Here is a 70,202-nt window from a genome sequence, read left to right as displayed (position 1 = left end):
GCTACTAGCTAGCAGTTAGCTACAGAAACAAACTACATAACAAAAAAAATGACAGTTTGGTTTGATTATACATGTGGTTGAAAAGGTGACTTTTTTTTCTCCAGATGTTTTACTTTCACAGACAGGCGTAGCACTATGTAGGGGCAGGGCACACAATGACTGACAGTTTGCTCCATTCGGGAGATCGATTTTAACTGCAAGGGACCAAGGACAAAGGAAAGGCATCTCCGGTTTTATGGATGGCCACATGGCTGTTGCTGTCTCTCCTACCCTACCTTTTGATCCCCCTGCATGGCTGGGCTGCACCTACACTGTCCTCTGGTAAAGCCCCTGTTCTTCTTAAAGTTGACAGCTTGCCAAACAGCTCTTTGCTACCGAGAGAGAGAGAGAGGAAAAAAAACCTCAGCTGCTAAATGCAGATGCTCTCCGAATAATGGGTAAGAAGAGGAGCGGTGTGATAGGTTGTGCCAGCTCCACGAGATTCTATTCCTTCCCCCTCCCCTCCCTCTTTTCACCTTTTGCACAGGGCCAACCGAGAGTGAGTGATCCCATCCGTGACGAGGGGCAGACAGACACATCACACAGACCGGTTGCGGTGCGGTGCACATGACATGACATGCATGCTATGCTTACCAGCAGAAAGGCGAGGGTTTGCGTTGGCTGAGCACCAGCACGGACGCCTCCAGCTTCTTCACCTGGCTGAGGATGGTCGACAGCTTGGGCCCCTGGATCACGAGCGCCTCCACCTCCACCTGTGTAACATCCATCACAAGACAGTTTAGTTCTGTATCATACTACCGCACCAGAGCTAATGACGATAGTAATTCGGAGCATCTTTCTTCTGTTTAGGAAGCTGAGGCCCTTTTCAGCTTTAGGCCTGCCATGATCCATCAATAAAAGGGTGGATGCCATCTCCTTTCATGAATGTTCTGATCTGATCTACCCACCTACTTGCATAACTCTTGCCTCCAGGCAGCAGCCGGTGGCCCAAGAAAGAACCCGAACAACTTGATGCAAGGAAAAAAAAAGGCCACATGGCCAACCGTATGTGAGTACATGTTTCAGTTTCACCACATGCACTGCGTAAAGAAGCAACGCTTTTTTTGGGTTTGGACTAACGAACTCGGTAAAGGTAGCGTTTTTTTTTAATCTCCGTCAGGATTCAGCCACCCTGGACTTGTGAGCTTAGCTTGAAAGTTCAATCTGTCATGTCCCTTTGAACGCAGGGATTTTATAGAATTTGTATAGAGATTTTATAGGAATCAGTTTAATTTTTTATTTTTTTTTACAAAGGAAGCACTGGAAACGGGACAAAATGTCCCGCAAACCAAACCGTGCCTCGTTACTGTTAGCGCAGATTAAAGGCCGTAATATATGCACATTGTCTGTATCCAACACCTCACGGCATGCTTAAAAAAAGGTCTTAAAACGAACCGCAAAGCAATATCTCCGTTTGTATGTCGAACATCTGTCTCTTCAGTTCAGGTTCGGAAACAAAAAAAAAATGCGTTACTGTGGATAGAGGCGTGCTGTGGTGTTCTGGAACACGTTGGAGAAGAAACAAGCTGCGCATGAGTGAAGGAGCGAGTACACGCACACGCACCTCAGGCTTGCAGGCCTTGCAAAGCGCGCCGAGGGAGTTGGCGAGCGCGGAGGCGTCCTCCTCCCCAGCACCGCGGCCGCCGCCGCCGCTCCCGCTGTGCGGCGGCAGGACGTGGAGCAGGGTGAGGAAGTCGCCCCTGTTGGCGACGTGGGTGAGCGCCCACATCATGGCGTGCTTGGCGCCGGAGCTCTGGTCCACCACCACCACCACCCGCTTCCGCGACGCCGCCGCGGCCTCCTCAGTCCTGCAGAACCCGCCGCCGCGGCGGTGTCCCCGCGCCCTGCCCTTCTTCCTGGACCAGCGCCGCGACCCACGCCTGCTGCCGGTGCCGGTGCCGCAGTCCCACTCCCGCTGCAGCAGCTGGTGCGGCGCGCTGCCGCCGTCGCTCGAGCTCAGCTGCCCCAGGAAGTGCTCGCAGCTGCCCCCGCTGCTCCCCATCGATCCACTCCCGCTACCGCCGCGAGGTGCGTGTGTGCGCGCGGCTTGGTGCGTGCGCGCTCTGTGGTGGTGTCGACTGTCGAGAGCTGGGCTTGGCTTTGGTGCGCGTGTGCGCGTGATGCAACCATTCTTTCTTGTTTTATATTTGGAGGCGGCCAGACTTGCACTGCACAGGTCAGAATATACGCCCCCCTCAAATAAAAATCAGGTGTTTCGTTAAAGTATAATTTTGATCGGCACAGAAAATAGCTCTCAAAACCCTGTCATTTTTGTCCGTTAGCAACTCCAGTTTGTTCCAAAAAAAAAGTGGCGTGAATGTTAGTACAGATGGTCAATAAGCACGAGGCCCGCGAGCCCGGTCCGAGCTCGACACGGCCCGGTTCTATGCGGGCTGGCCGGCACAAATAAGCGGGTCGGGCTCAGACAGGAAACTAGGCACGGTAGGCTAGCCCGGCACGGCCTGTTTACCTCTAAGCACGTTAAGCCCGCTTTTTTGCACTAAAACGTGCTTTTTGGCCCGCTTAGCCCGCTTTTTCGTGCTAAACGGCCCGACCCGTCCCGTTTAGACCCGCTGCTGGCCGGGCTCGGACATAGAATCAAGCCCACGGGCTTAGAAGGCCCGGCCCGGTTTCCTAACCGTGCCTGGAGGGCCGGGCCGGACGGCCCATTTGGCCATCTCTAAATGTTAGTTCCAGGTCAGCAGGATGTGTTGCTCTAGGTCCTCTAGGTCCTTTATAGGGATGTAGATGAATCCGAGTAAGAGAGGCGGAAATGAGAAGGATCCGGATGAGGGAGGCAGAGTAAAGAGATGAAAAGTTGTAGATTAATATATGATGGCAAATGATACATAAAACCTAGGTAAAGGAGGCGAAAACGGGAAAGAGATGAAAAGTTAGAAATTAATATACGACGTCAACAGGATGAAGGAGAAGGAAACACTCATGGTTGTTGCTTGGTTACGCATGCAAGAGATAAGATTTATTTTATCTCGTCGGGTTGTTATGCGAGACAGGAAATAGATCAACACGTTTCGGACATACACACGATAGTGGAAACTCGTCCAATATAAAGATATATACTAATCAATTTCTAGTTAATTTTAAACTAATTTAACAATATAAAATAACAATTATACTCATAGTTTCACCAACCACATCCATATAACACCAAATTAACACAATTCATCACTCATTAATTCACAATCCACACACATGTTCATCAGTTATTATGTTCGCATAGATCAATTTAACACAGTGTTGGGGACCATAATTAGGGGTACCCTCAAGACTCCTAATCTCAGCTGGTAACCCCCATCAGCACAAAGCTGCAAAGGCCTGATGGGTGCGATTAAGTCAAGGCTCGGTCCACTCAAGGGACACAATCTCGCCTCGCCCGAGCCCAGCCTCGGGCAAGGGCAGCCGACCCCGGAGGATTCACGCCTCGCCCGAGGGCCCCCTCAAGCAACGGACACACCTTCGGCTCGCCCGAGACCCAGTCTTCGCCAAGAAGCAACCTTGGCCAGATCGCCACGCCGACCGACCGTATCACAGAAGCATTTAATGCGAGGATGGCCTGACACCTTATCCTGACGCGCGCCCCTCAGTCGACAGAGCCGGAGTGACCGCAGTCACTTTGCCGCTCCACTGACCAGCCTGACAAGAGGACAGCGCTGCCTGCATCGCTCCGACTGCTGTGCCGCTCGACAGAGTGAGGCTGACAGCAGCCAAGTCTGGCTTCGGGCGCCATAGGAAGCTCCGCCTCGCCCGACCCCAGGGCTCGGACTCAGCCTCGGCTCCGGAAGACGACGAACTCCGCCTCGCCCGACCCAGGGCTCGGACTCGGCCTCGGCCCCGGAAGACGACGGACTCCGCCTCGCCCGACCCAGGGCTTGGACTCGGCCTCGACTCCGGAAGATGACGAACTCCGCCTCGCCCGACCCCAGGGCTCGGACTCGACCTCGACCTCGGAAGACAGACTCGACCTCGACCTCGGAGGAGCCACCGCCTCGCCCGACCCAGGGCTCGGACCGACCACGTCACAGGGGGGCCATCATTATCCTACCCCTAGCTAGCTCAGGCTATGGGGAACAAGACCGGCGTCCCATCTGGCTCGCCCCGGTAAACAAATAATGATGGCGCCCCGTGTGCTCCATGACGACGGCGGCTCTCAGCCCCTTACGGAAGCAAGGAGACGTCAGCAAGGACTCGACAGCCCCGACAGCTGTCCCGTCAAGCTCCAGATGGGTAGTCTCCAGCAACCTTTCCAGCCCGGGACGGTGCACCGTTTCGGGAGTCTTGAGTTCATGTCCCTCGATGGCGGCTACGACATGATACTCCTTCCCCCGCCGCGCGACAGCAACAATGGCGGCCGACAACCCGCCCGCCGGCGGCGAAATCGACGACGTCTTCCCCACGTGGCGGAAGAACAACATTCGAGTTTGTCCCGCCGCCTCCCCCGCCGACGGAGGAGGAGGCGGGGCAACCAAGGCCAAGCAGGAGGCGGCACCTCGTCGGCTATCGAGCGAGTCGACGACGCCGACGCCCCAACGGGGGACACATCGAGCGTCGCCCTCGCATCTGAGACGAAGACGAGCGCCGTTTCCCCGCAACACGCCAACTCCAAGCGGACGGACGACGCCAGCACGCTCGCAAAGGACTTGTTGGGCGTCACCCTCATACCTGAGACGACGGTGCAGTCTGCCCCTGACGCAACTTCGTCACCGCCCGTCGACCAGGAGGTACCGACCGATTCCCATCTCGTGCCTTTTGGATTCAGCCTCGACCCACCAAGCGACTTCGCTTCGGTGGAAGCCTTCATAGAGGCATGTCCAAACCCTCCGGGGTACGGTATGCGGTCACCCTGGGACCGGCTGACAGCCGTCTCGACCTACGGGCCCTCGGGTTCCGATGAAGATGATGAGCCCGACTTTTGTTGGGATTTCTTCGGACTTGGCAACCCCAGTGCCATGCGGGACTTCAAGACCGCATGCGACTACTGCCTTTCCGACTGTTCCGATGGTAGCCGCAGCTTCGGCGATGAGGACTGCGGCCCAAGTCGTGAATGTTTCCACGTCGATCTAGGGGGTCCCAGCGAAGGCAACCATCTTGGTATACCAGAAAACAGTGATCCCCATAGGCCTGCGCCTCGCGTTGACATCCTTCGGGAGCTAGCTGTGGTCCCAGTCCCTGCGGGGGGTCAAGACACACAACTCGAGCAAATCTGCGAGATGCAGGCGAGGCTCGACGAGGGAGCAGGAACCCTTGTGCCGTTCCGCCGGAACGTCGGGCAGGAATGGGCAGGCCAAGCTCCGGCCGGAGAAGCGCGTCATCCACCCCAGGGCATCCAGCACCGCATCGCCGACGATGTCAGGGCAAGGTCGCCACCGGCTTCCAGTGGGGTCGGCCAGAACCTGGCTGCAGCAGCGATACTTCTCCGCGCGATGCCGGAGCCATCAACCACCCAAGGGTGGCGTATCCAGGCAGAGCTCAAGAATCTCCTGGAAGATGCCGCGGTCCGATGGGCCGAAAGCTCTGCCTCCCGAAGGCAGGGGTACCCCTCGGAGCATCGCGCCGCGACTTCCCGATTCATGTGGGAAGCCTCGGTCCACACCGGGCGCACGCGCAACACAGCGCCTGCGGCCCCGGGTCGCCTCGGCAACGAGCACCATCACCGCAACCGTCGAGCCCACCTCGATGAGAAGGTGCGCCGAGGCTACCACCCCAGGCGTGGGGACGCTACGACAGCGGGGAGGATCGGAGTCCCTCGCCCGAACCACCCGGTCCGCAGGCTTTCAGCCGGGCCATACGACGGGCGCCGTTCCCGACCCCGTTCCAAACCCTGACTACTATCACAAAGTACTTGGGGGAGACGAGGCCGGAACTGTGGCTCGCGGACTACCGGCTGGCCTGCCAACTGGGTGGAACGGACGATGACAACCTCATCATCCGCAACCTCCCCCTATTCCTCTCCGACACCGCTCGAGCCTGGTTGGAGCACCTGCCTCCGGGGCAGATCTCCAACTGGGACGACCTAGTCCAAGCCTTCACCGGCAACTTCCAGGGCACGTACGTGCGCCCCGGGAACTCCTGGGATCTCCGAAGCTGCCGCCAGCAGCCGGGAGAGTCTCTCCGGGACTACATCCGGCGATTCTCGAAGCAGCGCACCGAGCTACCCAACGTCACCGACTCGGATGTCATCGGCGCGTTCCTCGCCGGCACCACCTGCCGCAACCTGGTGAGCAAGCTGGGTCGCAAGACCCCCACCAGGGTGAGCGAGCTGATGGACATCGCCACCAAGTTCGCCTCTGGCCAGGAGGCGGTTGAGGCCATCTTCCGGAAGGACAAGCAGCCCCAGGGCCACCAGCCGAAAGATGTCCCCGAGGCGTCCACTCAGCGCTGCACCAATAAGAAAGGCAAGAAGAAGTCGCAAGCAAAACGCGACGCCGTCGACGCGGACCTTGTCGCCAGCGTTGAGTACAAGAACCCTCGGAAACCCCCCGGAGGCGCCAATCTCTTCGACAAGATGCTCAAGGAGCCGTGCCCCTATCATCAGGGGCCCTTCAAGCACACCCTTGAGGAGTGCGCCATGCTTCGGCGCCACTTTCACAAGGTCGGGCCACCTGCGGAAGGTGGCAGGGCCCGCAACGACGATAAGAAGGAGGATCACAAGGCAGGAGAGTTCCCCGAGGTCCACGACTGCTTCATGATCTACGGTGGGCAAGTGGCGAACGCCTCGGCTCGGCACCGCAAGCAAGAGCGTCGGGAGGTCTGCTCGGTAAAGGTGGCGGCACCAGTCTACCTAGACTGGTCCGACAAGCCCATCACCTTCGACCAGGGCGACCACCCCGACCGCGTGCCGAGCCCAGGGAAATATCCGCTCGTTGTCGACCCCGTCATCGGCAACGTCAGGCTCACCAAGGTCCTCATGGACGGAGGCAGCAGCCTCAACATCATCTACGCCGAGACCCTCGGGCTCCTGCGGATCGATCTGTCCTCGGTCCGGGCGGGCGCGGCGCCTTTCCACGGGATCATCCCCGGGAAACGCGTCCAGCCCCTCGGACAACTCGATCTACCCGTCTGCTTTGGGACTCCCTCCAACTTCCGAAGGGAAACCCTCACGTTCGAGGTGGTCGGGTTCCGAGGAACCTACCACACAGTGCTGGGGAGGCCATGCTACGCCAAGTTCATGGCCGTCCCCAACTACACCTACCTCAAGCTCAAGATGTCGGGCCCCAACGGGGTCATCACCGTCGGCCCCACGTATCGACACGCGTACGAAAGCGACGTGGAGTGCGTGGAGTACGCCGAGGCCCTCGCCGAATCCGAGGCCCTCATCGCCGACCCGGAGAGCCTCTCCAAGGAGGCGCCAGACGTGAAGCGCCATGCCGGCAACTTCGAGCCAGCGGAGACGGTCAAATCCGTCCCTCTTGATCCCAGCAACGACGCCTCCAAGCAGATCCGGATCGGCTCCGAGCTTGACCCCAAATAGGAAGTGGTGCTCGTCGACTTTCTCCGCGCGAACGCCGAAGTCTTTGCGTGGAGTCCCTCGGACATGCCTGGCATACCGAGGGAGGTCGCCGAGCACTCACTGGATATCCGAGCTGGAGCCCGACCCGTGAAGCAGCCTTTGCGCCGATTCAACGAAGAAAAGCGCAGAGCCATAGGCGAGGAGATCCACAAGCTGATGGCTGCATGGTTCATCAAAGAGGTATTCCATCCCGAATGGCTTGCCAACCCTGTGCTTGTGAGAAAGAAAGGAGGGAAATGGCGGATGTGTGTAGACTACACTGGTATGAACAAAGCATGTCCGAAAGTTCCCTATCCTCTGCCTCGCATCGATCAAATCGTGGATTCCACTGCTGGGTGCGAAACCCTGTCTTTCCTCGATGCCTACTCAGGGTATCACCAAATCAGGATGAAAGAGTCCGACCAGCTCGCGACTTCTTTCATCACACCTTTTGGCATGTACTGCTACGTTACTATGCCATTTGGTTTGAGGAATGCGGGTGCGACATACCAAAGGTGCATGAACCACGTGTTCGGCCAACACATCGGTCGAACGGTCGAGGCTTACGTCGATGACATCGTAGTCAAGACGAGGAAAGCCTCCGACCTCCTTTCCGACCTTGAAACGACATTCTGGTGTCTCAAGGCGAAAGGCGTAAAACTCAATCCTGATAAGTGCATCTTCGGAGTACCCCGAGGCATGCTCTTGGGGTTCATCGTCTCCGAGCGGGGCATCGAGGCCAACCCGGAGAAAATCGCGGCCATCACCAGCATGGGGCCCATCAAGGACTTGAAGGGCGTACAGAGGGTCATAGGATGCCTTGCAGCTCTGAGCCGCTTCATCTCGCGCCTCGACGAAAGAGGCCTACCCCTATACCGCCTCTTAAGAAAGGCTGAGTGCTTCACTTGGACTCCTGAGGCTGAGGAAGCCCTCGGGAACCTGAAGGCGCTCCTCACGAACGTGCCCATCTTGGTGCCACCCGCTGCCGGAGAAGCCCTCTTGATCTACGTCGCCGCTACCACTCAGGTGGTCAGCGCCGTGATCGTGGTTGAGAGACGAGAAGAGGGGCATGGATTGCCCGTCCAGAGGCTGGTCTACTTTGTAACACCCTGAATTTGGGGGTATAAAATTTCTTTGCTCATATTCACAAATTCAGGTGTTACTTCCTTTTCTCATCCTTCCTAATTCTTTTCTCTCTCATTTCTATAGGAGCTAAGTGCTTATTTTACTTGTAATTATAGTCTATTATGTTAAACCCTAGTGGAGTATGAATTGTTGCATCATGTTGAACCCTAGATTTCACTTTTGGTTTGGTGCATAATCCTCAAAAGGTCTAATTTGAATTTGGGGCTCATTTGAATTTGAATCAAATAGATTAAATAAACGAAAAGGGAGAAACAATTCAGAATAAAAGAAGAAGGCAAAGAAGCCCAACCCAGCCGCCCCCTCGGCCTTTCGGCCCAGCCGGCCCATCTCTCTCGCGCACGCCTCCCTCCCCTCCTCTCTCTGCGCAGCGGGCCCGGCCTGTCGGCGCGCCTGCCTTCCGCGCACCCGCCTCCCTCTCTCACTGCTCGTCCGGCCCCACCCGTCGGCGCCTGCTTTCCCCGCGCGCGCTCGCTCCCTCGCTCTCTCTCTGCTCGCGGGCCCGGGCTGTCAGCCCCGTCTTCCTCGCGTAACCGCCGCCCGAGCTGCTCGCGCCCGCGGTCTCCGCGCCCACGTCGCGCGTGGAACTCGCCCCCACCTCGCCCCTGGCCACTTGAGCCCCGAACCCCACTCGCCCTCACCCTCTCCCCCCCATTTGCGCCCAGTAGACCCTCTCTCCCCCTCGCTGCGCGCACGCAGAGCACCGCCGCCATAACCCCCGCCGTCCCGAGCTCGGTTCCTCGTCGCCGGTGGAGCTCCGCCGCGCCCGTAGGCCCGGTGAGCTCCGCCCTGGCGTCCGCAACCCGGAACGCGCCCCAATTCCCTCTCCCCCTCCCTATTTCTCTCTGCCCGCGCTCACCCGTCGTCCGCCGTGCAGCCGCCACCGTCGACCCGGGTCCCCGTCGCGTCCCCGTCGCCGCCGAGGAGTCCCCGGAGCCCGCCTTGAGGTAACGGACCTCTCCCGCCCCTATTGTCCTTTGTCTTGCTCTCTGTTGCGTGTGATTGCTCGCCGGAGTAGAGAAACCCCGCCGCCGAGCCGCCCCGCCGTGAACCGCCCCCCTCCGGTGCCTCAGCCCCGACCCAGACCCTACCGGAGAACTCCCCGCGCCCTCCCTGACCTCCCCGACCACTCGGATTGCCCCAGAGCCCCGCCAGTCGCCCGCGCCCCTCGTCTCCGGCGAGCCCTCCGCCGCGGGGACGAGCGCCGCCGCCCCAGCTAGCCGTAGGGGAAGCCCAGGCCGGCCACCCGATCCCCACCGTCCATCCCAGATCGGGCGGCCTCGTTTCAATTTGGCCAAGCCCAATCCTGGCCGTCCGCCGGAGATCCAGCGGCCCAGGCCCGCTTCCCCCTCACCCCGTCTCTCTGCCGTTTGGGCCCCGCCTGTCAGCCCGCCCGCGCGCCCGCGCTGGCCGCCTGGCCCCGCCTGTCAGCCTGCCCGCGCGCGCTCTGCCCGCCGGCCCCGCCTGTCAGCCGCTCCCGCCGCCGCGCGCTCGCGCGCCCGCCCGCAGGATCTAATCCTGGCCGTCGATCTGAGATCCAACGGCTGTAGTAGCCCGATACCCTTTCGCCCGCGCTTTTTCTTAAAGAGCCCCCCTGTTTTCTGGAAATTGCGCCCACCGTCCCTGGTTTCTCGCAGTTAAGTCCCTGGCCCTTTTATTTAATTAAAAATAAGTCCTTAGGGTATATTTTTAACCCCTAAACTTGTAAAATTCATAACTTTGTCATATGAACTCCAAATTAGGTGCTTCAAATTGCAAAATGTTCATAATATTATTATCTATCTGTTTATGCAATGTTTCCCTACTGTTTCCATGTATTAATTAATAGCTAATCACTAGGATAGGATTAAGACTATTGAAACCTTATTTAAGATAATTAGAAATGAGTAGACTTTAATAAAAGTTGGATTACTTAAGTTTGTGGACTTAAACACTTAAGTTTAGGAACTTAAACCAGATAATTATTTAATCCCACCACTGTCTTGAATCTGATTAGTGGATAATGAATCACTTTGTGTAACCCTCTACCCCCAGACCTAGGGAACTTTAGAGTGCCTATCCCTTTTCTGTTATGAACTTGTGACCCCTCTCTGCTGCATATGTTTGGTATATTGTTTTTGTTTGTTATTTTCCCAAGTGCATAGTGTGAATGATTGCTTTGCGTAGACAACGAGCAGTCTGTGTTCCCCGAGGCAGTTGCAGAGGAAGTCCCTGATCAGCAGTTTGGTGAAGGCAAGTGTCCTCTGTCCCATTATGTCCTATTCATTTATAACTTACTACCCCGCATTACTTACTTGAAACCTAAGGATTGACTAGCTTTATACTTTATCTTATCCTTGATGACCTTTTGGGTTATTATGGTTAGCACTTTGCTATTGCTTTAACATAATCAATGAACATGATGTGGCTATTTATGATACTGTTATCCTATTGATGTTGATGATCTTGTGATACTCTAGGGGGCTCAGGCTGTTTCCTGAGTACCTCTCCATAAGGACTGGTTCGTTGAGAGACCACCCGGGATAACAGTGCAACCATGAGGGTGAAATGGGATGCCCTTAGCTGATTAATTAGATGAACTAGAGGTGTAGTTGCTTAGCCGTCGTGCCGTCAATGGGGTCCAGGCACAGTGCTTGCTCTGCCGAGGCTGAGTGCCGAGGTTCTTTCGTTTTGCTCTTTGTTAGTCACTCTCCTGCGGGGAGGGGTACTGTGTTTATCAAACTGGAGAAACCTAACGGGCAGCTACGATCTCTAGGGAATCTTTGTAAAAGCTACGTAGTGATGCCCTGCCGGACCACCTAGGTAGTGGTCAATGGGGAGTAGCTCTCTCCGGGTAGAAAGGGAATCATGACTCATGGGTAAAGTGTGCGACCTCTGCAGAGGGTAGTGAAACTGGTATATCAGCCGTGCTCACGGTTAAGAGCAGCCTTGGGATCCTCTTTGATTAGAGATACAGATGGTTTGAGATACAATGGTTATGATATGGTTTTGGTTCGACTATGATGATGATGTTCCTCGATGAGGAAATGGTTTACGGGATTGGTTAATACTAAAATCTGGCTTCTACTAATGATAAATACCTGACCAACTAAAAGCAACTGCTTGAGCCTAACCCCACATAAAGCTAGTCCACTTCAGCCAAACGGGACATTTGCTGAGTACGTTGATGTGTACTCATCCTTGCTTTACCATAAAACACCAGGTTGTCCGCATTGTAATCACTGCTCAGGAGAAGGCGAAGCCGTGGAAGGAGACTTCCAGGAGTTTCAAGACTACGATGAATTCTAGGTGTGGGTTGGCGGCAACCCCCGAGTCAGCTGCCTGTGAAGGCCTTATCGTTACTGCGTTTCGTTTAGCACTTTGATTTACTTGTTAAGACAATGACTATGTGGATGTCTATGACTCTATGATGTAATAAGTACTCTTTTATGTTATTATTCGAGCATTGTGTGATGATGTTCATTTATGTAATCGCTGTGTACGTGAGTTCTGATCCTGGCACGTACATAGTTCGCATTCGGTTTGCCTTCCAAAACCGGGTGTGACATAAGTGGTATCAAAGCCCATGCTGACTGTAGGACCGCTGACCTAGAGTAGCACTGGTCGTACTAAGGACTATTGACCCTTCCCCTCACCTTGACATCTGATGTTACTTCAAAAAGTCGGTCACCTCGACCAACCCTATATTTTACTATCTATCTATACTATACCTTGTTAAAATTTTTATCTTATTCTGTCTTTGGTTTATTCACTTGTCATATTAGTTCTGCTCTTACTCTTATGCTTACGGTGTCTTTTGTAGATGGCTCGTCTTAGACACACTGCACGTAAGTCGGTGATTCCTTTCCTGCCGTCTCGACTTGCGGAGCGTCCTCTGCACCGCACCGTGTCCGGACAGTCGAGTCACCTGGAGAGGCTGCACCACCGCCTGCGTGAGGAGCAGGAACGCCGGCGCCAGCACGGAGAGCAGCAGGGCTCTTCTTCCTCACCCCAGCAGGAGGTGGAGACCGTGAGGCCCCGTTCCTCGGTTGCCCAGCTGGAGGCGCCCCTTGTTCCACCGCGGGACGTCCCGGCTGTTGGAGGAGCTGTTGGAGGAGCTACTGGAGGAGACCCCGACGACGACGACTCAGACCACAGCACGGAGTCTTCTGAGCCGCAGGAGGCGGAAGGATGGGTCGCCCGACCCATCACCCGTGACGCCGCTCGCGGTTGTCACTTCCACGACGCACTCGACACCTTGCTGCGCCAGGCTTTCGACCGGCACACCTGGTCGATCGAGTATCGTTGTGTGGTCTACCAGCACAGTCGTGGGAGGTACCCGGACCGCTGGGAGGCTACCTGCTTAGTTCGCCGTCCGGAGGATGACCTCCGGGGTGCGGAGGCCGTTTCGGAGCACTATTCCATCTCCGAGAGGGACACTGCGGAGGCGGCTATGCAGGATGCAGCACGGCGTGCACTCTCTCAGTACTGTTCTCTGTTCGGTGGCGTGGCTGACGGTCTTAACCTTCGGTACTACCCCCGCCGCCCTACTGGCAGCACAGAGAGTGTGGTTGTTTCACCTGTTGGTGAGGCTAACCCTAGGTTGAGCAGCACAGTCAACCTAGTCGCAGTGCTTAACACGGAGCTGGATCACTCTCTGGACGAGCTAAGCAGGGCTCGAACGGAGATTGCGGAGTTGCGTGCTGAGTTGGCAGAGCGCCATCACCAGGAGGGTGGTTCTCCCGCTCCTGTTGGGACTCAGCACCCATACCGCTCACCGCCACGTGGTCACCACACTTATGGTTCCCCTGTCTGTAAGACCAGGATAGACCTGGATCCTTAGATCGTTAGCGTCGGAGTTTGTAATAATCCTTAAGTCAGATGTCTCAGTCTTAGGTAGTCAGTTTAGTTTGCTTATCAGTTGCTTCCATTTAGTTTAGTTTGCTTATCAGTTGTTTGCATGCTTGTTATGATGAACCTGTGTTGGATTTGGATCTTTGTAATGACTGTAGCCAATATGTGGGTTTCCCCTGCAGTTTGGCTTAGCTAGTAATATTAATGAAGTCAGTTGTTTAGTTGGGAAGCCATTTACTCTTACTTTCCTTTCTTATCTGAGAAGCTGTATTGAATCATGAATGAGGATCAGTGAAGCACTTTGTTCACTCAGTGTCATGAAGAATTCTGTATTCTCTTTTCTTATGCTGAAAGATTGTAAGATCAATGCTGATGTATGAATGTCTTCCACAGATGTCTGACAACAGGCGCCGATGCAACAGGCGTGCTCAGCTGGAGCAGCATGACCAGCAGGAGGAAAATCAGAGGCAACCTCCCCCACCACCCCCGATGTCAGTGGAGCAGATGTTCTTGATGCAGACCCAGGCAGTGCAGGCCATTGGGCAGACTCTGGCAGCCATGCAGCAGGCTCAACAGCAACCTCAACCCCAATTGCAAGTGCAGATGCCCCAGATGCCACGAGACAAGCGTGGTGAGTTCATGAGAGGGCACCCTCCTACCTTCGCCCATTCTGCTGACCCCATGGATGCAGAAGACTGGTTGCGCGCAGTGGAGAGGGAACTGCGCACCGCCCAATGCGACGACAGAGAGAAGGTTCTGTATGGTCCCCGCCAGCTGAGGGGAGTAGCCCAATCCTGGTGGGAGTCCTACCTCGCCACCCATGCTGACCCCGAAGCTATCACTTGGGAGGAATTCAGCGAGAGTTTCCGTCGGTACCATGTGCCAGAGGGACTGATAATCGTGAAGAAGGAGGAGTTTCTGGCTCTGAAGCAGGGACCCATGTCCGTTAGTGAGTACAGAGACAAGTTTCTGCAGCTGTCTCGTTATGCACCCGAGGATGTCAACACTGATGCCAAGAGGCAGTACAGGTTCATGAGAGGTTTGGTGGATCCCCTGCATTACCAGCTGATGAATCACACCTTCCCCACCTTCCAGCACCTGATCGATAGGGCAGTCATGACTGAGAAGAAGCGTAAGGATATGGAAGATCGGAAGCGCAAGATGAGTGGACCCCAGTCCGGAGGCATCAGCCGTCCACGTTACTCAGGCAGTTCATCTCAGCAAGGCAGACCTGGTCACCCATAGGGATATCAGAATCAGAATCAGCGTCCGCATCAGCAGCAGTTTCAGAGGCAGTACCCGCAGCAGCAGCAGCAGTACCGTCAGCACAGCCAGCAGGGAGGTAATCAGTATCAGAAGCAGAACAACCAGGCACCTCGCCTTCCTGCCCCAACAGCGAATCAGAGCAACCAAGCAGCCCCAGCACAAGGAGGAGGCAGAGGATGTTTCCACTGCGGAGATCAAGGCCACTGGGCGATGCAGTGCCCAAAGAAGACGGCTCAGCAGCAGACCAACCCCAATGCTCCAGCAAGGCAAGGTGTACTGCAGCCGGCAGCAGGCAATCGTAACCAAGCGTACAACCGTGGAAAGGTGAACCACTTGGAGGCCGAAGCGATCCAGGATGCACCAGATGTGGCAGTAGGTATGTTCTCAGTCGAATCTCATCCCGCGAAAGTGCTATTTGATACTGGTGCAACTCATTCTTTTGTCACTGCAACATGGGTAGAATTGCATAACATCTCAGTAGAGGCAATGGTGCCACCCATGAGGATTAATTCGGTTGGTGGCAAGGTGCAAACAGATAAAATATGTTCAAACATAATGGTGGAAATAAGGGGGATAGGATTCCCCAGTGACCTAATAGTAATAGGCACCCCTGGGATAGATGGCATTCTAGGGATGAACTGGTTGATGAAGTATGAAGCAAATGTTAGTTGTGACAAGAGGACCATAACATTGAAGTCCCCGTCAGGAGAAGAAGTAGTGGCCGAGCTAAGGATGCCTAAGTCAGAAGAGGGAGTCTGTCACCAGATTTCTGTTGATAGTAAGGAGCCCAACCCGCTCGAGACTATCAAGGTTGTGTCGGACTTTCCGGATGTGTTTCCCGAGGAGCTAACGGGCATGCCACCCGAGAGAAAGGTCGAATTTGCCATAGAGCTTATCCCTGGTACCGCCCCCATTTCAAAGAGAGCCTATCGAGTGTCTGGACCAGAATTGGTGGAACTCAAGAAGCAGATAGATGAGATGTTAGAGAAGGGTTACATCAGGCCAAGCACCTCGCCTTGGGCCGCTCCAGTGTTGTTTGTAGAGAAGAAAGATGGTACCAAAAGGATGTGCATAGACTACAGAGCCTTGAATGAAGTCACTGTCAAGAACAAGTACCCCCTGCCAAGGATAGAAGATTTGTTCGACCAGCTCAGAGGTGCCAGCGTATTCTCGAAGATAGATCTGAGATCAGGTTACCATCAACTCAGAATCCGACCCTCGGACATACCGAAGACGGCATTCATCACCAAGTACGGGTTATATGAGTTCACGGTTATGTCCTTTGGTTTGACAAATGCGCCAGCTTTCTTCATGTATCTGATGAACAGTGTGTTCATGGACTACCTAGACAAGTTTGTGGTAGTGTTCATCGATGACATTCTCATATACTCTCAAAGTGAGGAAGACCATGTAGAGCATTTGAAGATGGTATTGCAAAGGCTTCGAGAGCATCAGTTGTATGCCAAGTTGGGCAAATGCGAGTTCTGGATTCACGAAGTCTTGTTTCTGGGTCACATCATAAACCAAGATGGGTTGGCAGTGGATCCAAAGAAAGTAGCAGATATCCTGAACTGGAAAGCACCGAAGGATGTTTGTGGGATCAAGAGCTTTATTGGAATGGCCGGATACTACAGACGTTTCATTGAGGGCTTTTCAAAGATTGCTAGGCCGATGACAGCGCTGCTAGCGAAGAAAGTTGAGTTTAAGTGGACTCAAAAGTGTCAGGAAGCATTTGAAGAACTGAAGAATAGATTGACTACAGCTCCTGTGTTAGTCCTGCCTGATGTCCACAAGTCATTCTCAGTATATTGCGATGCTTCGTACACCGGATTGGGATGTGTGCTGATGCAAGAAGGGAGAGTTGTAGCATACTCATCTCGACAGCTGAAGATCCATGAGAAGAATTACCCCACACATGACCTGGAATTGGCAGCAGTGGTTCATGCTTTAAAGACCTGGAGACATTACCTGTATGGGCAGAAGTGCGACATCTACACAGATCATAAGAGTCTGAAGTACATATTCACCCAGTCAGAGTTAAACATGAGGCAGCGAAGATGGTTGGAACTGATCAAAGACTATGAGTTGGAGATACATTACCATCCGGGCAAAGCCAATGTTGTTGCAGATGCTCTGAGCAGGAAAAGTCAAGTTAATATGTTGGCCTCGCACCCAATGCCATATGAGTTAGCCAAGGAATTTGACAGACTGAGCCTCGGTTTCCTGAACAGTACGCAAGGAGTAACAGTGGAATTAGAGCCCACCCTAGAGCGGGAGATCAAAGAAGGGCAGAAGGATGATGAAAACATCAACAAGATCCGGCAGCTGATCCTAGAAGGAAGAGGCAAAGACTTTCGAGAGGATGAAGAGGGGGTAATCTGGTTCAAGGACTGATTGTGTGTTCCCGACCTCAAACCTATTCGGGAACTGATCCTCAAGGAAGCTCATGAGACAGCCTACTCCATACACCCGGGAAGTGAGAAGATGTACCAGGATTTAAAAAGGAGGTTTTGGTGGTATGGTATGAAAAGGGAGATCGCAGAATATGTCGCCATCTGTGATAGCTGTCAGAGAACCAAAGCGGAGCATCAGAGGCCCGCCGGATTGTTGCAGCCATTGCGGATTCCTCAGTGGAAGTGGGATGAGATCGGGATGGATTTCATAGTTGGCCTACCTCGTACCCGGGCCGGTTACGATTCCATCTGGGTGGTTGTGGACCGCTTAACAAAGGTGGCCCATTTCATACCTGTGAAGACAACATACACCGGAGCAACGTTAGCTGAGCTATACATGTCACGGATAGTCTGCCTTCATGGTGTGCCGAATAAGATAGTGTCAGATCGAGGAACGCAGTTCACATCTCATTTTTGGCAGCAGCTACAAGAAGCTTTGGGCACACATTTGAACTTCAGCTCAGCTTATCACCCGCAGACAGACGGCCAGACTGAAAGAACTAACCAGATCCTAGAAGATATGCTGAGAGCCTGTGCGTTGCAAGACAAGTCAGGATGGGACAAAAGGTTACCTTATGCAGAGTTCTCCTACAACAATAGTTACCAGGCCAGCTTGAAGATGTCACCGTTTCAGGCACTCTACGGACGGAGTTGTAGGACTCCGCTGCACTGGGACCAGCCTGGAGAGAGACAGGTGTTTGGCCCCGACATCTTGCTTGAAGCCGAAGAGAATATCGAAATGGTTCGGGAGAACCTGAAGACAGCCCAGTCAAGGCAGCGAAGCTATGCGGACCGAAGGAGAAGAGAACTGAGTTTTGAAGTGGGAGACTACGTCTATCTGAAGGTGTCACCTATCCGAGGAGTCAGAAGGTTCGGAGTCAAAGGCAAGCTAGCACCCCGGTACGTCGGACCATATCAGATTCAAGCCAAGCGTGGAGAAGTGGCCTACCAGCTCGACCTACCAGAGAGTTTGTCAGCAGTGCACAATGTGTTCCATGTGTCGCAATTGAAGAAGTGTTTGCGAGTACCAGAAGAACAGTTGCCAGTGGAGGGTTTGGAGGTCCAAGAAGATCTGACCTACATAGAGAAGCCAACGCAGATTCTGGAGTTTGCAGACAGAATCACCCGGAGGAACACCATCAGAATGTGCAAAGTCAGATGGGGTCACCACTCGGAGGATGAAGCAACCTGGGAACGAGAAGATGACCTGAAGGCCAAATACCCTGAACTCTTTGCTGACCAACCTTGAATCTCGGGGCGAGATTCTTTTAAGGGGGATAGGTTTGTAACACCCTGAATTTGGGGGTATAAAATTTCTTTGCTCATATTCACAAATTCAGGTGTTACTTCCTTTTCTCATCCTTCCTAATTCTTTTCTCTCTCATTTCTATAGGAGCTAAGTGCTTATTTTACTTGTAATTATAGTCTATTATGTTAAACCCTAGTGGAGTATGAATTGTTGCATCATGTTGAACCCTAGATTTCACTTTTGGTTTGGTGCATAATCCTCAAAAGGTCTAATTTGAATTTGGGGCTCATTTGAATTTGAATCAAATAGATTAAATAAAAGAAAAGGGAGAAACAATTCAGAATAAAAGAAGAAGGCAAAGAAGCCCAACCCAGCCGCCCCCTCGGCCTTTCGGCCCAGCCGGCCCATCTCTCGCGCGCGCGCGCCTCCCTCCCCTCCTCTCTCTGCGCAGCGGGCCCGGCCTGTCGGCGCGCCTGCCTTCCGCGCACCCGCCTCCCTCTCTCACTGCTCGTACGGCCCCACCCGTCGGCGCCCGCTTTCCCCGCGCGCGCTCGCTCCCTCGCTCTCTCTCTGCTCGCGGGCCCGGGCTGTCAGCCCCGTCTTCCTCGCGTAACCGCCGCCCGAGCTGCTCGCGCCCGCGGTCTCCGCGCCCACGTCGCGCGTGGAACTCGCCCCCACCTCGCCCCTGGCCACTTGAGCCCCGAACCCCACTCGCCCTCACCCTCTCCCCCCCATTTGCGCCCAGTAGACCCTCTCTCCCCCTCGCTGCGCGCACGCAGAGCACCGCCGCCATAACCCCCGCCGTCCCGAGCTCGGTTCCTCGTCGTCGGTGGAGCTCCGCCGCGCCCGTAGCCCCGGTGAGCTCCGCCCTGGCGTCCGCAACCCGGAACGCGCCCCAATTCCCTCTCCCCCTCCCTATTTCTCTCTGCCCGCGCTCACCCGTCGTCCGCCGTGCAGCCGCCACCGTCGACCCGGGTCCCCGTCGCGTCCCCGTCGCCGCCGAGGAGTCCCCGGAGCCCGCCTTGAGGTAACGGACCTCTCCCGCCCCTATTGCCCTTTGTCTTGCTCTCTGTTGCGTGTGATTGCTCGCCGGAGTAGAGAAACCCCGCCGCCGAGCCGCCCCGCCGTGAACCGCCCCCCTCCGGCGCCTCAGCCCCGACCCAGACCCTACCGGAGAACTCCCCGCGCCCTCCCTGACCTCCCCGACCACTCGGATTGCCCCAGAGCCCCGCCAGTCGCCCGCGCCCCTCGTCTCCGGCGAGCCCTCCGCCGCGGGGACGAGCGCCGCCGCCCCAGCTAGCCGTAGGGGAAGCCTAGGCCGGCCACCCGATCCCCACCGTCCATCCCAGATTGGGCGGCCTCGTTTCAATTTGGCCAAGCCCAATCCTGGCCGTCCGCCGGAGATCCAGCGGCCCAGGCCCGCTTCCCCCTCACCCCGTCTCTCTGCCGTTTGGGCCCCGCCTGTCAGCCCGCCCGCGCGCCCGCGCTGGCCGCCTGGCCCCGCCTGTCAGCCTGCCCGCGCGCGCTCTGCCCGCCGGCCCCGCCTGTCAGCCGCTCCCGCCGCCGCGCGCTCGCGCGCCCGCCCGCAGGATCTAATCCTGGCCGTCGATCTGAGATCCAACGGCTGTAGTAGCCCGATACCCTTTCGCCCGCGCTTTTTCTTAAAGAGCCCCCCTGTTTTCTGGAAATTGCGCCCGCCGTCCCTGGTTTCTCGCAGTTAAGTCCCTGGCCCTTTTATTTAATTAAAAATAAGTCCTTAGGGTATATTTTTAACCCCTAAACTTGTAAAATTCATAACTTTGTCATATGAACTCCAAATTAGGTGCTTCAAATTGCAAAATGTTCATAATATTATTATCTATCTGTTTATGCAATGTTTCCCTGCTGTTTCCATGTATTAATTAATAGCTAATCACTAGGATAGGATTAAGACTATTGAAACCTTATTTAAGATAATTAGAAATGAGTAGACTTTAATAAAAGTTGGATTACTTAAGTTTGTGGACTTAAACACTTAAGTTTAGGAACTTAAACCAGATAATTATTTAATCCCACCACTGTCTTGAATCTGATTAGTGGATAATGAATCACTTTGTGTAACCCTCTACCCCCAGACCTAGGGAACTTTAGAGTGTCTATCCCTTTTCTGTTATGAACTTGTGACCCCTCTCTGCTGCATATGTTTGGTATATTGTTTTTGTTTGTTATTTTCCCAAGTGCATAGTGTGAATGATTGCTTTGCGTAGACAACGAGCAGTCTGTGTTCCCCGAGGCAGTTGCAGAGGAAGTCCCTGATCAGCAGTTTGGTGAAGGCAAGTGTCCTCTGTCCCATTATGTCCTATTCATTTATAACTTACTACCCCGCATTACTTACTTGAAACCTAAGGATTGACTAGCTTTATACTTTATCTTATCCTTGATGACCTTTTGGGTTATTATGGTTAGCACTTTGCTATTGCTTTAACATAATCAATGAACATGATGTGGCTATTTATGATACTGTTATCCTGTTGATGTTGATGATCTTGTGATACTCTAGGGGGCTCAGGCTGTTTCCTGAGTACCTCTCCGTAAGGACTGGTTCGTTGAGAGACCACCCGGGATAACAGTGCAACCATGAGGGTGAAATGGGATGCCCTTAGCTGATTAATTAGATGAACTAGAGGTGTAGTTGCTTAGCCGTCGTGCCGTCAATGGGGTCCAGGCACAGTGCTTGCTCTGCCGAGGCTGAGTGCCGAGGTTCTTTCGTTTTGCTCTTTGTTAGTCACTCTCCTGCGGGGAGGGGTACTGTGTTTATCAAACTGGAGAAACCTAACGGGCAGCTACGATCTCTAGGGAATCTTTGTAAAAGCTACGTAGTGATGCCCTGCCGGACCACCTAGGTAGTGGTCAATGGGGAGTAGCTCTCTCCGGGTAGAAAGGGAATCATGACTCATGGGTAAAGTGTGCGACCTCTGCAGAGGGTAGTGAAACTGGTATATCAGCCGTGCTCACGGTTAAGAGCAGCCTTGGGATCCTCTTTGATTAGAGATACAGATGGTTCGAGATACAATGGTTATGATATGGTTTTGGTTCGACTATGATGATGATGTTCCTCGATGAGGAAATGGTTTACGGGATTGGTTAATACTAAAATCTGGCTTCTACTAATGATAAATACCTGACCAACTAAAAGCAACTGCTTGAGCCTAACCCCACATAAAGCTAGTCCACTTCAGCCAAACGGGACATTTGCTGAGTACGTTGATGTGTACTCATCCTTGCTTTACCACAAAACACCAGGTTGTCCGCATTGTAATCACTGCTCAGGAGAAGGCGAAGCCGTGGAAGGAGACTTCCAGGAGTTTCAAGACTACGATGAATTCTAGGTGTGGGTTGGCGGCAACCCCCTAGTCAGCTGCCTGTGAAGGCCTTATCGTTACTGCGTTTCGTTTAGCACTTTGATTTACTTGTTAAGACAATGACTATGTGGATGTCTATGACTCTATGATGTAATAAGTACTCTTTTATGTTATTATTCGAGCATTGTGTGATGATGTTCATTTATGTAATCGCTGTGTACGTGAGTTCTGATCCTGGCACGTACATAGTTCGCATTCGGTTTGCCTTCCAAAACCGGGTGTGACATACTTCATCAGTGAGGTACTGTCCGAGACCAAGATTCGCTACCCACAAATTCAGAAGCTGCTATACGCGGTGATTCTGACGTGGCGGAAGTTGCGACACTACTTCGAGTCTCATCCGGTGACTGTGGTGTCATCCTTCCCCCTGGGGGAGATCATCCAGTGCTGAGAGGCCTCGAGTAGGATTGCAAAGTGGGCGGTGGAAATCATGGGCGAGACAATCTCGTTCGCCCCTCGGAAGGCCATCAAGTCCCAAGTCTTGGCGGACTTTGTGGCTGAATGGCTCGACACCCAGCTTCCAGCGGCTCCGATCCAACCGGAACTCTGGACCATGTTTTTCGACGGGTCGCTGATGAAAACAGGAGCGGGCGCGGGCCTGCTCTTCATCTCACCCCTCGGGAAACACCTCCGCTACGTGCTGCGCCTCCATTTCTCGGCGTCCAACAACGTGGCCAAGTACGAGGCTCTGGTTAACGGGTTGCGCATCGCCATCGAGCTACGGGTCCGACGCCTCGACGCTCGCGGTGACTCACAGCTTGTCATCGACCAAGTCATGAAGAACTCCCACTGCCACGACCCGAAGATGGAAGCCTACTGCGACGAGGTTCGGCGCCTGGAAGACAAGTTCTACGGGCTCGAGCTCAACCACGTCGCCCGACGATACAACGAGACTGCGGACGAGCTGGCTAAGATAGCCTCGGGGCGAACAACGGTTCCCCCGGATGTCTTCTCCCGAGACCTACATCAACCCTCAGTCAAGACCAACGACACGCCCGAGCCCGAGAAGGCCTCAGCCTAGCCCGAGGCACCCTCGGCCCAGCCCGAGGCACCCTCGGCTCAGCTCGAGGCACCCTCGGCCCCCGAGGGTGAGGCACTGCGCGTCGAGGAAGAGCGGAGCGGGGTCACGCCTAATCGAAACTGGCAGACCCCGTACCTGCAATATCTCCACCGAGGAGAGCTGCCCCTCGACCGAGCCGAAGCTCGGCGACTGGCGCGACGCGCCAAGTCGTTCGTCTTGCTGAGGGACGGGAAGGAGCTCTACCACTGCAGCCCCTCAGGCATCCTCCAGCGATGCATATCCATCGCCGAAGGCTAGGAGCTCTTACAAGAAATACACTCGGGGGCTTGCGGTCATCACGCAGCGCCTCGAGCCCTTGTTGGAAACGCCTTCCGACAAGGTTTCTACTGGCCGACCGCGGTGGCTGACGCCACTAGAATTGTTCGCACCTGCCAAGGGTGTCAATTCTACGCAAGGCAGACCCACCTGCCCGCTCAGGCTCTGCAGACAATACCCATCACCTGGTCGTTTGCTGTGTGGGGCCTGGACCTCGTCGGTCCCTTGCAGAAGGCACCCAGGGGCTACACGCACCTACTGGTCGCCATCGACAAATTCTCCAAGTGGATCGAGGTCCGGCCCCTAAACAGCATCAGGTCCGAACAGGCGGTGGCATTCTTCACCAACATCATCCATCACTTCGGGGTCCTGAACTCCATCATCACCGACAACGGCACCCAGTTCACCGGCAAAAAGTTCCTAGACTTCTGCGAGGATCACCACATCCGGGTGGACTGGGCCGTCGTGGCTCACTCCATGACGAATGGGCAAGTAGAGCGTGCCAACGGCATGATTCTGCAAGGACTCAAGCCACGGATCTACAACGACCTCAACAAGTTCGGCAAGCAATGGATGAAGGTGCTCCCCTCGGTGGTCTGGAGTCTGAGGACAACGCCGAGCCGAGCCACGGGCTTCACACCGTTCTTTCTAGTCTATGGGGCCGAGGCCATCTTGCCCACAGACTTAGAATACGGTTCCCCGAGGGCGAGGGCCTACGGCGACCAAAGCAATCGAGCTAACCGAGAAGACTCACTGGACCAGCTGGAGGAGGCTCGGGACATGGCCTTACTACACTCGGCGCGGTATCAGCAGTCCCTGCGACGCTACCACGCCCGAGGGGTTCGGTCCCGAGACCTCCAGGTGGACGACTTGGTGCTTCGGCTGCGACAAGACGCCCGAGGGCGGCACAAGCTCACGCCTCCCTGGGAAGGGCCGTTCGTCATCGCCAAGGTTCTGAAGCCCGGGACGTACAAGCTGGCCAACAGTCAAGGCGAGGTCTACAACAACGCTTGGAACATCCAACAGCTACGTCGCTTCTACCCTTAAGATGCTTTCAAGTCGTTCGTACACCTCGTTCACACACAAAGTCTAACCATCAAGGAAGGGTCAGCCTTGCCTTGGCAAAGCCCGACCCTCCCTCGGGGGCTAGAAGGGGGAACCCCCTCTGCGTCAAAATTTTCCTCGGAAAAGATCTTTTCTGCCAGAACGTCTTTCGTGCTTTTCGACTACTTCGAAAGTGGGATCCTGAAAACGACGGAGTACACGTAAGCAGCCAAGGCTGACCGAGCCGAGGGACTCCTACGCCTCCGGGATACGGATACCTCACTCATCACCTTCGGCGATAAGTAACTCACGCTCGGATAAGCGATTCCGCGGACCGAACAAGTCTTCACGCTCGAAAACTCTTCTGCTGAAACGATTTTTCGGGCCTTCTCGACTATATCGATAGCAGAATCCTACGGACGAGTAAGAGTACACGTAAGCGGCAAGGCCGACCGAGCCGAGGGACTCCTACGCCTCCAGGATACGGATACCTCACTCATCACCTTCTATGAAAAGTAACTCTCGCTCGCACAAACAATTCTGTTACCGACAAATAAGTCCAGATACTCGAAACAAGAGGAAAAGAAACACAACTTTACAACACGACAACAGTATGTTAGGGCCTCGGCGGTCGCAGAAAACATACACACACTACAAGATAGACCGATCCTGCAGGCTCGGACCTTGACAGAGGGGGAGCAGCAGCACCCTCGGCGTCAACTACACCTTCGACGAAGTCCGACCGAGCCTCGGACGGCAACGCGGTCGGAGGATCTCTGCTCTGAAGGACGACATCAGCTCCACGCCCGGGTCATCGCCGCCAGGGTCCCATCCAGGAACCCGGCCCGAGCAGACGGCTCGGCCGGCCACCCCAAAGCCTCAGCCAGCTGTCCCCCGAGGACATCAGCCCGGCTCATGGCCTCGGCAACTCGACTCCGGTGTTGGTCCCGCCAGTGGACAGCCCGGCCAGGCTCCGGCCGACGAAGTCTTCTTTTCGAGCCAACTCTGCCTCTGTCCATGCTAACACCGCTGCCTCCGGCTTCGGCTCATCGAAGAGCGGCCGAGGGTTCCCTTAACTAAGTAAGAGAAGCCTCGGGCAGCGAGGCCGACCGAGCCGAGGGACTCCTATGCCTCCGGGATACGGATACCTCACTCGTCACCTTCGCACGAGGCGACTCACACTTGGTTAAGCGGTTCAGTTAGCCGACAGGCGAGTCCTAGTGCTCGAAATGAGGAAAAAACACGGCTCCGTGCCAAAAATACATACATGTTTAGGCCCCGACAGCCACAATGAACAGACACAGGCACTCAAGGTGCCATTACAAACGGAACTCCGGTTCCGCCCCCGCGGGTATGAACAACCTCCACACCGGAGAGCCTGCGGGGCGACAAGCTCCGGGTGACTCGCCAGCGGCCTCTACAGCAGCAGCCATGGTCCCAGGACGGACGCAGCCACCGGAAGGCTCTCGTTCGCGTCCCCACTCAAGGGACGCGAACCAGACATTAAAGCCAAAGAGTCGGAGGTCGGTCCGTAGGCGGCGCTGATGGCCTCGACGGCGGAGAAGCTTTCTCCAGCTGCCACCACGTCAGCACCAACGGCGGAGTTCGCCTGTCCACCAACGCCGCACCAGCAAGCGCGGGCTGCTCCAAAGCGCACCGACAGGTCCTCGCTCCCGTCCTCGCCAAGAAAGCGAGGACAGAGGACAGAATGTTGCATCCTAGCTAGGCAGCAACAGTTCGCCTTCCCCTGCATGGCTGGAGGACGCCTCCTCCGCAGAACTGGAGGATGGTTTCCACCACCAGAAGCTGGAAGAAGAGCTGGCCAGCCGACCCGTGCGGGAGGTAGAGCCCCGACTCACCTCGCTCTCCGCCCCAGCAAGGATGATGAAGATCCTTGAAGCTGAGGGCGGGACCAAGATTGTAGCCCGGCTCGCTTCTCCCCACCATCGAACTGGTGGTCACCGTCTTGGGTGACCACCGGCAAGGGGATGCAGTCGGGCTGCCTGATGAAAATCCTTGAAGCCGAACGATGGCTGAAAGCTACCAACTTCCGCAAAGTTGCGTTCCTCCAACGACGACAAGGCGGAAGAACCGCGGGCGCCCCCCATTCAGGGGCTCGGAAGGTGGAAAGACGCGATGCATAAGGGGAGCGCGAAGACATGGTTACCTTTTAAGGGGGTCACCCTCCTTTTAAAGGCAACTCTCCCCACTTGCGTCCTCAGTCGTCGCGGGATGAGTCTTCTCCAACACGCTCCAAGGTCCTCCCCCTACGACACGGGGGCTGGGTCCCACGCGTCGCGCAAGCCGGCCCAAGACAGAAGGAGCCAAAACCGCCACGCACGGTGCGCGTAACTGCCCGGCGGTTACAAGCATTCCTCCACTTTCGCCCAGACCAGCGAGCGAAAGGGCGGACCGCCATGCAGGCGGCATGCAACCGCACCAAGGGGGCGCACCCTTTCGACTTCGACGCGTCCAGCATGGAGGCCCAGGCCCACACGTCATGCAACCGGCGCGCCGGTTACTACGTGCAAGAAACTGCACCGCCACTCACGCCACTACTGTGCCTCCTCGACTGCGGAACCAGTACCGCGACTCGAGGCAACCCTGCGCATGACCCAACAGTGCCAACCAGGCACATCGGTCACGGGTCAGTCAGCCGCGAGAGAAGGCGCGACGGTCGATACGGCCAGAAATGGGCCGACAGTAATGGCAGTGGCAGGCGGGCGGAAGCAGCGGTCAAGTCATCAGCCAAGCTCACGTCCCCTCCTGGGACAGCGAGAGAACCCTCTCCCACGGCGTGAAGACGACGCGCCCGTGTTTCGTTCCTCGAACAGCTCGCGCACGCACAACGGCCGCCCCGCAAGCCACTCGTCCCGTCGCATTAACTCCGCGGTAGGGCAGGCGACACCTTTGGCAGGCGAAGCAGGCGACGCTTCACCTCCGCCATAATGACCGCGTCGAAAAAGGTGTGCCACGTCGTTTCGATTTCGTATCCCTTTCCTTTTCCCCTTTCTCTCTCTTACAACAGGGACCGGGAAAGGGGATATTCTGAAAGGGATCCTTCTCCGTGAAGGAAGCGGGCCCCGAGCCCCCCTACTGATCAGAGGTTCGAAGGCTGGCCCCTCGGAAGGGTTCAACAGCCGCCTCAGAGCACTCGGGCTCCGCGCCCACTACTGATCAGAGGTTCAAAGACCGGCCCCTCAGAAGGGTTCAACGGTCGCCTCAGGCTACTCGGGCTTCGCGCCCACTACTGATCAGGGGTTCGTAGGCTGGCCCCCGAAGGGTTCGACAGCCGCCTCAGACGCAGAGCGAGGGATGACCCTGGGTACGTTCGATACATAACCAAGGCTCGGGCTACTCTCCCGAGGTACCCTAGGACATTTCCGAGACCAACGGGAACGATTTTGTAACGGAATCCCATCAGAGGGAGGCATCGAGCCCTCGGACCCCGTCAAAGGGGGACCGGGTCCGGCAAATCACCCGCAGGTACTTTGGAGCGCGCCTCCGGGCCACTAGCCGACCCCTAACGAATGGGCACGGGCGTCCACTCGGATTACCCGTTAGCAGCTCACTGGAGACACCATGTTCGGCGCCCTCCAAGGGCAACATGGCGCTTTTCCCCCCCTCCTCCTTGCGGAAAGGCGCCGCAGGGGCGTATGTAAAAAGTCGAGTCTGTCATTGACTGTCCTCTCGCTCTGTGCGAAGGCTCGGGGGCTGCTCTCGCAAACCCGGCTCTGGCCAAACCGTTGACAGCATCAACATACCAGCCCGAGAACTTGGGACTCGAATGTGCACCCGGGCTACGGCCAGTTCGCATGAGGGAACAACTAGACCGGCCGAAGCATCACGAAACGCATTAAGACCTCGAAGGAGTCAAACCACTCCTCCGAGGCCTCGGGGGCTACACCCGGCGGGTGCGCTCGCGCGCACCCACCGGAACGAAACGCAACCGAGAAAGGCCGGTCCCCTTGCAAAAAAGTGCGACAAAAGCCTCCAAGCGAGTATTAACACTCCCTTCGAGGCTGGGGGGCTACTGTCGAGGACCATAATTAGGGGTACCCCCAAGACTCCTAATCTCAGCTGGTAACCCCTATCAACACAAAGTTGCAAAGGCCTGATGTGTGCGATTAAGTCAAGGCTCGATCCACTCAAGGGACACGATCTCGCCTCGCCCGAGCCCAGCCTCGGGCAAGGGCAGCCGACCCCGGAGGATTCACGCCTCGCCCGAGGGCCCCCTCAAGCAACGGACGCACCTTCGGCTCGCCCGAGGCCCAGTCTTCGCCAAGAAGCAACCTTGGCCAGATCGCCACGCCGACCGACCGTATCGCAGAAGCATTTAATGCGAAGATGGCCTAACACCTTATCCTGACGCGCGCCCCTCAGTCGACAGAGCCGGAGTGACCGCAGTCACTTCGCCGCTCCACTGACCAGCCTGACAAGAGGACAGCGCCGCCTGCGTCGCTCCAACTGATGTGCCGCTCGACAGAGTGAGGCTGACAGCAGCCAAGTCTGGCTTCGGGCGCCACAGGAAGCTCCGCCTCGCCCGACCCGAGGGCTCGGACTCAGCCTCGGCTCCGGAAGACGACGAACTCCGCCTCGCCCGACCCAGGGCTCGGACTCGGCCTCGGCCCCGGAAGACGACAGACTCCGCCTCGCCCGACCCAGGGCTCGGACTCGGCCTCGACTCCGGAAGATGACGAACTCCGCCTCGCCCGACCCCAGGGCTCGGACTCGGCCTCGACTCCGGAAGACGACGAACTCCGCCTCGCCCGACCCCAGGGCTCGGACTCGACCTCGACCTCAGAAGACAGACTCGACCTCGACCTCGGAGGAGCCACCGCCTCGCCCGACCCAGGGCTCGGACCGACCACGTCACAGGGGGGCCATCATTATCCTACCCCTAGCTAGCTCAGGCTACGAGGAACAAGACCGACGTCCCATCTGGCTCGCCCCAGTAAACAAATAATGATGGCGCCCCGCGTGCTCCATGATGACGACGGCTCTCAGCCCCTTACGGAAGCAAGGAGACGTCAGCAAGGACTCGACAGCCCCGACAGCTGTCCTTCCGCAAGGCTCCAGCGCTCCTCCGACGGCCACGACATCACATGAACGGGGTGCCAAAACCTCTCCGGCTGCCACGACGGCATGTACTTTGGGCACTAGCTCCTCTCTGCTAGACACGTTAGCACACTGCTACATCTCCCATTGTACACCTGGACCCTCTCCTTACGCCTATAAAAGGAAGGTCCAGGGCTCTCTTACGGGAAGGTTGGCCGCGCGGGGAGGACGGGACGGCGCGTGCAGACCTCTCGCTCCCTCCCACGCGGACGCTTGTAACCCCCTACTGCAAGCGCACCCGACCTGGGCGCGGGACAACACGAAGGCCGCGGGTTTCCCCTTTACGCATGTCTCCCTCTGGTTTCCCCCCTTCGTGCTCCGTCTCGCGCCGACCCATCTGGGCTGGGGCACGTGGCGACAATTTACTCGTCGGTCCAGGGACCCCCCGGGGTCGAAACGCCGACACATAGACCAATTTAACTCATAGACATAGTTCATCAATCATTAGTTTAACTCATAGGCTATAGACACCACACATACATATAACATGTTCATCAATTATTATATTAAATGATATACATATAGTTTCATTTTGTTGAAATGTGGTAGCTCGTTTAGCTCGTGAGCTAGCTCAACGAACCGAGCTAGGATGTCAGCTCATCTCGTGAAAAATTTAAACGAACTGATCTGAGCCGACCTGACCACGAACCGAGTAAGCTCACGAACCACGAGCATTTCGTCCAGCACTACTTTCCATCAACTTACACATTTGAATATACATATAATATAACTTGAGCTGATAAGGGATTTAAGTGTTAGATGCACAATCACAGTTGAATCACGATCTAAAGACCTATAAAGCTAGTTTGTACATTTACATCTTGTACAATAGGCATGGTCTTCCTAGACTAGGGATCTATTTGTTTCGGCTTATAGAGTATATAATCCGTATTATAATCTGTTTAGATTATAATTTGTATGTAGTTGTTTGACAGTCTGGATTATACCAATGCTGATTATTATTATCTAAGACACAAAGTCAATAATGCCCTTGTTTAGATCTGTTTTGAATGAAAGCATTTTGGTAGTGGAGACAATTTCATCCATACGCGGCACCAGCCTTGTTGCCATTATTTTTGTTATAATCTTCATACAACTATTGATAAGACTGATTGGTCTAAATAGATCTATCCTGTCAGGGTTCTCCCTTTAAGGTAGAAGAACAATGTTTGCCTCATTGACAAGATGCAAACTTTTGCATTTATGATGATAAAAATCATTGATCGCTTTGGAAAGGTCTTCTCTAATCACCTCAAAACAGTCCTCGTAGAAAAGCTCTATAAAACCGTCAGGTCTAGGCGCTTTCTCTGAATGCATGCCCATAACCGCATTCCTGATCTCATCATCATTGATCATGGTGTCCAACTCGGATAACTCAAAAGGCGAGTAGCCCAGATTTTCCCAACGAACAACACTGTTCCTCCTGCCTCTAGTGCCAAGGATCTCAAGGAAATGTCTATGAGCCTCTTGTAGCTTATCTTCCTGACTAGTTAACAGGCAGTCTCCACGATTCAGGGATCTGATAAAGTTTTTTCTTTTTCTGTGATTGGCCATCAAATGAAAAAATGTGTTCGCATCACCCAACTGCACACAGGTCTGTCTGGAATATTGTCTAGCAATTGATAATTGGATGCCTGCAAGGCCAAGAATTTTGATTTTTAGCCTTTTCCTGAAGTCAGGTTCCTCACTAGAAAGTATTCTATTTTTATTGTGCCTTTTCCAGCATGGTAAGGACAATCTTAATGATAGCCAATTGCACTTTGATGTTACCGACCGTGCGTCAGCTCCAAGCTTTAAGGGCTTTGGCGGTGCGGACCATTTTAACATGTAGCCGAAGAATGACATCAGAGGAGTTAATTGTGGCCGTCCAAGCTTGTTGAACTACATCTTTGAACCCGTCAGTGTGTACCCAATAGGATTCAAAATGAAACCCCTTATAGAAATTACAAGAAGAATGACCTTGCATTAATAACGGACAGTGGTCCGAACTCATGGTACACATTGCCTGCAAATTAGTCGCTCGATAGAGCTCATGCCACTCAGTAGTTGCCATCAATCTATCAATCCTAGACATCGTAGAAGCACAATACTCTTGTACTGTATTCTATATTTAGCCTCCAATTATCTTGGGAGGAACCAAATCACTCGCACGACAGCCAGTCCATTGATGCCAGCCGCCTCAGATCTTCTTCGGTGACCATGAACAGCTTGTCGTTGTCCCGGATCACGTCGATCGAGTCGATCTCCGCTCCTTCGTCGCTCACGATCAACGCCTTCTCCGCGTCAACTTTCAGTTTCTCACCTGAAGGAAAAGAAAGTGCGATAGCATACTTCAGCACTGCAATTAATTTCCCACTGGAACTGCAATTAACTGAATGAACTCTGCTTTCTTCGCCTACCGACGATGGCTCTGAATTCTTCCATGGTGCCTGGTAGGTTGATCAGCTTGCCAGCTTCAGAGGTGCGGTTTCTGAGGAAAGGGTGGCCCTTGTATACGCTCACCCGAGGCCAGCGCTGGCTGTCCGAACTTGTGCTCTGTAATCTTCCTGGACGGCTGTGCCCCGACGAGCCGCCGTTCGGGACCACCGCTGGCGAGTCGTGGATCGTTATCGAGTGGCCGAGCTCCCGCTTCTGCAGCAGCTCGCGCAGCTCGGTGGGCGACATTGCTAGCCGCGCGGCGCCAGAGCCGGAGCCTGAACCTGAGCCGTCGTCGTCGAGGCTCGCCTTGTCCACGCTGGCCCCGTTCAATATCAGGAACCTGGCCGCATCCGCGTGGCCCTCGGCCATCGCGACGCGCAGCGCGGTGGCGCCGTCGTGGTCCTCCGAGTCCACGTCCAGGCCGAGCTTGAGGAGCTCCTGGAGCGCGCCGAGGTGGCCGCGGCGCGCCGCGAGGCACATCACGTCTCCGCCGGCGCGCGGGTTCGACGCGCGCCCGAATTGGTACAGGAGGTTGAAGGTCTTGTGGTGCCCCGCCGCGATGGCGTTCCACATCGCCGTGTTGCCCTGCGCGTCCCTGATGTTCACATTGCACGCGTGCTTGAGTAGCACCAGCACGCAGTCCTCGTACCCCTTGGACGCCGCGATGTGCTGCGAGTGTCATCGCCAAGAACAGCGTCCGGATCAAACGGCCGTGCACGAACCACGAATGCAAATGCTCTGGATTCGTGTGTGTGTTCGCTTACCAATGCTGTTCTGCCCTTGGCGTCACCGACGTCGGCGTCCTTGCCTGCCCTGAGGAGGTCCTCGAGTAAGCCGCTGTTTCCCATCGCGGCGACCGTCAGCACATTCGCGTCGTCGTCGTGCTCGCCGGTGTTGTCTCCCAGCAAGTCCTCGACCTTCATGCCATGCATCTCGACCTGATGCTGCAACACACACGGAAACAAGCAAGGCGACCGTTTCAGTGATCAGTTGATCACCGTCCACACCACCACATAGAAGGTTTGTTCGGACTTCGGACAACCTTGAGGAAGTTCTTGATGACGACGACGCTGTCTTCGGGCCTGCTCTGCATGGCCTCCTTGAGCGTAGCCTGCTTCAGCCGCAGCAGCTGGCTGAGAGTCCTCGTCCGGAACGTGAAGGCCTGCGCCCGGTCGCTCAGCGCGCTCACCTCGCCGAAGATGTCCCGCGCCCCCAGCGTGGCCTGCACCTGCTCGTAGATGCCGTCGAACAGTATGACCTCCACCTCGCCGGAGACGACGACGTACACGTCGTCCGGGGCCTCGTTCTGCACTATCACGTCCTCCTTGGGCGGGATGTACTCCGGTTTCATCTTGGTGACCAGGGACAGGAGCATTTCTCTTGAGACCCCCCTGAAGAGGTAGACGTCCTTGACGACCGGCACGAAGAGGTGCTCGCAGATGCTCTTGCAGATGGACTTGGGCAGCTGGTCCATGAGCTGCTGCTGGTTCAGGCTCTCCGCCCTGAACTTGAGGCACATGTAGGCCAGGATCTGCTGCTTCAGCCGCGGAGGCAGGTGGTTCCGGCCCACGAAGCTCGACGCCGCCCTGATGCTGTTCCTCTGCATCCAAATGCAAGTCGATCGTGTCATTCGTTTTGCATACTACAGGCCAAGGCCAAGAGCGAGCAGCGCTTACAAACTCCATGGTGCGGCGGGTGCCCTCGACGACGAGGTTGGTCATGTTGCCGATGAGGTAGGCGGTGAGCCCGAGGTTGAAGAGCATGTAGAAAATGTTGAAGATCATCTCGACGTTGTTCTGGGCGTGCAGGTCGCCGTAGCCGACGGTGGTCATGGTGGTGATGGACCAGTAGATGGAAGAGATGTAGCGGATCCGCAGGCTGGCCTGCCGGAAGTTGGGGATCACCGCGCCGATCCACGTCTTCTGCCGGTCCGGGTACCGGTCGGCGATCAGGTAGTACAGGCACCCGGCGCAGTGGACCAGGAACAAGGTCACCTGAGCTTGAACGCGCGGCGCCAAATGGTTCAGAATCCGGTCATCGGAATTCGGAATTGCGCGGTGACAAAATGCTACCAACCGCGACGAGACGCGCGCTGCGGATCCAGAAGTAGCTGAAGCGGATGTCCTTCTCGAGCCTGGTGAAGAACTGCTTGACCCTTCGCAGACGCCAAAGGCGTAGGACGCCCAGCATACTGTACACGGCGTTTTCCCTGACCTCGCCGGTGATGAGGTAGGCAAGGCCCTGGAACGGGATCGTCGATGCCACGTCCATGATGAAGAACGTCGATAGGTACCTACGGGTGCAGCGCACAACAACAAACCTCGCAGCGTCAATTGCTTGATGAAGTAAGTCAAGTAACTATTCTGTTTCCTGATTTTTTGAGGCATTGTTTTTCTTCATTGAATGGGGAAAAGATCAATCAATATTCAATGAAGGCTCTGTTTGAGTAATCTGTGATATGGCCCATCTACCCTTGAGATAGAAGACATAGTTGAGTAGTATATTGAATTTATTAGAGTTCGTTTGAATGTAGATATTGAAGATATTAGATTTGAATTAGATTCAATACTAAATGTGTCTAGTATTAAAAACAAGTTTCAATACAAATTTGTTGTTTGGATGTATCTAGAATTGCAATTCCATCCAATACATAGAGTCTTGGCTCCAAATTGGGAGAGACTTTTTAGTTAAAGTCCAATTCCAAGAAATTGAGCTTTAATTCTAACTCTGAATTCATTAGACAATAACACAACAGAATTCAGAAATCCTGATTTCAATTCCAAATTGCAATCTTGAAAATCTATATACAAATGGGGTTTAAATATTTTAATTAGTGTAATGAATATAGTAAGACACAAATTTTATATATATCCATTGTATCAGTGTGTCTTAATTATACCTTATGCTCAAAGTATACTGCAAGATGTTCAAATTTGTATATGTCCTAAGCCTAGGATCTTCTATGGATTTCTCATAGTCTTTTGTTTTTTATTACCAAACATCGTGGATAGCGTTTATGGCTTAGATCATCTCAAACAGTGACTTAAATTAGTGTCCTATTTCAAAATATAGGGTTTAACTCATAAAAACGGCTCCAACGTCCTATTTTACAAAAAAAATCAAAAAATAGGGCTACGAAGTGACCTAAATATACTACACCCTAAACTAGTGTCTTATCCTTGTTTTCTACATTATTCTCAATATTTTCTTTCCGAATAATACAGTTTACCTCATAAAATACATGATTTAGAGTTTAACTGTCAGAGCGTGATTTATTTTTAATATCCTAAACACTTTAAATTATAGTATTTTAATTTTAGGAACACTATTTTAAGTCACCTTTGAAAGATTCTCTTACTACAAGACATATGAATCACGTTTTCCATACGCTTGGACACCATTTCCTGCTCCTTCCGGAAATCTCGCAAACATCGGATTCAGGATCCGTTTGACATAGTTTCTTTAATAGTTTCAAGGGATATTTAAAGCTATTTTTTGGGCTAAACGTACTGTTTTCAAACGGTTTTCCAAATAGAGCTTCCGGTAACAAATATGCTAGATGTTAGATGGAGCTAAAAGTACTAGCTCGTCATAATTCACCTCTTTCGGATGTATTTTTTTTGAACATAATGACAGGAGCTCGCCTCCCAATTAAGAAGAATGGAATTGATCCAATTTTAAGAAAAACAGGGTCCAAAACCTACAGAGCGCACGGTAGAAAAACCGACAAAGGCCCTAACAAACAACCTAGACAACGACAGCCTCCCACACACAAACACATCTAGAGTCATCGTTGCCAAGCTCAAACACAAGAGACGAGCAGCTCCGACTTTCCAAGATGAGCCACATGCTGCCAAAGCAACTCGACGACGCCTACATCCAGACACCTACAAGGAATAAGACCGCGGCGCGCCATCATTGCCAAGCCTCGGCACACCCCACACGAGTCAGCTCCGATTCTTCACCACGAGCAAAGATCCACAACGCCGAACTCCGGGAGCAACCAGACGCCTAAAGCGACAATGGCCCCAACACCATCGAGCCAAGAGGAGTGACGAAGATCCTCCACAACGCTGACGAACACACAAACTCGAGGTCTTCTGGGCCGCGCCTTCGAGAGGGAGAAACGACGTCGAAAAGCCGTCGTCGCCCGCCTGGTACCAACCAAGCAAGGTTTCTCCAAAGACCTAGCAGAGAAGAGTAGATCGCTAGCACCAAGGAGAAAGCTGGAGGGTCAGCCACGCCGATGTCACCCCGCCAAGCCACCGCGCGTTGTCACCTTCTGTTGTCCGCTGACGCACCAACCCAGCAATCCCAACCCTCATAGCCCAATGCTGGTCGAGCACCAGCGAGAGACCCCAAGAAGGCCGAGGTGAGGGTTCCCGCATGGTGGCGAGAGGTCCAAAAACGACACCCTCAATACGGTAGGGGTGGCGCCCGTGGGCGTCACCGCTGTCCGCCCGCAAGCGGGCATGGCGTTCGCCAGATGACCTCCCATCACACGCCCCAACGCACGGTGCCAGCCACCCCTGCCCACATCACAGGCCGAAACGAGAGGCGGAGAGATGAATCTAGCCGGAGAGGCTCAAGATCCAACCAACAGCCCCACGACCCACCACCTGCAGAAGGCGCCACTGACAGCTGCAGATCAGCCGATGGCCAACGCCCCCGACCCAGGCACCCGCTACAAGCATAGGCAAGCCATGCCACCGCCGCAGCGGAGCAGCCGCGCGCTTGGGCACCGACGCCGCTGGCAGCCACAGCCACGCGAGCGCGCGAGCACCGCCGCCGCCACCACGACCGCAGCAGCCGCAAGGCCACCTACCCATGCCAGCAAGGAGGAGCGGCATATGGTGACCAGCCTCCCAGATCCGGCCAGCCAGCCCGCTAATTCGGCCTTCCCAACGCGGATCAGGTCGTCGGCCACCTCCAGGAAGAGGGAGGTGTGGAGAGGGTGGAAGAAGGGAGGGAAATGAGTGAGAGAGATGTGCCACCGCCGCCCTGCTCGCTGCTCGCCGAACTTCCAGCGAGTTGCTCCGGCGACGGCGGGTGAAGACCGGCGGCGATGAGTGGAGTTGGGCGGGGTCGAATGGGAGCCGCCCGTGTCACCCAGAGGGGGATGACGCGAGGAGCTTAGTCTGCTTCTGTGTACCTATACCTTTGATACTTTCGAGGTTGGTGTTCGTCCAGAAGTCCCGCCGCCGCTCTCCTCGCTGCTCGCCGAACTTCAAGTGAGCTGCTCTAGCGACGGCGGGGTGAAGACCGACAGCGGTGGGTGGAGTTGGGCGGGGTCAAACGGGAGCCGCCCGTGTCGCCCAGAGGGGGACGACGCGGGGGCCTTAGTCTGCCTCTATGTACCTATACCTTAGATACTTTCGAGGTTGGTGTTCCTCCAATCCTCCCTTTTAGATGTACTAAAAGAAACGATTGTACTAAATTAAATGCTTTTCTATAACATGTTTATTAGCTTATTCAACGAAAATGCTTATGAAGCCTAATAGAGAAAAAACAATCCACTAGTAATGTGGAGCAGTAACAAACATAGTCTCTACTCTCAATTCGCGTTAGGCCGACTACAATTCCATTATATGAACTTGGGCTTCCTTGTACGTGTACCCTACCGAATAGAAGACCGACCCAACAATCAAACACAAGTGAGGCGTGAGGTAGAGGAACTCTCTGCCAAGGGCAGATCTAGAATTTTTGTATGACCCAGACCTAACCTATTGAATTTCATTCCTTTAGGACTAGTGACAACCCCATTTTTTCAAGTAATTTTTATTTTCTCAAGAAAAATATAAATCCTTTAAGAAAATAGAGTTACCAGACTAGTCTTAATGGAACAAATAGAGACTCATATGAAGCTAATGAGATCAAGCCCTGGGCTTTGGACGGGATGGCTGGGGTGTAGATCTGCCCTTGCTCTCTCCGTCACATGTGATGTTTTTTTCATGCGCTTTACAGTTATAAATTTGTCTTATATTTTCTCAAATGATAGATATAAAGATACACATACTGTTTCGGATTCAATGTTTTTCACTTTTTTCGTTGTAGGGGGCAAACAATGCACAAATTGATTGGATTAGGATGTTTTTCACATTTTTGAGGTCTCCTCCTTTGTTTGCATTGCATTTGTTTTTATTGCATATATTACTCGTGCTACCAGTTGCGCTACTTGGATGTGGTGATTTGTGATTATAGGAAGTGAGTGAAAGTATTTACCTACTTATAAGAACACCACACACCAAGTTGTATCAATGTTGCAAGAGGAGGAGGCTTGAAGCTTTTTATAGACATCCAAGTAGCTAAGCCGGGTTTGGGTTGTACCTCAGCTAACAAGGGAAATCCAGCTAAGCCGAGATCTACAGTCAACCAGGTCTACTTTCCCACTTAGATTTATTAATTAGCTTTGTTTGTGCTGATACTTATTGAGAAATTTTATAGAGCCTATTCACCCATCCCTAGGCATCAAATCAGTCCTTCCAATTTGTATAAAACGAAGTCTCATGGTTAAGCTTAATCGTTTGTGATAATCAATGTCTACAACATGTGAGATACCATTTGAGCTACTCCGCGAGCATGGCTCAGACTCTTCTTGGTCATCACATGTTCTTGAAATTATGTGGACCATGAGTCCGATTGGTGTGGATTTTGTTATTTCAAGCATTATGTGCCTGCAACTTAATGCTCAAGTTATAACATACTATTGAGAACAATGTGTGTAGAGATCATTGATTGGATTATTCTTTATGATGGTGAGCTCATCGAGGATGCTCATCTCATTTGGGCCAAACTTTGTGAAAAGTTTGGACATCACAAATGTAATGAGGAGCATGGCAAGGACAAGGCCAACACCACCATTACCAGTGCATTACCCTACTATAAGAATAAGGAAGAAAAATTGAGCAAACAATCATGGATTACTTGCTACCACACTAGCATACCTAGCCAGGGTGGGTGTGTATGTCAACAAAGCTACCTTATCGATTAGGCTAGATTCTAGTGCTGGTGAAGCCGACTCTTTCGATGTTGTTGCTTCTCTGTAAGACTTGGATCTTCTTTGAGCCAAAGAGTCCACCTCTACAACAGTGGATCTTCCCACCACACTTGCTTTATGAGTAAGAAAAGCAAAAATAAAAAGATGAAACAAGTGGTGATTGATGAGAAGATGGTGAAAGAACAAGAGGAAGAACATAAAGTTGAAACTAAAATTGAGGGTAGCTATACCCTTGATTATCTTCGTGAATCTTGTTGAAAATAATGATGAACCTGAGATGGAGAATGAGAAACAAGAGCAATCTGTTGAGAGACAAGAAGAGTTTTTCATCTCCAAGTTGAAAGAAGTAAATGCAACAACTTTAAGGTATAAAAAGTTTTCAATTGAGCATGATTTGGTTACTAACTCTTTGAGTGTTGCTCAATTATAAAAGGACAATAATGAGTTCAAGGAAGAATTAGTTTAGCTCTCATGCAAGTATGGAACCCTACAAGCCAACTATGGCCAGCTTAAGTCTTCTCATGAGAACTAATGGATTCTCATATTATGCTTGAGGTGGCTCATGAGGTTGTAACTACATTAGTAAAATTAACTCCACCACTCTGTCTCACACACACTTGTGTATTATCTCAATTAAATATTTCATGTGTTAACAAGTGTGTTTCCTAAGCAAGCTAATCTTTGTTTCAGAAAAAATCCATAGAAAACAAAGAGCTTAAAGAAGACATTGAGCCGGTAAAGAAAAATGTGATTCAATTGAAGGGTAAGAAGAAAACACAATCTTAAGGTATCCGTGATAACATGGTGAAGGAGTATGAGAAGGTTTCAATTCTTGCTTCTTCCACAACCTAACAAAAGAATCACATTTCTAGCAATGGCAACATGATCCACTTGCAAGAGTGGTGCTACGACAAGGGTGAGATCTGATGGTGACTCCTTGGGCAACGATAGCCTAGATCGAGCAACGTTCAACATGTTGGCCCCCATGCAGACGTTGTACCACCAGCACGAGATCTTGATCAACATGGCACCAGCCCTGGAATACCTCCACCACGAGTGCAAATGGTGTGTGTGTGGATAAAAATGCACGCGCCAGGGAGAAACCTCGCGCGAGGAATGTACGCAAGCATGGCACTCCACACATTTTTTTCATACAGAGGTTGTATTTTTCCATGTGCTAAAAGATTGAAAGAGGTTGATGGTCAAGTGTTTTATCCTACCAAAACCTTGATCGAGTTTGTTCCAAGAATTCTTGGAGATGCTCTTAGGACCATTTTTTATAAGAATCGTTTTTCTCTCATTCAATGAAATAATCTAGTAGCAAAAAATCATAATTTATTGCCACGTTTGTTTTGGATTTTCACCGTCAGAATAGAATTTTGGCAGCCAAATGCATTGCTTCTCAGTGCGCTTTTGCGAGAATCGTTTCTGCGAAAATCGCTCAAATCAACGTACATGCAGAGTCCGTCTAGTCATTGTGACGGGAAAATCTGTCACTTCTTAAACCCTAAATCGTGTAGATTCCTTCATCTTTATCCACATGCAAGTCTTACGATATCCAAATTCTCGCGACAGCTATATTTGTTGGATTTATGGGCTAGGCCCAATTGAGAAATTCAATTAAATCCTAGAAAAATCTCAAAAACCCATGTATGGGTATGGCTAGGGAATGGTGGAACAAATAGTGCCATATTATCAGTCCAAGTGGAGTGGAACTAGTTTAAATATGAAGGCTACACTCACTCACCAAGTCATGGATGAGAGGAGAGAGTGTGGAGAACCACACACGCGTGCGCGCTCGCTCGCCTCGCCTGGCCAGGGCGGGGCAGGGTGGGGCGAAGGGCGCGGGCGCACGACCTGCAAGTGAATGGTCCACCGAAATCCGGCCCCTCACCTTGCGGGGCGCGACTTCCTTTTGCCATTTTATTTTTTGGTTACTTGGCTGTTAAGTTTAGAGCCCTAACCGATCGTGATAAGGATCTGAGCTGTTATCGGAATGTGAGTCTATCGGTTCGTGGATAATGTGCAGATCGGATCGCGGATCGTTATCGGTTCGCGGACACGACCCTATATAAGGCGCCTGGCAGCCAGCGTCAAACCCATCCCATGACAAGTTAGGTTTTCGCCTCTACTCACAACTGCGCTGCCATCGTAGTTCTCTTCATCCCGCCCGCTGACGTGCATCTGCGTTCGAGAGAGCAGGTCTCCGAAACCCTTCACCTTCGAGATCCTACACTGGGAGAGGGCGAATAAGGTTTTTGGGAAGCATCCTTACGCGACTGCTCACGATCTTGTCGTCGACCCTGCTGCTTCGACATCATCGGCCCCGCTGCTTCGACGTCGTCGACCATGCTCCTTTCGGCCCACGTCGTCTACCAGTATGTTTGATCAGTACGCATCATCTGATTTGACCTTATACTTTAGTTCATCTGTTATGGTAGAGGTGTGTTGCATTTTTATGATTATGCTGTTAGGTAACCTGCTAGCTTACTTGTTGTGGAATAGACACCTAGACTATTTATTATTGGTCATTATTTATATTTGAAATTTAATCTGGAAAATGTCTAATATTTCAACAATCCAAAAACCTTATTGTAGACAATTTCCTGGTTTAACTATGGCTGGATTCGCCGACGCGTTGAAGCCAGAAAAATTCACTGGTATGCACTTTAAGAGGTGGCAAGTCAAGGCCACGCTCTGGCTTACTGCTATGAATGTGTTCCATGTTAGTAAAGGCAAACCTAAGGGCGTACTGACTCCTGAAGAGGAGAAAAAGTACGACCAGGCCAATACTATCTTTACGGGAGCAGTTCTTAGCGTCCTTGTTGACTGTCTGGTTGATGCGAATATGCAGCACACAGACGGAAAAGAGTTGTGGGATGCACTTACTACTAAGTATGGTGCATCAGATGATGGCAGTGACCTGTATATCATAGAGAGCTTTCATGATTATAAGGTGGCTGGTAATCGCTCTATTGTAGAGCAAGCTCATAAAATACAGTGTATAGCCAAGGAACTCGACCACCTTAAGATTGTCCTTCCTGACCGATTTGTGGCTTGATGCATTATTGTAAAGTTGCTTTCTACGTGGAGGAACTTCGCCACATCTCTGAAACATAAGAGACATGAGGTATCAGTTGAAAATCTGATAGCGTCTCTAGATGTTGAGGAGAAAGCTCGGGCTAAGGACACGGGATCTAAAGGAGGCGAGGGCCACTCCAGCGCCAACATGGTTCAGAAGAACCACAACAAGGACAAAGGGAAGAAAAAATCTAACAAGCCCAACAAAACTACCAACTTCAAGAAGAAGAAGAACAAGGCTGAACTGACATGTTTCGCATGTGGTGAGACGAGTAATTTTGCCAAGGACTGTCCTGATCGAGCGGATCGACGTGGCAAAAAGGGCAATGTTAACATAGTGGTCGCTAGCAATGAGGGAGACAAAGGGTATGGTAATCTACCTTTCATCTTCTCAGTATTTCAATCACCTAGTTGGTGGCTTGATACTGGTGCTAATGTTCATGTGTGTTCTGACATTAATTTGTTCTCTTCTTATCAGGCTGCCCGGGATTCCTCCGTCCTAATGGGGAATGGGTCACATGCTTCTGTTCATGGCATTGGCACAGTGGATCTGAAGTTTACTTCGGGAAAGATCGTGCAGCATGTCCCATCTATACACAAGAATCTCGTTAGCGGAACCCTATGTAGAGATGGGTTCAAGGTAGTTTTGGAGTCCAATAAAATAGTTGTCTAAGTCTAGACAATTTATTGGTAAAGGCTATGATTGTGGAGGCTTGTTCCGCTTTTCTCTGTTAGATTTCAATAATAAGTCTGTGAACCATATTTGCGCTAATGTTGATGATCTTGCGAGTATTTGGCATTCTCGTTTGTGTCATATTAATTTTGGCTTTATGTCTCGGCTTTCCACCATGAGTTTAATTCCGAATATCACCATAGTCAAAGGTTCTAAGTGCCATAGTTGTGTGCAGTCGAAGCAACCTCGAAAGCCTCATAAGGCTGCTGAGGAGAGACACCCGTCACCTCTAGAACTCATACATTCTGATCTTTGTGAGATGAATGGTGTGTTGACAAAAGGTGGCAAGAGATACTTCATGACATTGATTGATGATGCGTCTAGATTTTGCTACGTATACTTGCTAAAAACTAAAGATGATGCTTTAGACTACTTTAAAATCTATAAGGCTGAAGTTGAAAACCAACTAGATAGAAAGATCAAACGTCTTAGAATAGATCGTGGTGGCAAATTCTTTCCCAAAGTCTTTGATGATTTCTATGCAAAACATGGCATTATTCATGAGAGGACACCTTCACCTGAATCAAACGGGATTGCTGAAAGGAAAAAACGTACGTTGACTGACCCGGTGAATGCCATGTTAGACACTTGTGGTTTATCTAAGGCACGGTGGGGGGGAGGCAGTCCTGACTTCATGTCATGTTCTGAATAGAATTCCTATGGGCAAAGAAGAGAAAACTCCTTATGAGAAATGGGTTGGGAGAAAACCATCACTTTCATACTTGCGCACTTGGGGGTGCATGGCGAAAGTTAATGTACCAATTAATAAAAAGCGCAAACTTGGACCAAGGACAGTGGATTGTATCTTTCTTGGATATGCTTCATGTAGCATAGCATATAGATTTTTAGTAGTTAAATCTGAAGTTCCTGACGTGTATGTTGATACTAATATGGAATCACGTGATGCTACTTTATTTGAACACATATTTCCAATGAAAGACATTCATAGCAATTCTAGATACTCTTCTGAGATAACTCCTGAACATAGTACACCTGTTGAGAGTTCTGAACAGCCACATGAAATTGTCCTAGAGGAGGATGACAATGATGCTCCTAAAAGGAGCAAGAGACAAAGGCTTGAAAAATCCTTTGGTGATGATTTCATTGTGTACCTTGTGGACGATACTCCTACTACCATTGCGGAAGCATTTGCATCTCCAGATGCAGATGATTGGAAAGAAGCAGTTCATAATGAGATGGACTCCATTCTTTCAAATGGTACGTGGAAAGTCACTGATCGACCCTATGGTTGTAAACGTGTGGGTTGTAAGTGGGTGTTTAAAAAGAAGCTCAAGCTTGATGGTACAATTTAGAAGTACAAGGCTAGGCTTGTGGCTAAAGGCTATACTCAGAAAGAAGGAGAAGACTTCTTTAATACTTACTCACCTATTGCTAGAATGACTACTATTCGAGTACTACTTTCCATGGCTGCCTCATATGGTCTCCTTGTCCATCAGTTGGATGTAAAGACAACTTTTCTTAATGGAGAGCTGGACGAGGAATCTATATGGAACAGCCTGATGGATTTGTAGTAAAGGGTCAAGAAAGCAAGGTGTGCAAGTTATTGAAATCTTTGTATGGTCTGAAGCAAGCACCAAAGCAGTGGCATGAGAAGTTTGACACGACTCTAACGTCTGTAGGCTTTGCCATTAATGAGGCAGACATGTGTGTATATTATCGCTATGGTGGGGGCAAAGGAGTTATGTTGTGCTTATATGTTGATGATATATTGATATTTGACACAAACATTGATGTGATCAATGAAGTCAAGTCTTTTCTATCAAAGAGTTTTGATGTGAAAGATCTGGGAGAAGCTTATGTGTTTCTAAACATCAAGTTGATTAAGGCAGATGGTGGGATTACTCTCTCGCATTCTCACTATGTTGAAAAGGTTTTGAAGCGATTTGGCTTCTCTGATTGCAAACCTTCTCCAACACCTTATGATCCCAGTGTGACACTGCAAAAGAACAAGAGAATTGGTCTAGACCAATTGAGATATTCTCAGATCATCGGTTCACTCATGTATCTTGCTAGTGCAACAAGGGCCGATATTTCGTTTGTTGTGAGCAAATTGAGTAGGTTCATGTCAAACCCCAGGACTGATCATTGGCATGCACTTGAGAGGGTTATGCGCTACTTACACGGTACAATGAGCTATGGAATTCACTATTCTGGTCAGCATGCAGTACTTGAAGAATATAGTGATTTGAATTGCATATCTGATGTAGACGAGCTTTATTCCACCCGTGGTTATGTCTTTACTATTTGTGGAGTTGCGGTATCATGGAATTCATGCAAGCAGACCATCTTGACGAGGTCAACCATGGAAGCCAAGTTAGATGCACTTGACACATCAACCGTTTAGGCAGAATGGTTGCGTGAACTCTTGATGGACTTGTCGGTGGTTGAGAAACAAATACCAGCTATCCTTATGAACTGTGACAATCAGACAGTGATTGCTAAAGTGACAAGTTCTAAGGATAATGGGAAGTCATCAAGACATGTCAAAAGGCGATTGAAGTCTATCAGAAAGTTGAGAAACTATACAGTTATAAGTGTGACTTATATTTCAACAGATAAAAATCTGGCAAATCCTTTTACAAAGGGACTACCATGTAATCTGATAGAAATCGCATCGAGAGAGATGGGTATGAGACCCGTATAAGTTGCCATGGTGGAAACCCAGTCTATATGATCGGAGATCCCATGAATTAGGTCCTGAGAAGAACAAGCCATTGGTGAACTGAGGAGAGTAACCTTTGACCCTCTCTAAGTAAAGATGCAATACTCTCAAATGCTGTAAGACATGTTGGCTTTGTGCCTTAGTGTGTTTTGTTGACTTTTATTAGCGAAGATGTTGTCCTGCAGAACATTCTTGAAAGAACACACCTATATGAGTTAGATTGTCTAACGTCGCAGTTTATGAGATCTGGGTGATCTCTAATAAACTCATGAAGAGACCTTGGAGTATGACGTATATGCTCCACCCGAGAAGGGGACTACTGGTAGTCAGGTACTGGTTATGGCTTTAAGTGAAACCTATTCACACAAAACTTGCAATTCAAGGCATAGTCCATTGTTCAAGTTGTGGGTTGGTGTAGCTTGGAGTTCTAGGCAGAAGTTCAACTTAACAGTCTCTGCTAAAAGACTAGTATATTAAACAGTAGTGAACAGTGGCAAAAACTGCAGATGGGGCATTTGAGATCTGGTGGAGGATTGTTGGATTTATGGGCTAGGCCCAATTGAGAAATTCAATTAAATCCTAGAAAAATCTCAAAAGCCCATGTATGGGTATGGCTAGGGAATGGTGGAACAAATAGTGCCATATTGCTAGTCCAAGTGGAGTAGAACTAGTTTAAATATGGAGGCTACATTCACTCACCAAGTCATGGATGAGAGGAGAGGGTGTGGAGAACCACACGCGCGCGCTCGCTCGCCTCGCTGGGCCGGGCTAAGGCGAAGGGCGCGGGCGCACGACATGCGCGTGAATGGCCCGCCGAAATCCGGCCCCTCGCCTTGCGGGGGCGCGGCTTCCTTTTGCCGTTTTATTTTTTGGTTGCTTGGCTGTTAAGTTTAGAGCCCTAACCGATCACGATAAGGATCTTAGCCGTTATCGGAACGCGAGTCTATCGGTTCGTGGATAACGTGCAGATCGGATCATAGATCGTTATCAGTTCGTAGATACGGCCCTATATAAGGCGCCTGGCAGCCAGCGTCAAACCCATCCCAAGACAAGTTAGGTTTTCGCCTTTGCTCACAACTGCGCCGCCATCGTAGTTCTCTTCATCCCGCCCGCCGACGTGCATCTGCGTTCGGGAGAGCAGGTCTCCAGAACCCTTCGCCTTCGAGATCCTACATCGGGAGAGGGCAAATAAGGTTTTTGGGAAGCGCCCTCACGCGACTGCTCACGATCTTATCGTTGACCCTGCTGCTTCGACGTCATCGGCCCCGCTGTTTCGACGTCGTCAACCCTGCTGCTTTTGGCCCACGTCGTCTACCAGTATGTCTGATCAGTACGCATCATCTGATTTGACCTTATACTTCAGTTCATCTATTATGGTAGAGGTGTGTTGCATTTTTATGATGATGTTGTTAGGTAACCCGCTAGGTTACTTTTTGTGGAACAGACACCTAGACTATTTATTGTTGGTCATGATTTATATTTTGAATTTAATCTGTAAAATTTCTAATATTTCAACAATATTATCCAGGAATACGGATTATAAAAAAACGTTTCAAACGGTCCATAGGCTCCTCCAGTATAATAGTGTGAAGGCAGAGGCCGAAGGAATCTAAGGCTGCGTTTGGTATCGCTTTTTCAGCTTTGCTCCGAAGCAGAATCAATTCTCATATGCCAAACGGTCAAAAAACCAAACGCTTCACTGAGGGAGCGGAGCGAATCGCGTCCAATAATTGTATTGGCACATGGGAGCGAAAAAACCCTGCTCTACCGGCTCCCTCACCTGCTCGGGCATCCAGCCACAAGCTCAGCCTGCCTTTTGTCTAGGCCGTGACCATTAGGGTTGGAGGCGGCGCAATGGCGCCAAGCTACCAGTCGCTACTGCCTAATACGCTGGAGATCCATGCCGCCGGCCCTTCCGTCCAGAACACCAAAGCTCCCAAGCCCCTTCCGTCCACTACAACGCCACCTCTTCGTCTCCGGTCTTCCAGTGTGCAAGGTGAAGTTGCATTCCTCTCTCCCTCTAATCTATAGCCAATTGAGGTGAGGACGCAAGTGTTTTTTCCTTCTGCTCTAGCTCATGCAGTGTCTATTGGTTTCTTGATTTGAAAATCATTTTTAAGAGAATCCTTGCACATCAGTATAGTAGCCGTGAAAATCCAAAGCTCACACGTCCAGCCCAGCAACACCGTTTCTAGAAATGTTCTACACGAAAAATTAAATAAAATCACAAGTCGAGAAGCTCATCATCAATCTATGCTTGCTGTTTATACCTATTGTTTTCCATGATAGAAGAGCTAGCACTTTGATTTATCTTTCCTTTATTATTCTTGGTTGTGGCAATAACAACACCATGAAGGAGGATAATGCAGACTGGTGCGATGAAAATGTTAAGATAGCTTGTGAAATATTTGCTGGGGAAGTAAGAGCAAAGAACAGATCAGGTTCTCACTTAAACAAGCTTGGGTACAACAATGTAATGGTCAAGTTCAAAGAGAGGACAAGGAAAACATACAACAAGCTACAGTTCAAAAATAAATGGGACAAGCTGAAAAAAGATTATAGTAATTGGAAACAATTGGGAAAAGAGATAGGATGTGGTTGGGACCCTAACAAGTTGTATGTTGCTTCAGATTGGTGGTGGAAGAAGGCAAACATAGTAAGTTATTGTCCAATTGTTTTATGTCCATGCCTACTTTTAGCACATATTGTGTATACCTGACATTTGCTTCTACTATGACTACAACAATTCAAAGGCATTAGCAAGTTTAAAGACAAGTCACTTCAAAATGCAGAAGAATTGAGTGTCATGTTTGAAGATCTTCGGAACATCGGTGATGATCATTGGGCCCCAACCCGTGGTGAGCTACCCCAAGACACTGAAGCACAAATACAAGATGCCATCAACATTGAAGATGAAAATGCTAGTGATTGTGGGGAAGACACACCATCTAGTTCCACATCCAAGAGACGTTGTGTGGTTGTGACAGATAAAGGTAAAAAAACAAAAGACTACGAGAGGACAATGGATGCAAGACTAGATGTCTAAACTTGTTGAATTGAATAAACAGACAACAACATCTTGTGAGTCTATGGTCCTGGCAAGAACACAAGAGACACCTGGATCTTCCATAAAAGATGTTATGCAATTGGTGAAGGCATGTGGTCCTATAGCTGGCAGTAAAGAGCACTTTCAGTGGCTATCAATGAAGTATGAATGGATGACAATGAACAAGAAGGGCAAGTTAGAGCTACTTTGTTATGCATTTATTGTGTCATTTGTTGTTTTTACCTTACCAAACTTATCTATTATTTCCTCATTTGTATTAACTGATCAGACCATTGCTATGGGTTGCTAGTATTTGTTTATGAAAATTATGGTACTTGAGCTGCTATTTTATAATATTGGGAAATTGTCGTAATTTGGCCCCCTGTTTGGTGATATACAGATGTCTTCTTCATCTGAAAGTGATGTTGATGACAACTCTTCAGAAGAGGATGAAATGTTTGATGTGAGGGTCATGCAACTAATGATACAGAATCAAACAAATATTTGTCTTACAACAAACCTCCTGTGCAATTATTTCTTTACCTACTTTGACAAGAATGAACCAAGGACTTCACAACTGCTTTGATTTGGTTGGGTGATAGAAACATTGGTGACTCTAGGAGAAAGTCATAGGATGTTTAGAATGAATGCATCTCTATTTTATCAACTACATGACATTTTGGTTAATGAGTATGGACTAACCTCTTCTATGCATATGAACTCGATGGAACCATTAGCTATATTTCTTGTTACATGTGGACATTCTTGGTCAAACACTTGTCTTCAGAATAAATTCAAACATTCTGGGGAAACAATTACTAGAAAATTTATGGAAGTTCTCTGTTGTGTGGTGAGCATGTCCAACCAATATATAAGGCCTAAAGATCCAAACTTTCGTAATGTGCATAGTAGGATAAGAAATGATCCAAGGATGTGGGCACACTTTAAAGATTGCATTGGAGCCATTGATGGGACTCATATTTGTGCAAATCCACCTCCACAAGATTTTCTCAGGTACCTAGGAAGATTTGGTAAAGCAACACAAAATGTGATGGCAGTTGTTGATTTTGACATGCGTTTCACCTTTGCGTCTATTGGTCAACCTGGTTCCATGCATGATACAAGTGTTCTCTATAATGCTCTACAAATAGATGAAGATATCTTCCCACATTCACCTCTGGGTAATTGCATCTTCTACCTTTCATTATTTATCTCATACTTTAGAAACTATGTTGACGTTTTAAATCTTTTAGGGAAATATTATGTTGTTGATGCTGGATATCCGAATAGACCTGGATACTTATTACCATATAAAGGTCAAAGGTACCACGTTCCAGAGTGGAGAAGAGGCCCAGCTCCTAGTGGCGAGCAAGAGATGTTCAACCATTTGCACTCAAGTCTTCGAAATGTTGTTGAGCATGTATTTGGTGTATGGAAGATGAAATGGAGAATTCTTCTCAACATGTCAAAATATCCAATGGTAAAGCAAAAGATGATTGTTGCAGCTACCATGTGTCTCCACAACTTTATTCGTCAACATCATGCACTTGACAAGGATTTTGAAAGATGTGACCGAGACCAAGATTATGTGCCCACTATACCAGCAAGGTATAGGAACCAAGCCCTTTCTCAAAGTTCATCGGATACCACATCACATGCTAATGACAGGACAATGGACAGATTCTGTGATGATCTTGCTCTTGCTATTAGTTCATCTAGGACATAAGCTTAAGGATATTTGGATTTTATTTTAGCCTCCTTTTGGGCATGTGGTTGTATTTTGTTGGACCTTAACGAACAATAATGGATGCATCCTGCCCCGTTGTTCCCTTTCGATCTTCAATAGTGTCGGCGTTCCGAGACCGGGGGGTCCCTGGGCCGACGAGTGAAAATGTCGCCACGTGCCCCAGCCCAGATGGGTCGGCGCGAGACGGAGCGCGAAGGGGGGAAAAGGCGGCCGGAGAGAGAGGGAGGTGGAAATCCCGCGGCCTTCGTGTTTGTCCCGCGCCCGGGTCGGGTGCACTTGCAGTAGGGGGTTACAAGCGTCCACGCGGGAGAGGGAGAGAGCGGCCTCACGCGAGCGCCTGTCCCGTCCTCTTCCCCGCGCGGCCAACCCTCCGTAAGAGGGCCCTGGTCCTTCCTTTTATAGGCGCAAGGAGAGGATCCAGGTGTACAATGGGGGTGTAGCAGAGTGCTAACGTGTCTAGCGGAGGAGAGCTAGCGCCCTAAGTACATGCCATCGTGGCAGCCGGAGAGGTTTTGGCACCCAGTTTGTGTGGTGTCGTGGCTGTCGGAGGAGCGCTGGAGCCTGGCGGAAGGACAGCTGTCGGGGCTGTTGAGTCCTTGCTGACGTCCTCTTGCTTCCGTAAGGGGGCTGAGAGCCGCCGTCGTCATAGAGCGTGCGGGGTGCCATCATTACTTGTCTGGCGGAGCGAGCCAGATGGGACGCCGGTCTTGTTCCCCGTAGCCTGAGTCAGCTTGGGGTAGGGTAATGATGGCGCCTCCTGTTGATGTGGTCGGTCCGCGCCCTAGGTTGGGTGATGTGGAGGCTCCTCCGAGGTCGAGGTCGAGTCTGTCTTCCGTGGCCAAGGTCGAGTCCGAGCCACTAGGTCGGGCGAGGCGGAGACCGTCGGCTGAAGCCAGGGCTGAGTCCGAGCCCTGGGGTCGGGCGAAGCGGAGTTCGTCGTCTTCCGGGGCTGAGCCCGAGTCCGAGCCCTGAGGTCGGGCGGATCAGAGTTCGCCGTCTTCCGGGGCTGAGCCCAAGTCCGAGCCCTGGGGTCAGGCAGATCGGAGTTCGCCGTCTTCCGGGGCTAAGCCCAAGTCCGAGCCCTGGGTCGGGCGGAGCGGAGTTCGCCATCTTCCGGGGCTGAGCCCGAGTCCGAGCCCTAGGTCGGGCGGAGCGGAGTTCGCCGTCTTCCGGGGCTGAGCCCAAGTCCGAGCCCTAGGTCGGGCGGAGCGGAGTTTCCTATGGTGCCTGAGGCCGGGCCTGACTGCCTGTCAGCCTCACTCTGTCGAGTGGTACAACAGTCGGGGCGGCGCAGGCGGCGCTGTCCTTCTGTCAGGCCGGTCAGTGGAGCGGCGAAGTGACTGCGGTCACTTCGGCTCTGTCGACTGGAGGACGTGCGTCAGGATAAAGGTGTCAGGCCGCCTTTGCATTAAATGCCCCTGCGATTTGGTCGGTTGGCGTGGCGATTTGGCCAGGGTTGCTTCTTGGCGAAGACTGGGCCTCGGGCGAGCCGGAAGTATGTTCGTCGCTGGAGGGGGGCCTCGGGCGAGATGGAGATCCTCCGAGGTCGGCTGCCCTTGCCCGAGGCTGGGCTCGGGCGAGGCATGATCGAGTCCCTCGAATGGACCGATCCCTGGCTTAGTCGCACCCATCAGGCCTTTGCAGCTTTGTGCTGATGGGGGTTACCAGCTGAGAATTAGGAGTCTTGAGGGTACCCCTAATTATGGTCCCCGACAGTAGCCCCTGAGCCTCAAAGGGAGTGTTAACACTCGCTTGGAGGCTTTTGTCGCACTTTTTTGCAAGGGGACCAGCCTTTCTCGGTTGCGTTTTGTACCGGTGGGTGCGCGCGAGCACACCCGCCGGGTGTAGCCCCCTGAGGCCTCGGAGGAGTGGTTTGACTCCTCCGAGGTCTTAATGCCTCGCGCAATGCTTCGGCTGGTCTGGTTGTTCCCTCATGTGAGCTGGCCGTTGCCCGGGTGCACGGTCGGGTCCCAAGTTCTCGGGCTGGTATGTTGACGCTGTCAACGATTTGGCCGGAGCCGGGTTTGCGAGAGCAGCCCCCGAGCCTCTGCACAGGGCGAGAGGACGGTCAGGGACAGACTCGACTTTTTTACATACGCCCTTGCGTCGCCTTTCCGCAAGGAGGAGGGGGGAAAGCGCCATGTTGCCCGTGGAGGGCGCCGAACATGGTGTCTCTAGTGAGCTGCTGGCGGGTAATCCGAGTGGACGCTCGTGCCCCATTTGTTAGGGGTCGGCTAGAGGCCCGGAGGCGCGCCCAAAAGTACCTGCGGGTGATCTGCCGGACCCGATCCCCTGTCGACGGGGTCCGAGGGCTCGATGCCTCCCTCTGATGGGATTCCGTTACTAGATCGTTCCCGCTGGTCTCAGAAATGTCCTAGGGTACCTCGGGAGCGTAGCCCGAGTCTTGGTTATGTATCGAACGTACCCATGGTCATCCCTCGCTCCGTGTCTGAGGCGGCTGTGAACCCTTCGAGGGCCAGCCTACGAACCCCTGATCAGTAGTGGGCGCGGAGCCCGAGTAGCCTGAGGCGGCCGTTGAACCCTTCCGAGGGGTCGGCCTTCGAACCTCTGACCAGTAGTGGGTGTGGAGCCCACGCGCTCTGAGGCGGCTGTTAAACCCCTCCAAGGGGCCAGCCTTCGAACCTCTGATCAGTAGGGAGGCTCGGAGCCTGTTTCCTTCACGGAGAAGGATCCTTTTCAGGGTATCCCCCTTTCCCGGTCCCTGTTGTAAGAGAGAGAAAGAGGAAAAGGATACGAAATCGAAGGACGTGGCGTACCTTTTTTGACGTGGTTATTATGGCGAAGGCGAATCGTCGCTCGCTTCCCCTACCAAAGGCGCCGCCTGTCCCGCCGCGGAGTTAATGCGATGGGGCGAGTGGTTTGTGGGGCGGCCGTTGCGCGTGTGTGAGCCGTTCGAGGAACGGAACACGGGCACGCCTTCTTCACGCCGTGAGAGAGGTTTCTCTCGCTGTCCCTGGATGGGACGTAAGCTCGGCTGACGTTGTGACCGCTGCTCCTGCCCGCCTGCCACCGCCATTACTGCCGGCCCAGTTTTGGCCGTATTGACCGTCGCGCCAGGCTGGCACTGCTGGGTCGTACGCAGGGTCGCCTCGAGTCGCGGTACTGGTTTCGCAGTCGAGGAGGCGTGGTATTGGTGCGAGTGGCGGTGCAGTTGCTTGCACGTAGCGACCGACGCGCCGGTTGCATGATTCGTGGGCGTGGGCCCCCATGCTGGGTGCGTTGGAAGTCGGAGGGGCGCACCCACTTGGCGCGGTTGCATGCCGCCTGCATGGCTGCCCGCCCTTTCGCCCGCTGGTCTGGGCGAAGGTGGAGGAATGCTCGTAACCGCTGGGCGGTTGCATGCACCGCGCGCGACGGTTTGGCTCCTTCCGCTCTGGGTCAGCTTGCATGACGCGTGGGACCCAGCCCCCGCGCCGTAGGGGGAGGACCTTGGAGCGTGTTGGAGAAGACTCAGCCCACGACGGCTGGGGACGCATGTAGGGAGAGTTGCCTTTAAAAGGAGGGTGACCCCCTTGAAAGGCGACCATGTCTTCGCGCTCCCTTATGCATCATGTCTTTCCACCTTCCGAGCCCCCGGATGGGGGACACCCGCAATCCTTCTGCCTTGTCGTTGGAGGAACGCAACTTTGTGGGAGTTGGTACCTTTCATCCATCGTTCGGCTTCAAGGATTTTCATCACGCGGCCCGACTGCATCCCCTCGCCGGTGGTCACCCGAGACGGTGACCCCCAGCCCCTGGATGGGGAGAAGCAAGCCGGGCTGCAATCTTGGTCCCGCCCTCAGCTTCAAGGATGTTCATCATCCTTGCTGGGGCGGAGAGCGAGGCGAGCCGGGGCTCTACCTTCCGCACGGGTCGGCTGGCCACCTCCTCTTCCAGCTTCTGGTGGTGGAAACCATCCTCCAGCTCTGCAGAGGAGACGTCCTCCAGCCATGCCGGGGGAGGCAGACTGTTGCTGTCCAGCTAGGATGCAACATTCCGTCCTCTTCCTCGCTTGCGTGGCGAGGATGGGAGCGAGGACCTGCCGGTGCGCTTTGGAGCGGCCCGCTCTTTGGCTTTGATGTCTGGTTCGCGTCCCTTGAGCGGGGACGCGAACGAGAGCCTTCCGGTGGCCACGTCCATCCTGGGACCATGGCTGCTGCTGCAGAGGTTGCTGGCGAGTCGCCCGGAACTTGTCGCCCCGCAGGCTCCCCGGTGCGGAGGTTGTTCATACCCGCGGGGACGGAACCGGAGTTCCGTTTGTAATGGCACCTTGAATGCCGGTCTTTTGTTCATTGTGGCTGTCGGGGCCTGAACGTGTATGTATTTTTAGCGCGGAGCCGTGTTTTTTCCTCATTTTCGAGCAGTAAGACTCGCCTGTTGGTTGTCTGAACCGCTTCACCAAGCGTGAGTCGCCCCGTGCAAAGGTGACGAGTGAGGTATCCGTATCCCGGAGGCGTAGGAGTCCCTCGTCTCGGTCGGCCTTGCTATCCGAGGCTTCTCTTGCTTAGTTAAAGGAACCCCTCGGCCGCTCTTCGATGAGCCAAAGCCAGGGGTAGCGGTGTCAGCACGGACAGAGGCAGAGTTGGCTCGAAAAGAAGACTTGGCCGGCCGGAGCCTGGCCGGGTCGTCCGTTAGCGGGACCGACGCCAGAGTTGATCTGCCGAGGCCTCGGGCCGGGCTGATGTCTTCGGGGGACAGCTGGCCGAGGCCTCGGGGTGACCAGCCGAGCCGCCTGCTCGAGCCAGATTCTTGGAGAAGACCCTGGCGGCGATGGCCCGGGTGTGATGATGATGTCGTCCTTCAGAGTGGAGATCCTCGGACCGCGTCGCCGTCCGAGGCTAGGTCGGACCTCGCCGAAGGTGTAGTCGACGCCTAGGGTGCTGCTGCTTCCTTCAACTGTCAAAATCCGAACCTGCAGGATCGGATTATCTTGTAGTGTGCGTTTTCTGCGACCGCCGAGGCCCAAACACACCCTCGTCGTGTTGTAAAGCTGCGCTTCTTTTCCTCTTGTTTCGAGTATCTGGACTTTTTCGTCGGTAACAGAATTGTCTGTGCGAGCGAGAGTTGCTTTTCACGGAAGGTGATGAGTGAGGTATCCGTATCCCGGAGGCGTAGGAATCCCTCGGCTCGGTCGGCCTTGCCGCTTACGCGCAATCTTGCCCGTCCATAGGGTTCTGTCACCGATGCAGTCGAGAAGGCCCGAAGAATCGCTTCGGCAGAGGGGCTTTCGAACGTGAAGACTTGTTCGGTCCACGGAATCACTTATCCGAACGCGAGTTACTTATCGCAGAAGGTGATGAGTGAGGTATCCATATCCCGGAGGCGTAGGAGTCCCTCGGCTCGGTCAGCCTTGGCTGCTTACGTGTACTCCGTCGTTTTCAGGATCCACTTTCGAAGTAGTCGAAAAGCACGAAAGACATTCTGGCAGGAAGGATCTTTTTTCGAGGAAAATTTTGACGCAGAGGGGGTTCCCCCCTTTTAGCCCCCGAGGGAGGGTCGGGCTTTGCCGAGGCAAGGCTGACCCTTCCTTGATGACTAAACTTTGCATGGGAATGAGGTATGCGAACAACTTGAAAGCATCTTAAGGGTAGAAGCGACGTAGCTGTTGGATGTTCCAAGCGTTGCTGTAGACCTCGCCTTGACTGTTGGCCAGCTTGTACGTTCCGGGCTTCAGAACTTTGGCGATGACGAACGACCCTTCCCAGGGAGGCGTGAGCTTGTGCCGCCCTCGGGCGTCCTGTCGCAGACGAAGCACCAGGTCGCCCACCTGGAGGTCTCGGGACCGGACCCCTCGGGCGTGGTAGCGTCGCAGGGACTGCTGGTACCGCGCCGAGTGTAGTAAGGCCATGTCCCAAGCCTCTTCCAGCTGGTCCAGCGAGTCTTCTCGACTAGCTTGGTTGCTTTGGTCGGCGTAGGCCCTCGTCCTCGGGGAACCGTATTCTAAGTCTGTGGGCAAGATGGCCTCGGCCCCATAGACTAGAAAGAACGGCGTGAAACCCGTGGCTCGGCTCGGCGTTGTCCTCAGACTCCAGACCACCGAGGGGAGTTCCTTCATCCATCGCTTGCCGAACTTGTTGAGGTCGTTGTAGATCCGAGGCTTGAGTCCTTGTAGAATCATGCCGTTGGCACGCTCTACTTGCCCATTCGTCATGGGGTGAGCCACGACTGCCAAGTCCACCCAGATGTGGTGATCCTCGCAGAAGTCCAGGAACTTTCTGCCGGTGAACTGGGTGCCGTTGTCGGTGATGATGGAGTTCGGGACCCCAAAACGATGGATGATGTTGGTGAAGAACGCCACCTCCTGTTCGGACCTGATGCTGTTTAGGGGTCGGACCTCGATCCACTTGGAGAATTTGTCGATGGCGACCAACAGGTGCGTGTAGCCCCCGGGTGCCACCTGCAAGGGGCCGACGAGGTCCAGACCCCACACAGCAAAAGGCCATGTGATGGGTATCATCTGCAGAGCCTGAGCGGGCAGGTGGGTCTGCCTCGCGTAGAACTGACACCCTTCGCTGGTGCAGACAATTCTAGTGGCGTCGGCCACCGCCGTCGGCCAGTAGAAACCTTGTCGGAAGGCGTTTCCAATAAGGGCTCGAGGTGCTGCGTGATGGCCGCAAGCCCCCGAGTGTATCTCTCGTAGGAGCTCCTGGCCTTCGGCGATGGAAATGCATCGCTGGAGGATGCCTGAGGGGCTGCGGTGGTAGAGCTCCTTCCCATCTCCCAGCAAGACGAACGACTTGGCGCGCCGCGCCAACCGCCGAGCTTCGGCTCGGTCGAGGGGTAGCTCTCCTCGGTGGAGATATTGCAGGTACGGGGTCTGCCAGTTTCGATCAGGCGCGACCCCACTTCGCTCCTCCTCGACGCGCAGTGCCTCACCCTCGGGGGCCGAGGGTACCTCGGGCCGAGCTGAGGGTGCCTCGGGCTGAGTCAAGGGTGCCTCGGACTGAGCCGAGGGTGGCTCGGACTGAGCCGAGGGTACCTCGGGCTGGGCCGAGGGTGCCTCGGGCTCGGGCGTGTCGTTGATCTTGACGGAGGGTTGATGCAGGTCTCGGGAGAAGACGTCCGGGGGAACCGTTGTTCGCCCCGAGGCTATTTTAGCCAGCTCGTCCGCAGTCTCGTTGTAGCGCCGGGCGATGTGGTTGAGCTCGAGCCCGTAGAACCTGTCTTCCAGGCGCCGAACCTCATCGCAGTAGGCCTCCATCTTCGGGTCGCGACAGTGGGAGTTCTTCATGACTTGGTCGATGACGAGCTGCGAGTCACCACGAGCGTCGAGGCGTCGGACCCCTAGCTCGATGGCGATCCGCAACCCATTGACCAAAGCCTCGTACTCAGCCACATTGTTGGACGCCGGGAAATGGAGGCATAGCACGTAGCGTAGGTGCTTCCCGATGGGCGAGATGAAGAGTAGGCCTGCGCCGACTCCTATCTTCATCAGCGACCCGTCGAAGAACATGGTCCAGAGTTCCGGCTGGATCGGAACTGTTGGGAGCTGGGTGTCGACCCATTCAGCCACGAAGTCCGCCAAGACCTGGGACTTAATGGCCTTCCGAGGGGCGAACGAGATTGTTTCGCCCATGATTTCCACCGCCCACTTCGCGATTCTACCCGAGGCCTCTCGGCACTGGATGATCTCCCCCAGGGGGAAGGATGACACCACAGTTACCGGGTGAGACTCGAAGTAGTGTCGCAACTTCCGCCGCGTCAGGATCACCGCGTACAGCAGCTTCTGAACTTGTGGGTAGCAAATTTTGGTCTCGGACAGTACCTCGCTGATGAAGTAGACCAGCCTCTGGACGGGCAATGTATGCCCCTCTTCTCGTCTCTCAACCACAATCGCGGCGCTAACCACCTGAGTGGTCGCAGCGACGTAGATCAAGAGGGCTTCTCCGGCAGCGGGGGGCACCAAGATGGGCGCGTTCGTGAGGAGCGCCTTCAGGTTCCCGAGGGCTTCCTCGGCCTCAGGGGTCCAAGTGAAGCACTCGGCCTTCCTTAAGAGGCGGTACAGAGGCAGGCCTCTTTCGCCGAGGCATGAGATGAAGCGGCTCAGAGCCGCAAGACATCCCATGACTCTCTGTACGCCTTTCAAGTCCTTGATGGGCCCCATGCTGGTGATGGCTACGATCTTCTCCGGGTTGACTTCGATGCCCCGCTCGGAGACGATGAACCCCAAGAGCATGCCTCGGGGTACCCCGAAGGCACACTTTTCGGGATTGAGCTTCACGCCTTTCGCCTTGAGACATCGGAATGTCACTTCAAGGTCGGAAAGGAGGTCGGAGGCTTTCCTCGTCTTGACTACGATGTCATCGATGTAGGCCTCGACCGTCCGGCCAATGTCTTCGCCGAACACATGGTTCATGCACCGCTGGTACGTCGCACCCGCATTCCTCAAGCCGAACGGCGTGGTGACATAGCAGTACATGCCGAAGGGCGTGATGAAAGAAGTCGCGAGCTGGTCGGACTCCTTCATCCTGATTTGGTGATACCCTGAGTAGGCATCGAGGAAAGACAGGGTTTCACACCCAGCAGTGGAATCCACGATCTGATCGATGCGGGGCAGAGGGTAGGGAACCTTCGGACATGCTTTGTTTAGACCAGTGTAGTCTACACACATCCGCCATTTCCCTCCTTTCTTTCTCACAAGCACAGGGTTGGCAAGCCATTCGGGATGGAATACCTCTTTGATGAACCCTGCCGCCATTAGCTTGTGGATCTCCTCGCCTATGGCTCTGCGCTTTTCTTCGTCGAATCGGAGCAGAGGCTGCTTGACGGGTCGGGCTCCGGCTCGGATATCCAGCGAGTGCTCGGCGACATCCCTCGGTATGCCGGGCATGTCCGAGGGACTCCACGCGAAAACGTCAGCATTCGCGAGGAGAAAGTCGACGAGCACTGCTTCCTATTTGGGATCGAGCTCGGAGCCAATCCGGATCTGCTTGGAGGCGTCGCTGCTGGGGTCGAGGGGGACAGACTTAACCGTCTCCGCTGGCTCGAAGTTGCCGGCATGGCGCTTCACGTCTGGCACCTCCTTCGAGAGGCTCTCTAGGTCGATGATGAGGGCCTCGGATTCAGCGAGGGCCTTGGCATACTCCACGCACTCCACGTCGCATTCGAACGCGTGTCGGTACGTGGGGCCGACGGTGATGACCCCGTTGGGGCCCGACATCTTGAGCTTGAGGTAGGTGTAGTTGGGGACGGCCATGAACTTCGCGTAGCATGGCCTCCCCAGTACTGCGTGGTAGGTCCCTCGGAACCCGACCACCTCGAACGTGAGGGTCTCCCTTCGGAAGTTGAAGGGTGTCCCGAAGCAGACGGGAAGGTCGAGTTGTCCGAGGGGCTGGACGCGCTTCCCGGGGATGATCCCGTGGAAAGGCGCAGCGCCTGCCCGGACCGAGGACAGATCAACACGCAGGAGCCCGAGGGTCTCGGCGTAGATGATGTTGAGGCTGCTGCCTCCGTCCATGAGGACCTTGGTGAGCCTGACGTCGCCGATGACGGGGTCGACAACGAGCGGGTATTTCCCCGGGCTCGGCACGTGGTCGGGGTGGTCGGCTTGGTCGAAGGTGATGGGCTTGTCAGACCAGTCTAGGTAGACTGGCGCCGCCACCTTCACCGAACAGACCTCCCGACGCTCTTGCTTGCGGTGCCGAGCCGAGGCGTTTGCCGCTTGCCCACCGTAGATCATGAAGCAGTCGCGGACCTCGGGGAACTCTCCTGCCTGGTGATCCTCCTTCTTGTCGTCGTCGCGAGCCTTGCCACCCTCCGCGGGTGGCCCGACCCTGTGGAAGTGGCGCCGAAGCATAGCGCACTCCTCAAGGGTGTGCTTGACGGTCCCCTGATGATAGGGGCACGGCTCCTTGAGCATCTTGTCGAAGAGGTTGGCACCCCCGGGGGGTTTCCGAGGGTTCTTGTACTCGGCGGCGACGACAAGGTTCGCGTCGGCGGCGTCGCGTTTCGCTTGCGACTTCTTCTTGCCCTTCTTCTTGGCGCCGCGCTGAGTTGACGCCTCGGGGGCATCTTCCGGTGGGCGGCCCTGGGGCTGCTTGTCCTTCCGGAAGATAGCCTCAACCGCCTCCTGGACAGAGGCGAACTTGGTGGCGATGTCCATCAGCTCGCTCGCCCTGGTGGGGGTCTTGCGACCCAGCTTGCTCACCAGGTCGCGGCAGGTGGTGCCGGCGAGGAACGCGCCGATGACATCTGAGTCGGTGATGTTGGGCAGCTCGGTGCGCTGCTTCGAGAATCGCTGGATGTAGTCCCGGAGAGACTCTCCCGGCTGCTGCCGGCAGCTTCGGAGGTCCCAGGAGTTTCCAGGGCGCACGTACGTGCCCTAGAAATTGCCGGCGAAGGCTTGGACCTGGTCGTCCCAGTTGGAGATCTGCCCCGGAGGCAGGTGCTCCAACCAGGCGCGAGCGGTGTCGAGGAGGAACAGGGGGAGGTTGCGGATGATGAGGCTGTCATCGCCCGTTCCACCCAGTTGGTAGGCCAGCCGGTAGTCTGCGAGCCACAATTCCGGTCTCGTCTCCCCCGAGTACTTTGTGATAGTAGTCGGGGTTCGGAACCGGGTCGGGAACGGCGCCCGTCGTATGGCGCGGCTGAAAGCCTGCGGACCGGGTGGTTCGGGCGAGGGACTCCGATCCTCCCCGCTGTCGTAGCGTCCCCCACGCCTGGGGTGGTAGCCTCGACGCACCCTCTCGTCGAGGTGGGCCCGACGGTCGCGGTGATGGTGCTCATTGCCGAGGCGACCCAGGGCCGCAGGCGCTGTGTTGCGCGTGCGCCCGGTGTGGACCGAGGCTTCCCGCGTGAATCGGGAAGTCGCGGCGCGATGTTCCGAGGGGTACCCCTGCCTTCGGTAGGCGGAGCTTTCGGCCCGTCGGACCGCGGCGCCCTCTAGGAGATTCTTGAGCTCTCCTTGGATTCGCCGCTCCTTGGTGGTTGATGGCTCCGGCATCACGCGGAGGAGCATTGCCGCTGCAGCCACGTTCTGGCCGACCCCACTGGAAGCGGGTGGCGGCCTTACCCTGACATCGTCGGCGATGCGGTGCTGGATACCCTGGGGTAGATGACGCATTTCTTCGGCCGGAGGTTGGCCCGCCCATTCCTGCCCGACGTCCCGGCGGATCGGCTCAAGTGCTCCTGCTCCCTCGTCGAGCCTAGCCGGCACCCCGCGGATTTGCTCGAGCTGTGGGTCATGACCCCCCCGCCGGAACGGGGACCACAGCTAGCTCCCGTAGGATGTCAACGCGAGGCACAGGCCTAGGGAGATCACCGTTCTCCGGCATACCAAGATGGTTGCCTTCGGAGGGACCCCCTAGATCGACGTGGAAACATTCACGACTTGGGCCGCAGTCCTCGTCGCCGAGGTTGTGGCTACCGTAGGAACAGTCGAAAAGGCAGTAGTCGCATGCGGTCATGAAGTCTCGCATGGCACTGGGGTTACCAAGTCCGGAGAAGTCCCAACAGAAGTCAGGCTCGTCATCTTCCTCGGACCCCGAGGGCCCGTAGGTCGAGACGTCCGTCAGCCGGTCCCAGGGTGACCGCATACGATACCCCAAAGGGTTCGGACTCGCCTCTACGAGAGCGTCCGCCAAAGCGAAGCCGCTTGGCGGGTCGAGGCTGAATCCAAGAGGCGTGAGATGGGAATCGGTCGGTACCTCTTGGTCGACGGGCAGTGATGAAGTCACGTCAGGGACTGACTGAGGGTGACGCCCAGCAAGCCTTTCGCGAGCGTGCTGGCGTCGTCCGTTTGCTTGGAATTGGCGTGTTGCGGGGAGACGGCGCTCGTCTTCGTCTCAAACGCGAGGTCGATGCCCGACGCGCCACCCGTTGGGGCGCCGGCGCCGTCGACTTGCTCGACAGCTGACGAGGTGCCGCCTCCTGCTTGGCCTTGGTTGCCCTGCCTCCTCCTCCGTCGGTGGGGGAGAGGGCGGGGCGAGCTCGAATGTTGTTCTTCCACCACGCGGGGAAGACGTTGTCGATTCCGCCGCCGGCGGGCGGGCTGTCGGCCGCCATTGTCACTGTCGCACGGCGGGGGAAGGAGTATCATGTCGTAACTGCCATCGAGGGACATTAACTCAAGACTCCCGAAGCGGAGCAACGTCTCGGGCTGGAAAGGTTGATGGAGATTGCCCATCTGGAGCTTGACGGGAAGCTGTTCGTCAACACGCAACAGACCCCTACCTGGCGCGCCAACTGTCAGCGTTCCGAGACCGGGGGGTCCCTGGGCCGACGAGTGAAAATGTCGCCGCGTGCCCCAGCCCAGATGGGTCGGCACGAGACAGAGCGCGAAGGGGGGAAAAGGCGGCCGGAGAGAGAGGGAGGTGGAAATCCCGCGGCCTTCGTGTTTGTCCCGCGCCCGGGTCGGGTGCGCTTGCAGTAGGGGGTTACAAGCGTCCACGCGGGAGAGGGAGCGAGCGGCCTCACGCGAGCGCCTGTCCCGTCCTCTTCCCCGCGCGGCCAACCCTCCATAAGAGGGCCCTGGTCCTTCCTTTTATAGGCGCAAGGAGAGGATCCAGGTGTACAATGGGGGTGTAGCAGAGTGCTAACGTGTCTAGCGGAGGAGAGCTAGCGCCCTAAGTACATGCCATCGTGGCAGCCGGAGAGGTTTTGGCACCCAGTTCGTGTGGTGTCGTGGCTGTCGGAGGAGCGCTGGAGCCTGGCGGAAGGACAGCTGTCGGGGCTGTTGAGTCCTTGCTGACGTCCTCTTGCTTCCGAAAGGGGCTGAGAGCCGCCGTCGTCATAGAGCGTGCGGGGTGCCATCATTACTTGTCTGGCGGAGCGAGCCAGATGGGACGCCGGTCTTGTTCCCCGTAGCCTGAGTCAGCTTGGGGTAGGGTAATGATGGCGCCTCCTGTTGACGTGGTCGGTCCGTGCCCTAGGTTGGGCGATGTGGAGGCTCCTCCGAGGTCGAGGTCGAGTCTGTCTTCCGTGGCTGAGGTCGAGTCCGAGCCCCTGGGTCGGGCGAGGCGGAGACCGTCGGCTGAAGCCAGGGCTGAGTCCGAGCCCTGGGGTCGGGCGAAGCGGAGTTCGTCGTCTTCCGGGGGCTGAGCCCGAGTCCGAGCCATGGGGTCGGGCGGATCGGAGTTCGTCGTCTTCCGGGGCTGAGCCCAAGTCCGAGCCCTGGGGTCGGGCGGATCGGAGTTCGCCGTCTTCCGGGGCTGAGCCCAAGTCCGAGCCCTGGGTCGGGCGGAGCGGAGTTCGCCGTCTTCCGGGGCTGAGCCCGAGTCCGAGCCCTGGGTCGGGCGGAGCGGAGTTCGCCGTCTTCCGGGGCTGAGCCCAAGTCCGAGCCCTGGGTCGGGCGGAGCGGAGTTTCCTATGGTGCCTGAGACCGGGCCTGACTGCCTGTCAGCCTCACTCTGTCGAGTGGCACAGCAGTCGGGGCGGCGTAGGCGGCGCTGTCCTTCTGTCAGGCCGGTCAGTGGAGCGGCGAAGTGACTGCGGTCACTTCGGCTCTGTCGACTGGAGGACGTGCGTCAGGATAAAGGTGTCAGGCCGCCTTTGCATTAAATGCCCCTGCGATTTGGTAGGTTGGCGTGGCGATTTGGCTAGGGTTGCTTCTTGGCGAAGACTGGGCCTCGGGCGAGCCGGAAGTATGTTCGTCGCTGGAGGGGGGCCTCGGGCGAGACGGAGATCCTCCGGGGTCGGCTGCCCTTGCCCGAGGCTGGGCTCGGGCGAGGCGTGATCGAGTCCCTCGAATGGACCGATCCCTGGCTTAGTCGCACCCATCAGGCCTTTGCAGCTTTGTGCTGATGGGGGTTACCAGCTGAGAATTAGGAGTCTTGAGGGTACCCCTAATTATGGTCCCCGACAAATAGTATCTAGAAATTTTCTTCTGCTTGCTTTTGTCTGGTGCAATGGGAAAATATAGAAAATATAAAAAACCTATTGTTTTCCTATTGTGCACATTACAGAAAATCATTTTTTTAAAACAACAGGAAAATACATCAAGCAAAGTGACGAGATGCACAAGTGAAAACAACTCCTTTTCCTGTACACGACCGGTGACAAGATGTGCCAACATTGCTTTATGAATCACTTTACAACTAGCAGCCAAATGCAATTCATCAACAAATTCACTCCTACGAGAGAATCGCCCAGAATCACTCCACTAGATAATCAACTCTCGGAGCTAGAGAATCATGGAGCGGAGCTCTACCAAACGAGCCTACTGGAAAAGGAACCGTAAAATTTTACAGTCAACTAAAGTGCCATAGTGATAACCTTACTCTAGGCTCTCTCTTCAACTTCACCTCTCTAGTGTTTGGTTGAGGAGGCAAATAGAACGGAGCCGTTCCATCCCTGATTCTAGGAACGGAGCCGCTCTGTTCTGTGTTTGGTAATCTGGAACGGAGCGGCTCTGTTTTTTGTTTGGTTGCAGAGTGAACGGAACGGAGCGTGACTGTGAGAGCGGGATGGGAACGGAGCGGCTCCGTTCGGTTGATTTTTTTTGGAGCGGAATGGTTCCGAATCTGATGAGAATATTCCCTAATTGGAGTCATTCCGTTCTAGTTACTTTATAACCAAACAGCAACAAAACTGAGACAGAACGGCTCCGTTCTACTTGACTCTTCAACTAAACACTACCTAAATGCAGCGTCCTCTCACATACGCTAAACGAGGCAGCGATGGGCCCAGAGAATAGAGTAGTACGAGTGTGTGGATAACCTAACCAAACGAGGCCTTAATAGTGTGATGACCATGGGTACAAGCATGCTGTCAGCGTCACCTGTGACTCGGTATCAGCTATGCATCGTACGCATGTGTTATGCATATCCACACGAATAGAGATGACAATGGGTACCCGCGACCCGATACCCGATGGGTATTTACTCTATTAGGGTATGTATGTGGGCTAAATATTCTACCCGTGGGTTTGTTATTGGGCAAAAATCTTCACCCAATGGGTAAACGGGTATTAGAACGTTCTGCCTTCACCCATACCCGCTAACCCGTGGGTATAAAATACCCAATATAAACTTATCCGAATCATGAACTTGGACTTTAGTCATCCAACTTTTTTACTATTTAACAACAATTTAATGACCATGTAATGGAACATGTAATGTGCTATGTAGTACTATCATAGTGTTACTACTTTATCCAATTATCTTTGGTGTGTTGAATGGATGGTTAAATGATCCTAGAAAATTTTGTAATGATATTTATATGGATATACTTGACATTTGTATAGTATAATATTTTGATAGTTGTTTAATTTTTGTGGGTACGGGTGACCCGATGGGTGACCCATACCCACATAGGTATGGGTATGGGGGTAAATCCATACCCGCCAGTGTATATGGGTAACCCGGTGGGGTTATTTTTGTGTTGTGGGTATGGGTATGAGGTACTAATACCCGGTGGGTATTTACCCATTGCCATCTCTACACACGAATGATCAGATCGAGTGGGATTCGGCAGCCGAGGCAAGAAAGGAAGGAAAGGATGGGAGGGAAACTTGCATCTAACCGAGGCAGGAATTGAATGATGCAAACAAGAGCTAGTTTCTGTGATCACCTACTACGCTGCTGGAGTATTGTACTGGAAAAAGGTGATAGTAAATGGTTCATCATAGCCACATGTGTGGTTCCTACCTACTTTTTGACCAGTCATGGCGGAGAGGATGATGGAGCAACTAGGCAAAGACATGGTGTTGTACTGTTGTGTGTGTACGGTGTACCTGAGTGTTATCTTCTTCCTGTCACGGACGAGGAGCTGGGTCCTGCCGTCGATGTAGGCAACGAAGAAGGTGAGCACTATGTCGACGGCGAAGAAGAGGTCCACGACGATGTCCGCCACCTCCAGCCCGCCCTTGGGGGACGCGTTCATGAAGGCCACCTCGAACGGGTACACCCACGCCGAGTACGCCACCAGGACCACCATGAACGTATCCCACCACCTGATGCATATATGGTCGAGCATCCATGAGTGACGTGTATATGCATGTCAGATTTATCACTAGCTAGCTAGCTAGATGGGATGCCTGGTCGATCGATCATCGATGTAGCTGATCAATATAAGCCTTAAGCACGCATGCATATATGACCAGACATGCACGCCGTCGTTGCATCACCTCACCTGTATCTGGAGTCGAGCGGCGAGACGACCCACTTGTCCGACCCGCCATGCGACTGGCTTTGGCCGCCGGACGGCCCGCCGAGCGGCGGGAGGATGACCTTGGACAGGTTCCGGAGGTTGAAGGAGCCGGAGCCGGAGCCGGATCCCGACACCGTGCCGCCGCCGCCGCCCGTGCTCTCAATGCTGGAGTTGTTCTTCTTCATCACGCAATGCTAGCTAGCTAGCTGCCTGCTTCAATTCCTGCTCCAGCCAGCCTAGCAGCTAGGATCGATCAGCAGTTTGTGGACTGTGGTGCGCTGCAGCTCGCTGGACGGGGATTACGACGAAGAAAAAGCAGCAGCTGGGACCGGCCGAGAAAGGCGAAGGGAAAGCGAGAACCAAATCAGATCCGGGAGGCCGGCATCGAAAACAGTAATGAAGCAGCCAAAGTAAAGGCGTTAATAATGGAGGAGGGAAGGTTGAGGATCTGACCACGGGAAGGGGACGCCCGTCCGGGACGACAGTGACCAGCAGTGCAGGTGCGTGCGTGGATTTGTGGCGGGGAATCCACCGCGACTCTACAGGGCAAAATGTGTTCATAGACCGATTTTTTTTGTATTTCAGCTCCTTTTTAAAAAATTTCACATTTAGATATCTAAACAATTTAATATCATTTTTGGACCCTTTACTCGGAGCCATAGATCACGACGTCGAGACAGGGCCGGAGCTGAGATTTTGGTGTCCCGGGGCGAACACATAAATGAGGCCCCCTTATATTATATAAATATATATTCTTCTATAATACATATATTTTTTTATTTATAACAAGTAATATAATATCTAAAAATATACTAAATAAAATTTACAATACCTTAAAAATTTCTTCTAACATTTCTTGAAGCAAATTCATCAAGCAAAACGAAATATATTTAATCTACAGGACTACAGATCACACTAGTAGAAAAGAGCTCAAAGCCTGCGGCACGTTCAACTTTTCACTGGCGGTTTCCGTTATCAAACGTCAGTGAAAGAAACAGGTGGGCCCGGTTTTAAAAACCGCCAGTGAAAACCAATTTTCACTGGCGGTTGTCTTAACGCAACCGCCAGTGGAAATAGGATGTTTCCACTGGCGGTTGTGTAACACCAACCGCAAGTGAAAATTGATTTTCACTGGCGGTTAAGTTAAGATAACCGCCAGTGGAAACATCCTACTTCCACTGGCGGTTGTGTTAAGACAACCGCCAGTGGAAATCAATTTTCACTGGCGGTTTCTTAAGCCAACCGCCAGTGAACTGTCTGTTATAAATACCCCTCTTCTTCCCCCGACAGTGAACTGTATGCTCGCAGCCAACTTCCATTGAGACGATTTTGGAGGTCCAGATTTCACAGAATACATGGGGAGAGGTTTTGATCTTCATTTTTTGGAAGAAGATTGCTAAGAAAGGTTGGTTTATGTTGCTAATGTCAATTTTTATTCATTTTTGCTCAATTTTAGCCACATTTTGGATCTAGGGTTTCACCATTTGAGAGAGAAAGTGTATAGCTAGATTATTTTCTCTATTCCCTTAAATAAAGTTGTTTAATATGGTTAGATTTTGTCTATCCTCTCTCCTTTTTCATGGTTAGTTCTCAAATCCAGTTTATCCATGACATATTAAGTTGTTTAATGAATGGTTCATGTGTTGTGTGGAGAGAGAAGAAGATAGGTTTGGTAATTAAGATTGTTTTTATTAGTTGCTATGAAAGGTTGGTTTAATTATGTTTTAATTGCCAATTATTGTTCATCTTTGCTCAATTTTGGAACTAGGCCTTCACCATGTGTTAGAGAGAAGAGTATGGCTAGGAAAGTTTGGTTTTATGTTCCTCTTGCCAATTTTTGTTCATTTTCCTCAAATTTAGCCACATTTTGGATATAGGGTTTCACCCCTTCATCCTTCCCGACAAGAACTATAGCTCGCAGCCCAACTTCCAGTTGTGTTAGGATAACCGCCAGTGAAAAAAGGTTTCCACTGGCTGTTTCTTAAGCAACCCGCTAGTGAAATTAGTACTATAGCTAGGTTATTTTCTCTATTCCCTCAAATTAGTACATTTTGGATCTAGGGTTTCACCATTTGAGAGAAAGTGTATAGCTAGGTTATTTTCTCTATTTGGTTCTTGTGTGTTTATGTTACTTTTTTACAGGTGGTGATGGAGAGGACATCCTGGATGTATAACTTATCAAGGCTAGATCCATCATACATATCCGAGGTCCATAGGTTTATTGATGTTGCTACAAACCATGCTTGGAGAACAAAGACAAAACACATATATTGTCCATGCATGGACTGCAAAAATGCTGCTGTATTTAATGACACAGAACAAATCATATCTCATCTGGTATGCCGAGGATTTATGAAGGATTACACAATTTGGACAAAGCATGGAGAGGGTAGCTCTTCGCCTTATACGACTGGAAACCCTGAGAACATCGACGACAGATTTCAGTTCGTTCACGAGACACACCAACCTCTTCCACAGAGCGAACATGTAGTGCAAAATGTTACTGATCATGGTTACGCTGGAGGAAATGAACATGATAGACCTCATGTTCTGCCAAGTGTTACGGATGAGGAAGATGCAGAGTTGCTAGAGGCAATGTTGCGTCGTCATACAGATCAATCGATGTTCTTAATGAAAGGTATGGAGTCCCTGAAGAAGGCAGCAGAAGAGCCTTTGTACGACGAGTCTAAGGGCTGTACCAAAGAGTTCACGACGCTCCGGTCTGTGCTAAAGCTGTTGATGTTAAAAGCTAGATATGGTGTGTCTGATGCTGGCTTCGATGCGTTCTTGAGTATTATCGCAGACATGCTTCCAAAGGAGAACAAAGTGCCTGCTAACACGTACTATGCAAAGAAACTAATCAGTCCGCTCACTATGGGTGTGGAGAAGATCCACGCGTGTAGAAATCACTGTATCCTTTATCGAGGTGATGATTATAAAGACTTGGAGAGCTGCCCAAAGTGCGGTGCAAGTAGGTACAAGACGAATAAAGACTATCGAGAGGAAGAGTGTGTTGCATCCGTGTCTAAAGGGAAGAAGCGAAAGAAAGCCCAAAAAAAGACTTCAGAATCCACGAGCAAAGAAAAAGAAGTAGACTATTATGCGCTCAAAAAGATTCCTGCTTTGGTGATGTGGTACCTCCCCGTCGTCGATCGATTGAGGTGTTTGTTCGCTAATCCTGAGGATGCCAGACTTATGAGCTGGCATGCTTCTGATGAGCACAAAAACGATGGGAAGCTTCGACATCCAGCCGATGGGAAGCAGTGGCAAGATTTCAATGACAACCACCGAGACTTTGCCGATGAACCAAGAAATGTTAGGTTCGCACTGAGTACTGATGGAATGAACCCATTTGCTGAGAGGAGCAGCAAGCATAGCACATGGCCGGTGATCCTCACCATATACAACCTTCCTCCATGGTTGATGCAGAAACGGAAGTACATTTTGCTAACCATCCTTATTTCTGGACCTACACAACCTGGAGTTGACATGGATGTATTTTTGGAGCCCTTAATGGAGGATATGAAAATATTATGGGAAACGAGTGTTCAAATGTTGGATGAGTATCGTAAAGGTTCATTCACGCTGAGAGCAATTCTTTTTGTTACGATCAACGATTACCCTGCTCTCTTCACATTATCAGGCCAGTTTAAGGGAAAGGTTGGTTGCACAGTATGCATTGATGGAACTGCTTACGTATCCCTTGCTGCATCTAAGAATATAGTTTACATGAGGCACAGACGCTTTTTATTGGAAGGACACAGGTACCGCATGCGAAAGATGGATAAGTACTTCGACAATAATGGTGAACTACATTCTACTGCTCCATCGGGTAACAATAGAGGTCATAGAGTTTTTGAAATAGTCAGGAATATCAAGTTTGTTTTCGGGAAGAAGACAAAAGACGGAAAAACAAGGAAGGATGCCAAACCAGCTCCGGGGGCTATATTCAAGAAGAAGTCTATATTCTTCGAGTACTTGCCTTACTGGAAAGAGTTAGATGTGCGGCATGCGATCGATGG

General features: G+C 52.9%; 3 protein-coding genes and 1 pseudogene across 5 annotated transcripts in view; 1 reads left to right on the top strand and 3 right to left on the bottom strand.

Annotated features, from left to right (window-relative positions):
• The window catches only part of LOC100284502 (universal stress protein family protein), a 2,778-nt gene extending 588 nt beyond the window's left edge, over positions 1-2,190 (bottom strand). The window contains exons 1-2 of the mRNA NM_001157397.2: positions 1,604-2,190; positions 634-752 (exon numbers count right to left, since the gene is read on the bottom strand). Of these exons, the coding sequence (NP_001150869.2) occupies positions 634-752; positions 1,604-2,041 (557 nt within the window). The 5' untranslated portion in view covers positions 2,042-2,190. The remainder of the gene's footprint in view (positions 1-633; positions 753-1,603) is intronic.
• Positions 2,191-31,228: 29,038 nt separating this feature from the next.
• On the bottom strand, positions 31,229-66,721 carry LOC542002 (potassium channel protein ZMK2). Of its 3 annotated transcripts, NM_001111650.2 has the most exons (9): positions 66,634-66,718; positions 66,163-66,502; positions 65,765-65,983; positions 33,884-34,100; positions 33,484-33,801; positions 32,850-33,407; positions 32,572-32,751; positions 31,789-32,476; positions 31,237-31,691 (listed from the first exon to the last, which is right to left on the bottom strand). In NM_001111650.2, the coding sequence occupies exons 2-9, from the start codon at positions 66,363-66,365 to the stop codon at positions 31,531-31,533; spliced, it is 2,544 nt and encodes an 847-aa protein (NP_001105120.2). In that variant the 5' UTR covers positions 66,366-66,502; positions 66,634-66,718; the 3' UTR covers positions 31,237-31,530. The 3 variants fall into 3 exon arrangements, with proteins under 3 accessions (XP_020397914.1, XP_008655421.1, NP_001105120.2); XM_020542325.3 differs by having other exon boundaries at positions 31,229-31,691; positions 66,163-66,721; XM_008657199.4 differs by lacking the exons at positions 65,765-65,983; positions 66,163-66,502; positions 66,634-66,718 and adding an exon at positions 38,787-38,984 and having other exon boundaries at positions 31,229-31,691.
• On the bottom strand, positions 34,107-36,324 carry LOC103635626 (uncharacterized; annotated as a pseudogene).
• LOC111589985 (uncharacterized) lies at positions 44,115-50,223 on the top strand. Its single transcript, XM_023300929.2, has 2 exons — positions 44,115-47,957; positions 48,055-50,223. Exon 2 carries the CDS (start codon positions 48,982-48,984, stop codon positions 50,071-50,073), a length of 1,092 nt encoding a protein of 363 aa, XP_023156697.1. The 5' UTR covers positions 44,115-47,957; positions 48,055-48,981; the 3' UTR covers positions 50,074-50,223.
• Positions 66,722-70,202: the final 3,481 nt, after the last annotated feature.

Source organism: Zea mays, chromosome 8, assembly GCF_902167145.1.
Source record: "Zea mays cultivar B73 chromosome 8, Zm-B73-REFERENCE-NAM-5.0, whole genome shotgun sequence".
NCBI classification, from domain to species: domain Eukaryota; kingdom Viridiplantae; phylum Streptophyta; class Magnoliopsida; order Poales; family Poaceae; genus Zea; species Zea mays.
This window is presented reverse-complemented; position numbering and strand designations above follow the sequence as displayed.

Coding starts and splice junctions, on each gene's coding strand:
- LOC542002 (XM_020542325.3), bottom strand. CDS start 66,365: ATGAAGAAGAACAACTCCAGCATTGAGAGCACGGGCGGCGGCGGCGGC. Junction 65,984..66,162: donor CCGCTCGACTCCAGATACAG/GTGAGGTGATGC, acceptor TATATGCATCAG/GTGGTGGGATACGTTCATGG. Junction 32,752..32,849: donor TCATCAAGAACTTCCTCAAG/GTTGTCCGAAGT, acceptor TGTGTGTTGCAG/CATCAGGTCGAGATGCATGG.
- LOC111589985 (XM_023300929.2), top strand. CDS start 48,982: ATGTTTAGAATGAATGCATCTCTATTTTATCAACTACATGACATTTTG.